Genomic DNA, 72,089 nt, shown 5'->3' on the forward strand with positions numbered 1-72,089 from the left:
CCATCATCTATTGTTTATTACAATCGCATCCTAAATACCCCTCCTGGGTCCATTTCTGTTTCTGGGTCTATGCAACCTGAGGTACCCTTTCAAAGACAGTTGAATCAAGTCATTCCTCTGCTGAAAACCCTTCAATAGCTTCCTGTCTTGCTCAGGGGAAAAGATAGTCTTTAAAATTGCCTAAAAAAGTCCTACAGGATTTAGGTTCCCATTACCTCTCTGACCTCATGCCATATCTTCCCTCTCCTTTATTCATTTTACCTGTTCACATTTGATCTCTTTCTTACGAGAACCTGCCATGCATCTTCCTAACATTGGGCTCCTTTTTTGGCTTGCTTCCTTCCATCCTTCATATCTCTGCTCAAATGTCACTTTATCTGAAGGTCTTTTTCTGACCATATATAAAATAGCAAGTCCCATCCTCTCATTTTCCTTATTCCCTTATCCTTTTCTTTCCTCTGTTTTATTTGTCATGCCCCAGAAGGTCTCCTCCCACTGTGATGTCTGCTGCATGAGGGTGAGACACTTCATTGCTCTATCTCCGCCACCAGGGCAATGTCCAACACACAGTAGGTCTTTAATAAATATGTGTTGAATGAACAAAGTGATATGTGCTAGTAGATATGTCAGGCCTAGATAGGAGGGTTAGATTATTTTGATGTTTGAGTAGATTTAAAAATTGATTTGTGTTCCTACGTTTGTCTGTGAAGGCCTGGGAGCATGAACTTAGCTCTCATAGTCCTTACTGGAATAAGGAGCCTGGAGGGCAAGTCTCCTAACCATCGATGGCTAATCAATGGTTGGGAGTCATGTACTCAGGGGGGCATTTCATCTAGTCCTTCTCTGGTTATTGTGCACTGGGGGGAAATATGGACTTTCTCTTACTTCAAATTTAACTCCATTTGAAGGTTGTTTTACATTCCTGGATGTTTATATTTGATTTTAATAAGTTTAGTGTTTTCCCTCTCTTGATTTTCCTTTGTTTTCCACTGTTACGGTTTGTAGTGTGAAATTGACAGTCTGTCACAGACCTGTGACTTGAAGTAACTGTGACAGATGGTGCACTAGAATATATAAACAGATCTCTTAAAAGAAATTACTTAGCAATAAGTGTGGGAATTAAAAAATGAGCAGCAAAATCAGAAATGAAATAACTCAGCCACCTGTAACACTTGTTCTGCAGGAGATGAGAGTCTGAAGGGCAATGAAGTCTTGTAAAGAGTTAACAGTGTGGGCTTCCCTGGTGGTGCCGTGGTTGAGAATCCGCCTGCGGATGCAGGGGACACGGGTTCGTGCCCTGGTCCAGGAAGATCCCACATGCCGCGGAGCGGCTGGGCCCATGAGCCATGGCCACTGAGCCTGCGCGTCTGGAGCCTGTGCTCCGCAACGGGAGAGGCCACAACAGTGAGAGGCCCGCGTACCGCAAAAAAATAAAAAATAAATTAAAAAAAAAAAGAGTTAACAGTGTGCATTGAGGGGCAGTCTTAGAACAGGCCTCGCTGGAACTCTGGATGAATGAAAAAGTGTTCTGTATAGGTTTTTAGTTTTTAGTTTACTTACGGGATCAGGCGTCTCTTTGTTTGCCTGGAAGATAAGGGAATGAGATCCTGCATTTGCAGCTGCAATAAACCGTGGAATGAGGAATTGTATTATGGAAAAGGAGGAAGGAAAAAAGAAAAGGAAGGTATGGGGATGATTCAGTAAAATGAGTGAACCAGGAATAAAAGCGTACACCCAGGTTATGCCTGATTTATGTGATGAGAATGACATGGTAACTTTCATTGCCAGATCAAGGTCATTGAAGAGGAATGCATGAAAAGAACATAAATACTGTGTTCTGGAAAATTTGGGTCACTTGAATATGGTAAGATGATAGCTCTTAAGACCAAAATGTGTACAGCCTAGGCTAGCTTGAATGTATGAAGGGGGCTTACCCAGCCACAAAGGGTCAGGGCCAAATTCATACTTTCCAACCTGTTATGTAAACCACACACAGTCAAACAAAAGTGTTAATAAAAAGGAAAACAAAAACTAAATAAGATTCTAATAAAGATAGAAAGAAGTGAGTGTTAATGGTTGAATTATGTCCCCTCAAAAGATAGGTTCAAGATCTAACCCCTAGTACCTGTGAGTGTGACCTTGGCAGATGTAATCAAGTTAAGACGAGGTCATACTGAATTGGAGTAGGGCTTAATCCAATATAACTGCTGTCCTTATAAAAGAGGAGAAAAGATAGACACACAGGAGAAGGAGGCCATCTGGAGACGGAGGCAGAGATTAGAGTTATGCTGCCTCAAACCAAAAACATCTGGAGCTACCGGGGACCTAGAAGCAGCATGGAGGTGTCTCCCTTGGAGCCTTCGGAGGGAGCATGGCCCTGCCAACACCTTGATCTTGGACTTCTAGCCTCCAGAACTGTGAGAGAATAAGTTTCTGTTATTTTAAGCCAGCCAGTTTGTGGTACTTTGTTACAGCAGCACTAGGACACTAATACAGTGTATGGCAAGGGGGCAGGGGGGGTTGTTCACAGGAGCCAAGCAGTGGGAGACAAGAGACAGACATGGTCCAATAGGAAATGAGAGGACCCTATTGCTTTGTCCCTCAAAGTACAGACCGAGGAACAGCAACATTCCTGGGAGCTTTTTTGAAATGAACAATCTCAGACCCCACCCTAGACTTGAGACATAATTTCCCTTGAGATGATTGCAGCCCAAACTATGCAGCCTGGGGAAAAACAGCAACAGCAATCAACATATTTAAACCCATTTCATGTATTAGGCTCTGATCTGAGAGTTATACTCTAAGTTAACCCACTTAATTCACACACCAATCTACAAGGTATGCACTATTATTCCCATTTCACAGACAGGGAAATGAGTCACAGAAAGGTAAAGTAACTCTCCTAAGTATGTGAATAACAAATGTTGAAGTCAAGGAAATGAGCCGCATTTATCTTTATTTCAAAAGAAAATATACAAGAAAAAGTTGTGCTGATACCTAAGAGTGGGATGCTGAAGGGTTAGTCCTCTCTCTCCTATGGACCTGAACAAAATTAGAAACAGTTTTACTGCTGGAAAAGGTGTGCTGGAATATCTACCTTGCAGAGGAAACTCCAAAATCTTCCCCATCATTCTATCTCTATCCATTCCTCACCCAGCTGTAGATTAAGCAGCAGGGTAGCTGCACTTTTTTCCCCTACAAGAGGAAGCTACAGCATGAAGGAGGCAAGACTAGAGAGGAGAGTGCAGCATTCAAGGTCCAGCTCTGAAAAAATTGTCTAGAGATGACGTAGACCTTGAACACCAAATGCCTTCCCATAGAGATTACCATTTCACTGTAGTCATGAGAGTGGGATCTCTTGAGAGGTGTGAGAGAGAAGAAGAAAGACGTTTCCTCCTTCCTATTGAACATTCTGGGAAATTGATATTTTGTGGGCCAGCAAGACTGTGGAAAGAGAAAAAAAGGCCACTTCTTCTAATGTTATCCTCAGCTCCGTGTATATCAAATGTACATATAAACCACTGCTTCTGCTTCAGAAGAAAGTAAAGGAGCAAACCCTCCTTTATGCCAGTGGATCAGAGATGACGTGCTATGTACACTTCTTTTTTCTTTCTTTTTTTTTTTTTTTGCAATACGTGGGCCTCTCACTGCTGTGGCCTCTCCCGTTGTGGAGCACAGGCTCCGGACGCGCAGGCTCAGCGGCCGTGGCTCATGGGCCCAGCCGCTCCTTAGCATGTGGGATCTTCCCGGACTGGGGCACGAACCCGTGTCCCCTGCATCGGCAGGCGGACCCCCAACCACTGCGCCACCAGGGAAGCCCTTATGTACACTTTTGAGTGGTCGAACTTAGTCCCCACCAAATCTCCCTGTTGAACCTTCACACATTCATCAAAATCCACTTCAACACTTATCTGCTCAGTGAAGTCTTCCATGTTCCTCTGTGCTTATTCTCCTACGCTTGGAAGATCCTCTGAACTACTGCTGTAACTTGCATATACTCCTATGATAAAATTTATCCCTCTGTATTTCTATTGTTGGGTTAAATGATTGTGTCCTTTGTTAAACTCTGATCACCTTAAAGTCAAAGATGGCATCTTATTCATTCTTATATCCCCAGTGCCTGGCACAGACCTAGTAAATACTTTTCCATGAATAAAAATCCACTCTGTACCATGAAAATCATATTTAAAGTCATTGGGAGTATTTAGAATATGATACCCACCAGTTACATATGGCTATTAACTTAAAATTCATTAAAATGAAATAAAATTTAAAAGTTCTTCAATTCTATCACATTTCTAGTACTCCATAGCCATATTTGGCTAGTGGATACAGTACTGAACAGTATTGATATAGAACATTTTCAAAGTTGAACAGTTTTTGTACAATATTTTCAATTTGTATGAGCAAAGTTATCTTTTTTGAAATGTGAAAACACTAATTTGGACTGGTGGGATGCCCGTTATTTTATAGCCCTGCACACTATTGCAAAGAAGATGGAAGATGCTATGGATGTTCAGTGATCCTTCATTGTTGGGCACATTCTTGTCTAAAGCAGCAGAAAGCAACACATTGAAGTGACGGAAAGTTTGCCTTTCTTACTTACAGGCTGTGTATCCATGGGAAAATTACTTGACCTCTCTGTGGCTCCATCTGCTCATCTGTAAAAGGGATATTAAATAACCATACAGAGCCCACAGGGCTGTTGTAAACATTAAATAAGATACTTTATATACAGTTAAGACATAGTATTCAATAAATAATAGTGATTATCTTTATGGCACCTGCACCTCAACACTCTAACCTATTAACACAATGTGGAGGAACTGCTGAGAACCATGGATAGATTCCCTTCATAATTTTTAAGACTATCACCTTTGGTCTTGACATGCTATGAATTGCATAAACTGTTGCATAAGCAAGGGCTGACCCTAACTGGATCAGGGCTATGATTCTGACTCTGCATTTCCTATATCTCAATTTCATCATCTGTGAAATGGAAATAGGACATTCTTATGGAATTTTTGTGATAAGTAGACATGGTCCAAAAAGAGCCAAACACAGAAGCTGGTAATTTGTTGTATGCATTGAATAAACTCTAGAAATAAATATCTGTTGTTGCTACTGTTGCTGTTGTTGTTTTTATCTTTCTACCAGGAGTTATCTCATGTCTGCAATATATTCAGTGCTAGTTTATTGAATGAATGAATAGAGTATGCTAAAGCAATAAATAGCATTTTCCATTTATTGGCTGATAATAGAATATGAATAAATATCACTAACATGATCACTTGATAATTAAATAGCTCGTACAGAGCTTTGTACATTCCAGGCAGTAACTGGTATGAGGAGAATATGACTTTAACGGCAACAGTTTAGAGCCCTGTGCTCTGACTCTCATGATTCTTGTTTTTTAAATTTATTTTTTAATTAATTTATTTTATTTTTGGCTGTATTGTGTCTTTGTTGCGGTGCGCGCGGTTCTCACTGCGGTGGCTTCTCTTGTTGCGGAGCTCGGGTTCTAGGCATGCACGCGGGCTCAGTAGTTGTGGTGCACGGGCTTAGGTGCTCCACGGCACGTGGGATCTTCCCGGACCAGGGCTTGAACCCGTGTCCCTTGCATTGGCAGGTGGATTCTTAACCACTGCACTACCAGGGAAGCCCTCTCATGATTCTTATAATTATCCAAATATTTTCTTGGCTTTCTGCCAAATTTATGTACAAAACATAATTGACTGCCCGTTAATATTGACAGTGTGCATCTTCTGTTTACTCTTCGATTTTTAATACTAACCATATTTCTTTCAATAAGTGAACTCTGTTTTAGTCAGAGCCATTATAAAAACAGTCTGCTGTATCATAATGGAAAACCAGATTTAGCTAATCATTTGACAAAGTTTCATCAAATATTTTTGTATTTATTAGCACCTCTGATCAATGCAGAAAAGTGTAAAATAATTGGGGTCATAAAAAGTGCCTGGGATGACAAACGATGTAAATGTAATGCTTAGCTGAGGCTGGTGGAATTTGTTCAATCATCCTACGGATACTGTTATAGTGTTTGGGCTAGTTATTCTTTGAGTGTCCTGACCAGATCCATTCCCCTCCCTTCTCTGCTCTGCCCCAGGAAGAGGCTTAATCTTCCTGGTTTTCTTGATGGTTATCTTCCCTTTAGGTTTGATCAGTGAAAGGATGTGAAGTAGAAGGAAAGAAAGGTTGATACCCTGCTTCAGTACTTCACCTCTGGTGGATGTTGCAATCCTTCCAGGGACATGGCTGCCTGGGCATGGAAACCTTCCATGGCTGTCCTCTCACTTAGCTCCAAAAACTCCATTTCTTCTGCTGTCCATTTAGCCACATGGGTGAGGATGCCTTTCCTCCATTGCCCATTCCTAGGTGCCTCACCATCCCTAATTTCATGCCATAAACTCTGCACACACTCTAAAATAGTCCCTTCATTAAATTATCCTCATTTAAATTCTCTGGGGTAAATTCTGTTTTCTACCAGACTCTGACTTGTACAAAAGTTAAAAGAGAAAGCTCTATTGCCAGGTATTTACCAGGTATTTAACTAAAAGAAAGTTATTAAACTTCTCCTAACTTCAGTTTACTTTTCTACAAAATGGGAATAACAATAGTATTTACTCATTTACTCTATAGGGTTGTGAAATTTGTATGTAATGATGAGAGAGAATCTCATGACTTTTCCTGAAATTTTGTGTTAATATGCTTTTGTGTGTGGGTAAATGATGGAGGAGATTCATATTTTGCAACCATACGGGAAGCCAGACTGAAAATGTAATGAAGGAAGGCAAAGCTGAAAGAATTGCAGAGAAACTCCACTAGAGGCTCATCTAATAGCAGGACTGTTTTGTATTTCCCTTTATCGTTACCAGTTTGGATCTGGGTCTCAGTATTTACAATCAGGAAACACCCAAGGTAATAAAAGAAATAAACTGTTTTCTCCTGTTTACTTATTAGATGGTGATAGCATAAATGTATTTTTTGATAAATATTTACTCTTGGTAAATCAGCCCATTCCCCAGGCTTATTGAATGGTCTTCTTTGATAGTTATTTCTAAATCCTGCAAAAAAAAATTTTTTAATTGAAGGTTTAACTAAATGCAGGAAATATTTCTAATACATCTAGTAAGTACAGAAATGCTCAGCCTGATTACACACATAATAGTTTTAAAATTGATTTAGTATTTAGTAACTAAAAATATTGGTTTTTTAGACCAATAAGAGAAAGTCAGTTTTGTGCCTTATCAGCGTAATACTGAATATAGATAAAGTAAGTTATAATGCACAAATGTCAAAGGACAGAGGTAGAATACATACCTAAGAACTTGAAAAGGTGTGCTGTTTTTATCAAGAAAGCAATGTTTACTCTCTTCAGAAAATTGAGGTTAGGGAAGATTTACAATTACACTTTTATACAATAGTAATTTAAAATGTACTTGTGAATTTATTTTTTTTCAAAATAATGACATTAGCAAAAATTTTACATAGCCTGTATTGAATTTACACACTCAAATGAGGCTTAATCAGTAATAATGGGGATGAATACATTATTGCTAGACTATGTCAAAGGCGCTAACCCCCCCTATGAGTTACAGAAGATTGATACCATTTTTATTGATTTCTTCGGGAAATTAAAAGCTCTACTAAATTGTTTACTCCAAATTTTACATTTAGTGAAATAAGAATATCTGCAATAGCTCAGTTAACATCAATAATAAACTTCAAAACAGGATTCTGAAAATGGCAGGCAAAATATTTTTTTTTATTGTAGGCAATTATTTAAACTGCATATTTGGCTTTACGCATAATAAGTCATGTGGGGAAAACATCCACATTGCAGTTAGGTTTCCAGTATCTAGCTTTCATTTTTTTTTTTTTTTTTTTTTTTTGAGCAGTGACGTTAACGGGATTTTGTCAGGTTATAAAAACGAGGGTTTTCTTCGGAACTACTTGTAGTTTCCGAGCTGAATGGCAGAGCGCACATAGACACATCGGAAGGTGGATGGCTGGATCTCCCAGTACTGGACTGGGTTGCTGAAAAGGCTCACCCCGGAATAAGAAGCCTTTTTGGTGTTGTATCCAGGTGGGCAGAAGTCGTTAGGGCCGATTGCAGAGATGTTGTTGTTATGAAGGTAGACAACCTACAACCCAAAATAATGGCACATGGTTATTTTCCTCTAAATATATTGAGACCATACACGTATATACTTTATTCTTTTTTAGTACACTCATCCTTCAGTTTAAATACCTTAATACTTCTCAAACCAAACTTTTGATTTCTCTCTCTTTTTTTTTTTTTTTTTTTGCGGTACGCGGGCCTCTCACTGTTGTGGCCTCTCCCGTTGTGGAGCACAGGCTCCAGACGCGCAGGCTCAGCGGCCATGGCTCACGGGCCCAGCCACTCTGCGGCACGTGGGAGCTTCCCGGACCGGGGCACGAACCCATGTCCCCTGCATTGGCAGGCGGACTCTCAACCACTGCGCCACCAGGGAACCCCTCTTTCTCTCTTTTTAATCTTGCTTTTCCCTCCCTTAGTCTTCCTCATCTCAGTATATGACATTTCAGTCTTTCCAGATGACTCAGGCTAAAAACATTGACATTATCTTTGACTCTCCCTGTCTCTTATACTCTCTGCCGAACCATCAACAAATCCCGCTAGTGCAACCTTCAAAATGCACATATAATCTAGTTCTGCCCCATACCTACTCCTACAGCCTTATCCAAAGCCACCATTATTTCCTTCTGGATTATTGAAGTTGCCCTGATTGTTCTTCCTGCTTCCTCTTTTGCCTTCTTGAAATCTGTTCTTTCTTTCTTTCTCTTTTTCTCCCTTCCTTCCTTCCCTCCTGCCGCCTCCCTCCCTTCCTTCCTTCCTTCCTTTCACCAATTATTTAAAAATGTAAGCAAGTTATATCATCTTTGCCTCAATACCCCAGCAGCTTCCCATCTTATGCAGAGTAAAATCCAAAGTTCTCACAGTAGCTGACAAATCCTACATGATCTGGCATCCTTCTACTCTGAGCTCATCTCTCCTCACTGTTCAATCCAACCACCCTAACCTACTTGTTTCTCTTCTCTAGAGGATGGTCCCTCCTCAGGTTGACACACACTGTTTCTTCCTTCTGGCATAAACTTCTCCAAGATGTCTCCAAGTCTTACTGACTCATGTAATTCATTTATCCTTACCAAAGAAGTCTTTCTTGACTATCCCATTCTGCCATTTTCTGTTCCAATTATATTTATTTATTTTTATTCAGCGTAATGATCACTATATAACATGTATTTGCTTTTTGTCTGTTTTCCTCCTCTAGAATAAAAGCTCTATGAGGTAGGAAACCTGTTCAGTTTTGTTCGTGACTGTATCTCCAGTGTCTACTAGAACAGAGTAGGTGTTCAACAAATATTTGTTGAATGAATAAATGAATGAATTCATGGTTATTTCATAAATTGTGTCTACATGGAATGTTATGTTTTCAGGGCAAAGATAAAATGGTAGACCTTTTAATGAATTATATAAAATAAGGAAGTAATATATAGTGAAGTAAGAGAGGGTATAGAGTATTAGAATCGAAATTAAAAATCACAAACTCTAAGAAAAGCTTGAATGTCACTGCATTTGGAATATATAGACCAAGAAATTTTTAACAAAAATGTATTCTATGTTACAAATTCAGCTCAAAGAATATAATGTTATAGTTCATCAGAATTTTTTTCTGAAATATATTTTATGGTTATGTTTAAGATAATGGTAATTTGTTCATAGATTTTCTTAGGGAAATTAATATCAGACTTAAAAAGAATTATAGAAATGAGTTTTTACTCCCATTATTTATATGTGAATTCTGAAGAATAAGAAGTGAATTGATCATAAAACCAAGGCTAAAATATAATGCTAAGGCAATAATTTCTAAAGCAAGCTATAAAACCTATGAGGTACTCCCTTAAAATAATTGATTTGATGGCTTCCCTGGTGGTGCAGTGGTTGAGAGTCCGCCTGCCGATGCAGGGGACATGGGTTCGTGCCCCGGTCTGGGAAGATCCCACATGCTGCAGAGCAGCTGGGCCCGTGAGCCATGGCCACTGAGCCTGTGTGTCCGGAGCCTGTGCTCTGCAACAGGAGGGGCCACAACAGTGAGAGGCTCGCGTACCGCAAAAAATAATAATAATAATAATTGACTTGAAATATTGTTCCACCTACCAGAACACTTGCACTCATATGCTGGTGAAAAGGGTCTTGATTAAGAAAGGGTTTAGAAGGAGAACAATAGATGTATTACAAAAATAGAAACAAGGAATATTAAAATCAAAACAGTATCTGTGAGGTTCGTGTGATTCTCAAACTTTGAAAATTTCTTCTTGTCATTGACCATTCTCCATTTCTCAGAAGTGATTAACAAGAAAGGAGAGAGGTGTTTGGTGAGAGTTTATGGCTAATAGTGAAAATGAGAGAAGGAAATATCAAGACATAAAGAAAGTATTAGTCTGTGTAAAAAGGAAAGTAAATTTCCAACCTGTTCTATGAGGTCAATATTTTCTTAAAGCCAAACAAAAATCATCACAAAAAAGAAAACTACAATTAAATATCTCCTATATAGACAAAAAAATTAACAAAATATTAGGAAACTGTCTGTATCTCACAACATTATAAAAGGACTATTCACCATGGCCAAGACCAAGCATGATTTATCTCAAGGGTGTAAAACTTATTTAACTGGAAATCAATTAATTTAATATAGCCTATTAAAGGAATAAAGGACAAAATCACATGATCATCTCAATAGAAAAGAGAAAGCATTTGAAAAAACGCTTTCATGATAAAAATTTTCAGTAAACTAGAAACCAAAGGGAATGTTTTTAACTTGATAAAGAGCATCTACAAAAGACTTATAGCTAGCATCATGCTGAATGGCAAAATGTTGATTGCCCTTTTAAACTAGGGACCAGGCAAAGATGTCTAATTTTATCACTTCTATTCAACATTGTACTGGAGATTCTAGCCAATGCAACATTGTACTGGAGATTCTAGCCAATGCAATGAAATTAAAGGAATTCAGATAAAAAAGAATACTTAAAATTCTCTTTATTTACAAATTACATGATCCTGAATGTAGAATATCCAAAGGAATTCACAAAAAATTACTGCAACTAAAAACAATTTCAGCACAGCACTAGGGTAGAAGAAAGATACACAAAAATCAACTGAATTTCTATAAACTAACAACAAAAAATTCAAAAATAAAATTATGGTAAACAATTCATTCACAACAGCATCAAAAATAATACAAAATTTAGGAGCAAACTTAATAAAAAATTGTAAAACTTGCACACTAAAAATGCCAAAATATTGCTGTGAGAAAATAAAGACAAAATAGAGAGATATCCCATGTTTGTGCATTGGCAGACTCAATGTTATTACAAGGAAAATTCTCCCCTAATTGATCTACAGATTCAACACAACTCCTATCAAAGCCCTAGCAATCTATCTGAGAAGAAATGAACAAGCTGGTTCTAAAATCTGAATAGAATGCAAAGAAACAAGAATAGCCAAAATTTTGAAAAATAAGAACAACGTTAGAGGGCCTTCATTTCTAATTTCTAAACATAATCAAAACCTACAGTTATCAAAAGGTGTAGTACTAGCAAACAAAATGTGGTATATCCATACGATGAAATGCGATTCATCGATAAAAATGAATGAATTACTGACACACGTTATGATATGGGTGACCTAAAATTACTATGCTAAGTGAAAGAAGCCAGCCACAAAAGCCACACATTGTATGATTACATTTATATGAAATGTCTAGAAAAGGCAAATCCATAGAGACAGAAAGTAGATTAATGGTTCCCCGTGGCTGGGGATGAGATTAAGAACAAGTAGAAATATATAAAAGGGATATTTTGGAGGTAATCAAAATGTTCTAAAACTGGATTGTGGTGATGGTTGAATAATTACATGATTTTGCTAAAAATAATTGGACTATATAGATATAGAAAAGAAAGTAGAGTAGGTGAAACCCCTGGGACCCTCTAGAAATGCAGGTAAAATGGGTACATGGATGCCAATTAGAGATGGAAAACCAAGAGTGAGGTCCTTCTGAATGTGGGGCTCTGTGTGAATGTCCATGAGATTTGTGGATATTCAACAAAGATTTCAAAATGGAATGTTTTAGAATTTTTTCTCTGTGACCCACAGTAAGACACACACTATATATTGAGCTTTAGTATATACGGATCTATGCATATGAAACAAAAATTTTATAAAATACTTACAATTACAGTGATATTTTCTATCCTATTCAACTTATTCCATCCCATCCCATGGGATGTTCCAAATGAAACTTTTAAACTGATTTTATGAACTCAGTAATATGTCCAGACTAAAATTTGAAAAACAGTAATCAAGAAGATGAAAATTATTATTCTGAGATCTAAAAACAAAACCCAAACCAACCAAACAAGAAAGCCCACCACCAACAAAAACCTTAATAATGACAACATTAGCTATTTTTATTAGGTCTCCAAGCATCTTGGTTTTACTTGTGGCTCCAAGCTATGCTTACTCACCACTCTACCACCACCACCAAAGACCCACTGAAAATGAATCAGCATGAAATAAAACGTCTTTAATTTCATCTTCATATGTAGAATTCTTACACTTTACTGAAAGCTAGCTAATGTAAATTGTGATATGTAAACTTAATTTGGAGGTTTTGGCACAACTCAATAAAATAAAAGAGATCAGAAATTTATTGACACTGTTGACAGCAGAGTAAAGGATAAACCCATTTTGAACCCCAAACAAAGAAGTTGAGATACTAGATTACCAAAAGGTCAACTTTATAAAACGGTTTTATCTGTAAAAGAGTGTCAGTTTAAGACACAGTTTCTGAATCACCACGATTTCACTAAGTACCTACTGAAATTTCTGAAAGAAACAATTTAAATACAATCTTTAAAAAAACTGAAAAATTAGAAGAAATATACAAATATGTAAAATCTGTCGACCACATTATTGATCTTTTAAAAATATATAATTTAAATAATGTGTTTGTTTAATTTCCTCAAGGTAACAATGGAAATCTTATATTGTTATATATGAAATTACTATGATTATTTAAGGTAATAAGCACGCTTTACATTTATAGATTTATGGACTGTAAAGCTATATTACCATAGTGGGCCACTGAACCATATCTTCTTATCTTCAAGAATACACTATAACTTGATAATCTGTACAAAGTTAATTCAGTCAGTCACACTACTATCAATAGATAAACACTGTCTTTTGACCTATATGACATCTGCTGAAGCTAAAAGTTACAATTACTATTTTATTCCATATCTATGCACTACAGATGATATCATCTTTTCCAACAAGTATGTATTTGTTACACTGATCTGTGACTTGAAACTACCCTGCTTCATAAAAAAAATATTACATTCTGGAAGCAAGCATTATAGTACGTTCAAGGCAGTAGTCCTAATTTTAAAAAAGTAATACTAATTTAAACCTATAGATTTCACAAAACCAGAATGAATATGTAGAAACATTAAAAATATCTCTGCAAAAGAATTTCTAAGCAGAGCTTCCTGCCTCCTAGCATCCCAGTAGGGAGGATTTGCTCCCTAGATATTCCTCACAATAGTTAGTGGCATTGCGTTACCTGGATGTACTTATGATCCGCCAGCCCACCAGGCACTTTGAAAAGCTTGTTGTTGTTCAAATGAAGTTCCCTCAAATGAGGAGTGTTGGCCAGAGAGTCATTGTCGACAGCAGAGATGCTGTTGAAACCCAGTCCCAACCTGCAACAGAAAACAGAAACGAATGGATACACTACACGTGGATGCCTTCTTACAGGCATTGTGTGATTAATCAAGTCAATAGGAAAAGAATTTTGTTTTGTTTTGTTTTTGTACTTACTGTTACCTCTGCCTAATGTGATTTTTCCAAACTTTCTGCGTTGGATAGAGCCCATTGGTTCTTAAGGTTTCAGCTCAGAGTTACCCTCTTTAAAACTCCTCTGACAGTACCAGGCTGGATACGGTGTACCCCTAGTGAATGCTCATATAGCATCCTGTTATCACCCTCTTGTAAAACTCTAAGGATTGTGTACTTGTGCGTCTTGCCTTGAGAAAAGTGACTGTCTTGTGGTATATCCAGTACTAACACAGAGCTTGATATGATCAATGAATAGCTGCTGAATTGACTGTATAATGAATACAGTGAATTCATTTGAGAGAAAAATGAAAGGAACATTATCATTTTTGGCACTTTGTAAACCAAGCAATTGTATATTTATTACGCAAATTTATTTGTTGTAAATAAAAAGTGAAAGGTTCTAATGAGTCAATAAACCTACCTGCCAAAAAGGTTAACAGAATTAGCATTTTACATTTGTTTGAGTTTATCAGTGACCATCTGTTAACTGTCAGAATATGCCTGGTGCCAACATTCTTGGCCTCTAGAGCCCTGATCTCTGACCCTGATCTTGGCCCCTCTGACATTTCTTATGCAATGCCACTCAAGGTTTTGGGTTGTATTTTTTTTTAATTAGATGTTTAACAAGTGAGAGTCTGCAGCTGTGATGTCCCCTCACAGTAAATGGGATTCAAAAGTCAGAAGAAGTTGACTTGAAGACAAAACTTGTGTACCCAACATTCTAGGAATAAATCTCTGTCAGAACCAGGGTTCTGTCAATCCAAAAGGGCAGAGAGAGATGAGGCAACGAGGTTGTGGAAGAGAACCAGAAAGTTCCAAGGAAGAGAAAGGGGAAGAAACTATTGGATTCCTTCAAATTTAGTGAAAAAGACTTGGGTCCTTTTTGTGGGATGATTCCTCCTTGCTTTCAGCTAGTTGAGATCTTTGAGCCCTTTTGGGATTTAGATGTTGGTTTAGGTAACCAAATTCTTCCAATTTTAATCATGACTTGGTATTTGAAATAACTGAGATTAAAGTGTACTGATTTTAGGCTATTAATAGCACAGTTGGTTTGTCTTACCTATTGATTATCAACCTGGCATCTTGTCTCATAATATTTTGTTTTTTCCCAGTCTTAAACTTCCATCTCTTGTTTCTGGTCTTTCCTTTTCTATTTCAGAATCATGTCTCTATTTCTTATAGCACTCTAAATCCCATATCCAATTTGGGCTAATACATTTCTTAGAATATAATAATCTTAATTATCTATTGAAGTAAACTACATTTGCAATGATTAATTTATATTCACTCATCAAATGTTTTTGAGAACCTATTATGTTAAAGACTTTTATCTTAGGCTTGTGAGGGCAGAGGAGACATGGCTCAAAAACCACCATGATTCTTTCCATCGAAGAATATTCCACCTATTAGGGGAGATGATGATATATATGCTTAATAAGAAAAGGGAAGTTTGCCTGATTAAAACACTTTATTTTTTTGCAGAGGGACATATAGTATTTTCTCTTCACTTGTTCTTAGTAACTAATCAGAATATTTGCACTGCAACAATGTTCTGAGATCAGTGGCTGCTTTTTTCTCCTTTCCTCAATTTTGATTTTCATCACCAAAATACCCTTCATGTTCCAAAATCAGTGAGGAGCAAAAAACATAAGGATTTGATGGTTTAATAGATGGATTTTTCTGGACTTGATTCCAAAGAGAAATGTATTTAGTTAATTCAAGAGTTGGGAAAGTTTGTTGGCCAATGAGGTATTTTCCTCTGATTTAATGAATGGAATTCAAAATCCATTTAAATAGAAATCTTCATTTCTATTGACCTTTTCAAAGTTTATTAGCTCTTTATACTTCTATGCTTCTATTTGATACAAAGCATATGATTTTATATTAAAGAGAGGAAACTCAAAATCTCCATACCACTTTCAGTACAAAATAAACTTACTTTTCTAAAATGGCACAAATATTACGACTGATTTACCATATTTAGAATTTTATACTATGGTCAATCCCAACTGCTACTTCTACTCTTCCTCTTCCTCCTCCTAATAATAATAATAATCCAATAATAATAGCTGTCCAAAAGACAGTTCTACACAATGCAGAATAAACAATGCAATTGTTCTACACAATAAACAATGCAACTTATCTTCCTACAGTTTTCTCCAGCTAGAGAGACCTAATCAACATAGAAAGGTAGGTAATGCATAACAGTATTTTGAAAAATATCTTCTTCATTAGAGAGTGTAATTAAAATAGCTTTAGATAAAGGATTTCTTATCATTTGAGACACCAGGGTTATATATTGCAGCTATAGTCACATGCATATGACACCTTCAGGCCTCACGCTCCACTGGGTCACTGGGGGATACCCACAGAAATGGGAAAAACTGCATTATATATCCATCTGCTCTTAGGTATTCCTCAGAGACAAATGATATGCTTTATATTTATTTATCCACTACGAAATTTATATGCAAAAAAAGGAGTGAGCCAATTTGGTACAACCCTGTGCTTCTCTGTAAGGACATTCAGCAATACGTGTGGATGAAGAGCAGAGTGTTCCTTGAAGACAGCTGAAAGGGTCTGCCAGCACTCTTTTTTTATTGCTTCACCACATCGCAAATACAGAAAGACTGAAGTTAGGTTAGAAAGCAGGATGGGCACTAGTGATCATCTATAAGGAAAAAAAGGTTAAGAAGGCTCAGAAAAAAAGTTTTTTTTAGAGTACATTAAATGTCCAGAGACATTTTAAACTCTTTAGAGAATAGGAATTAGAGAATCTCATGATAACTATTCTGTACTGTACTGTGAGATGCCCAATATTCCCATGTCTGGTAGCTTTCATTTTAATACATTTTCAAATTCTGAATACTATGTTATAATTTACTTAGCCTTCTGTTTCATACAGTCAAGTTAGAACAGATTGAATGAATGTACTGATTTAATCAAATATCTTGTACTTATATCTAAATTAATCTAAAAACAATATGGTATTCATAAAAAATAAGGGTGATTTTGGTGGGGTTATGATAAGAACACTATTTCATTAGTTTTTTTTAATATTAATAATTGGGCAAGCTGAAGTTTGAGGTTTGTAGAAACAACAACAAAAAATGTGGTTTAGGCAAAAGAATCAATCATCATGTTTCTAATTCTGAGCATATAGGCACAATATACCTAGCCATTTTACTGATACAATGTTATGAAAGAATATTATTACTTAGCCAAATTATTCAGTCCTTTCAGGCTAGCTGCATCAACTTTGGTGATTTTGTTGCCATCAAGATGTAATTCAGTAAGGGAAGGAGGAAGACCTGCAATATGGAAATATAAGAAGTTAACTTAGCAGATAAATGTAATTAGAGAATGTACAAAGACTTAATGAGAACATATGCCATCAATTTTCCAAAAGACATACAGTTTCAAAGGATTTTCTTTGCATCTGATTCATCAGTTTTGCTTTTCATCTTTTTCCTTCATCCCTTTTATACAATAATATATCTTTTGGGAAGTAGTACAAGCCCTTTCTGCTTTTCTCCTAGATTTATTATGACAAAAACATGGACTGGGTTTATCATGTAGTAGATTTTTGTCTTAGCCACTGTCAGGATACAGTTGTAGAACTGAAGAAAAACCCTGAATCTCATTAGTTTCTTACAGCTTTGTTAATGGGCTAGCACTGCCATTGACAAAGGATAATAACTGTAAAATGAGGAGATGGGCATCTGCACTACAATAAAGCGATTATGTATAAGTTCAACCTATAAACAAACTTAACCAGGTATTTTATTAATGAGCATAATTAATAACTAACATTATATACTGTGCTGGCTTTAGTTTTAATCAAGTTTTCCATGAAAACATCAAATGCCTCTGTAATACAGTGTGTAGCAAGAGCTAACACTTACTTGTTCCTTTAAAATCAAAACTGTTTCTTTATACAAGACGAGTACAGAGACCTATAATCAAGTGATCTGCCATATGTGGGGCACCTGGGGAAAATATTTTAAATCCAAAGTATCCACTAAACCTCTGGATAGTACTTCGTGAATGGCTACAACTTCTAAAAATTTAGTAATGTAAATTTAAAAGTTTAAATCTTTTATTTTCATTTCCTCCTGCCATCTGCGACTCTATTAGGTTTTTATACAGCTTTTTAAATGGCATATTGTTCCATTTACAAGAACAGCAACAACTACAAAGAAAATAGCAAATGGGTTACATGTAGAACTAACATCTGCTTAGCAGATATTGGGTTGGCCAAAAAGTTCGTTCTTCTGTAAGATGTTTCAGGAAAATCCGAAAGAACTTTTTGGCCAACCCAATAGTATTGGTTGTTTGTCCATAAAGAATAAAACTGGAAAATCACAGGTTATGTTTGGTCTGAAATTTTCATTGCAACCCACTGAATTCTGTCAAGATCTTCTATTTAATGTAAAAGTTTATTCCATATTTGATTTGAAAATGACTATTAGTTTCTCAATAGTAGTATGATTTGTGTGGGAGATACTAAGGAAAGGAACTTCTACTTACTAAATGTCTGTTATGTGCTGAACACTGAGATTAGCATTTTCATGTAATTTTTTTCAATTATAAATTATTTTTCATTAACCTCGTTTCATCAATGAGGAAACAGAGATTCACAATTACCCATTTTGTAGGCTATCTAGCTACTAAGTGGGGAAAGTAATATGCTCCCAGATGGCCAAAGAGAGTTAAAATAACATGTTCTTAAATGAAGGAAATGAAATAACAATGGCATTATTCTTATGAGTAAATGTCAGGAAATCAGTCACTCTTGGAATAAGGGATTTCAACCACTTGAGTCTCCTTAGAATAAATAAATGTGGATTTTTAAAATACTTCTATAAAGAAAGCAAGTGAGTATATAACAAAGCAATGAGTGTATGTCCTTTTTTCCCTATCACTATGAAAAGACATTAAAAAAAATGTAGTGTCTCTGGAACACCAATTATCATCTCATCCATCATTCTTACCTTGTTTCTAAGTATCTTCCCTTGTGGGACATCAGTTTCCAAAAAAAAAGTTATGGGAAGTTTGACTGTGGAAGGAAATTTTGCAATGGGATGGAGAGAGGCAAATTTATAAAGAATATCATTAGCCTATGCCACTATAGCATTTAGCCAAATTACTTTTTTTTTCTTTTCCTTTTCCATTTTTAAGATAAAATATACTGAGAGCTTACTTTGGGCCAAGTACACTATATATATTACAAGTCTTATTTATTGATACATCTATTAATCCTCACAAATATCCTAGAAGATAGGAGTCACTAATACCTTCATTTTATAGGTAACAAAACTGAGGTTTTAGAGATGTGGAATAACTAGCCTGAAGTCACAAAACAGCTAAATGATTGAGTCAAGCCTCTCACCCAGGTTGGTCTAACTCCAGAGTGTGAATTTATAATCTCTCTACTCCTCCATGGCCTTTTCATGTCCATCAGTGATGGGACACAGTATATGGAAATTAAGACTCCTGGAAAGTGGTGACATCCAGGCATAAGGGTCCCAGCCTAGGAAAGGTAGACTCATACATGACACAGGCATAAATATTCACAGGAAGAAGGACTTAAGACGGCAGCAGAGTGAAATGGTCAAACACATGAGCTCTGATGTCAGCCCAGCACAACCCAGCTGTGCCACTTCCTAGCTCTAAGGCCTTGGTCACAATTTACTATCTTTTTAAGACTTATTTGCCTCATTTATAAGACAGGTGTGATAATATTACTATAAAGGATTGTTTTGAGATTCATATAACAGAAGCCATGAAAAGCATTTGGCACAAGTGCTTAATAAAACTTACTTACTATGATTTTAATATTATTAAGAGTTTAGTAAATAAAAGCAAGCTAGAGAAGATGAGAAAAGAGCACCTAGCATAGGGATAGACACATGTAAGAAATCAAGGAAAACGGATCGCTAACTGATGAAATGTGTTACTGAGGTATATTTAGGAGATGTAATTAGAAGGACGGAAAAATCAAAGATTGTACTTAATACAAATCATCTGGCAGCATCAAGTAGTGAAAAATACCTGGACTTTAAATTCTAGCTACTTTACTTCACCTCCTACAGCTCTAAGGCTTTAGGCAAGATAAATATAGAAAATTATATGTATATGTATATATATATAATAAAATATACTATTGTAAATATAAATTAAAAATATAGTTACAAATATAAAATCCTTGCACTGGGGATTAAAAAATTACTTGTTACATGTAACAAGTCAGAGACTCAACATGAAAGTACTTTGTGAACTATAACTCAATCTCCATCTATCTATCTATCTATCTATCTATCTATCATCTGCACCAGTAGTTGCTATTAATGGGCATCAAAAACATACTTTGTAGCCAAAAGACTGTGGAAGGGCAAGGGGTAGTAAGGAAACATTCTATGGACTCCGTACTCTCTAGACTTGAAGTTTCTGTGGAAGCACAGTAAAGGGAAATTGTTTTCTGTGGGCAAGTACCTATATTTTCTACCCAATTCAAGAACAAGACATCCAAGTTGAGGAAGGGCCAGACTAAGGGGAAAATTTGAGAATACAGAGGCAGTTTTGTGAGACTGAAAAACCTGGGACCAGAAAAATGTAAACTTAGAGAAACTTATTTTTGGTGATTTGATGCCTTTTCTGTCACAAAGATTGGCTTATGTGCCTCTCCTGGCTAAGCCTTAGCACGATGAGCTTACCCCTGTGACTGTATGATGACTGCTGTTTATTTGCCTGTCTTTGTTCTATGCAATAAGATCCTTGAAGGCAGGTCTACATCCTACTCACTGCCCTGTCTCCAGTGTTTGTACTTTGCCTAGGCAAAAGGAGTGTTTAAAACACTTTTAATGAATAATAGAAGGTAATATTAATCCACTACTTATCTACAGGCCAGATAGTTCTCTATTTATTTAGTTTTAAAACAACCCGATGAAGTGGATGTTAATATTATTACCACTTTACAGATTTAAAAATGTGTCATACATGTTGAATAACTGGTCCAAGATCGTAGAGCCAATTAGTGACAGTCTGAACTCATGCAAATGACCCCCAAAATCCACACTCTTTACAACACACACCACCACTCTTAAATAAGAATGTGACCCCTGTGAGTCCTGTTACTCAGATAGTAATGACTAGAATGCCCTAAGATGGAAAGGAATTCACTAAGGGATCAGAGACTCAAAGTAAAAATTGGCTCAATATCAGAGGTACTTCCACATATCATTTTTTTTTAATAAAGTACCACTAAAGCACTCTATTTTTTAAGTAACTGTACATTTTTTCTGTGATATCACAATTCTATAATATAAAATCATTGTGTGTTAACCTACATTTTATGTTAGATGTAAGAGACTTTATAGGTGAAAGAGTCTAGGCATCTCTACTGTGAGCCTAGAGGGCCCAGTGGTCAGCTAGGTTCAGTAGAAACACTTCGAGGGATAGAGAATGGCCGCTTGAGTCACCATTCAAATTTCCAAAACCATTTTTCAGTGTCAAAGCCTTTGGATTTAGATATTCAAATTGCTTTGGAGAATTTTCGTCACCTTGAGGGATGGTGGTTATATTGGTGTCAGCAATGCGGATGTAGGAGAGCTTCTTCATTCCCTGGAAGGCTCCATTTTCAATGCCTGAGCTCTTCAGAGGGTTGGTGCCAAGTTCTACAAATGCAATAAGTGCAAAGCTTTTAGAGGACAATTTGAAGGTATTGTAAGTCAGAGTACTGTCTGTTCAACAAGAAGAAATTTGGGTTAATAACAACTTGCCTGAAAAACAAAAGAGAAATTAAAGGACATGCTTCTCAAAGGGATGGCGAATGGGGTAAAAATTTTCCTTATTAAAACAATCAAAAAATGAACAACAACAAAAAACCCCAAAGATTTATGAGAAAGCAATAGTAGCAAAAACGATAACAACAGAATTATTTAAGGTCCATACACAGGTCTGCCTAGAAATCAATAAAAGTAAGTGTTTACAAATCACTCTTATTATGGGGCAATTACTTTACTAAGATATATTAAAATATTGTTAAAATAATTTGAATCTAGGATTTTTTAAGCCAATTATAAAATTACAAATATTTTACCACACATAGAGAAAAGCTTTAGAACACATTTTTTTAAAGCAAATGATTTATAGATGTTCAGACTAGAACAAATTCCCACAACAGAAAGGTATCCTCCAAATATCTCTAATAAGCACTACTTAATTCCATCCTGTACCTTGGGCATGCGGCAGCTAGTGTAGCATCTGCCCTAGAGCTTTCTTCCACATTCTCAGATCCTCAAGGACAAGAATAAAAACGTCTTAAGGCACAGATTCAAAATCCCATTTCTCCTGGCCCGGCTACTGTTATTTTTAGAGTATTAAGACATGTAAGTTCTAGCTAATTTACCTTCCTGTAGCTAAAGCTTACTTGTAATCTCTTAAGGTGAACCTTGAATCCTGCCTGGTCTTAGAGTTATAAGAATATCTGTACCTACGACAATCAACTGGTTCAATCCATTGAGCACAGACTTTCGCACTTTGGTGATCTCGTTCTCATGGACACGCAGCTCCTGAAGAGTTTTGGGCATTTTCTCTGGCAATTCCTTCAGTTGATTCTTGGACAGATAAAGTCGTTCCAATTTCACCAAAGGTGCAAATGCCCCAGGACTGATTTTGCTAATTTTGTTGTTGATAAGAATCAACGTCTGTAGGCAGTGAACAAAAGCAACATCTTAATTCCAAAACCTTCCACACATAAATATGTATGTAAAGCAAGGGTGTGGTTTATTCATTCCATTCATGGGACTAGCAGAGAAATCTGCAAAATTAGAAGAAATCAGAAAAAAATTAAACTGATCTGCTTCCTTTATTTGAAAACATATGTGGACCTGAACACCAGGAGTAAAGGGGAGAGAAATTTGATAAAATACAGATTATAGATAGATAGAGATAGACATACTTAATTTTTAAACAATAAATACTCCAAAATATTGAAATTACTAGAGTGACCTGTAAAGAATCGTGTGCCACAGGCATCCATTCTCCAGTCAGCTTTTCAACCTAAAAGTCCATCTTCATTGGTTGTTGTCATGGATTCCACTACAAAGGGGTGGCACTAATTTATAACATCATAAACAATGCAAGAGAGTAACATTTTCTTGCAGCCTCACAGAGTTAGATATAATCGACTTCTAAAAGTTTGCCGAATTAGCACATTATGTTGTAGCTCATTGCTTTACTTTGCATTTCCTTGTCATTTGAGAGGTTAAACAAATTTCCTTTTTTATTTTGCTACCATTTATTGTTTGGAGGAAAAGGATTGCTTGCTCACAAAACTTCACATTTTTCTTAAGTTTTTTTTTTTTTTTTTGCAGTACGCGGGCCTCTCACCATTGTGGCCTCTCCCGTTGCAGAGCACAGGCTCCGGACGCACAGGCCCAGCGGCCATGGCCCACGGGCCCAGCCGCTCCACGGCATGTGGGACCCTCCCAGACTGGGGCACGAACCCCGTCCCCTGCATCGGCAGGCGGACTCCCAACCACTGCGCCACCAGGGAAGCCCATTTTCTTAAGTTTTAATGTATTTTAATAACTGGTTTACAGAATAAAGGTATAGATAATAGGATATGCAGAGACAATATATTTTTCTTCTGTTTTTGCCCTTTTTACATATAAGGGCTTTATGTAGTTAAATATGTCAAATATGTTATTTTGGGGGTAATTTAAAAATGTTTCTGAGTTCCATTCATATAGGAAGTTACTTGTATCCATTACTGTTATACTATAGATATTGCTACACCTACTTTTGGACTACCTCATTCTCCAACACTGATATTATTTTAAGTCAATTTATCAACTAATCCTAAGGAATTTAGGATAATTTTATCAAGGTTCAAGAAACTTGTATGTTCAATTGTAGTACATTTTTAGGAGCATATGAAAATGGAGAGAGGCAAAATAGGAACTAGAGTAATAGAACAGTGAGAACTTTCTGTCTCAGAAATGCAGGACTACTTTCTGAAGGTAACAGCTGGTTTAATGACCCATGTACATCCTCATATAGTTCACATTATTTGACTAATTAAAACTTATTACAAGTAACATAATCTTTTAACTAATCCTAACAGGTACATTGGTTGATTAAAACAAAATCCTAGGAAATTTCAAAGACTATTACAGAAAGTTCAAAACCCATGAGGGTTAAAGTCATAGGAAATTGATATTAACAAGCAAAATGTCCAGAAAATCAGTAAAAGCCAGAGCTAGAGGAGAGAAGAGAGAACTTGCATCATTAAAAGGCAGCCAAAATGGTGGATGCTTAATTATAAAGGCAAAGGCCGTCCTTAATTGCCATCCATGCAAGAAAATTCTGAAAGACCGATACAATTAAATGAATTAAACATGGTCTGAAAATCTGTCTTATTTTATGTTAAATGTTGAAACCTATTATGAAGAATCAACCTGCTGATGTGTTATCTGAAATTTCAGGTAATAAAATATTACTTCTTTTCCTAGATAATAACTAGACAATGTCTCTACTGGTGAGTATGCTGTAGTAATAATAACTGCTGCTAAATTTTGGGGTGGTGTGACATTTGTTCCCCATTATTTTTTCAGTAAAGTAGAAACTATAATAACACCTACAGGGGGTTGTTGTGAGGATTAAAAAATGATCATGCATATAGTTTGCTTCTTTGGAAAGCACCTTTCAAATGTCATTGTTGGTTGAAAGGTCTAGTCCAGCAAAAAGCATTTCCACTTTCAGAATAAAATAAATGTGAAAAATGAATCAACCGTACAAATTTTGGTCATCATAATGTAAAATGTTAAGATATATATAAATTAGAGCTTCATCTAAAACAGATCCATATGTGAAAAAAGGTACTCATGTATATACAGTACTGCTAAAGATGGTTAATGTTAGTTTCATACACAGGGAAATGTATTTAAGAAAGCATAGTTATAATATTACAACAGGTAATAGAAAGATGTCAACATGGGAAAAAACTGACTAATTACATTGGCTAATGACAAAACAGAGAAAGAATCAAAGGTGAACCGCAGATATTCTTCAGGAGATCAGCTGATGAAAAAATGAATCACAAGGGCTTCCCTGGTGGCGCAGTGGTTGGGAGTCTGCCTGCCGATGCAGGGGACACGGGTTCGTGCCCCGGTCCGGGGAGCGGCTGGGCCCGTGAGCCAAGGCCGCTGAGCCTGCGTGTCCGGAGCCTGTGCTCCGCAATGGGAGAGGCCACAATAGTGAGAGGCCCGCGTACCGCAAAAAAAACAAAAAAAAAGAATCATAAGTAGAAATGGATTATCATTAGTTAGGTAAGAGGACGAGAGAAGTCGAATTAGGAGAGACCTTGTTGCTCAAGGGTCAGGAAATGCCTTGAGTACTATTTAACCTGAAATTGAAGCCCAGGCTCAAAAAATCAGGACTGCCTACTTCTCTGGTGACTAAAGAAAAGTGATCTAGCCTGGTAGGTAGGGGAGAGGTGACGAAAAAAGTGACTGACCATAGAAATAGACTGGAAGGGGGAGTAAAAGCATTTTTACCACCTTCATCAAAGAAAGTGGTCAAAAGGTATAAACTTACAGTTATAAGACAAATAAGTACTGGGGATGTAATGTACAACACGATGACTATAGTTAACACTGCTGTGTGGTATGCCTGAATATTGCTAAGAGAATAAATCCTAAAAGCTCTTGTCACAAGGAAAACATTTGTTTTTCTTCTTTTTTTTTAATATCTGTATGAGATGATGGATATTAATGAAACTTATTATGGTAATCATTTTGCAATATATGTATGTCAAGTCATTATACTGTACTCCTTGAAGTTATGTAGTGCTGTATATCAATTATATTTCAATAAAACTGAAAAAAAATGTTGAAACCCGACTTAATAGTATGTATAATTTTCTCCAAAGCCATTTATGTAGGGCTCACACTGTACCAGGTGTTGTTTAAGGGATTTTATTGTTACTGTCATATTTACAGGCAATTTATAAGTGCACAGACTCAAGCCAGACTGTTCCCGAGGTTCGATCTCAAACTGGCTCTTATTTGTTGTGTGACAGTAAGCAAGTAACATAACCTCACTGTGCCTGAGTATCCTCATCTGTGTTAAAGGTGTTCTCAAGAGTGTCTACCTCATTAAAATAGTTATAAGAATTAAACAAGTTAATGTATACAAGATATTAAGAACAGTGCCTAGTATATAGTAATGGCTAAAGAAGTGTTTGCTATTATTCAATCTTTGACAATTTTTGTTTATTTTTAATTAAAAACTTTAAAAATTAGATTTATTAAGCTTTAATTCAAAGGAAATATATTGAATGTTGATATTATTATACTGAATTTTCCATTACTTTATAGAATAATTATGTATTTTTTTCTGCTATATATAAGTATACAACTACTCTTAAGCAATATATACTGCTCATAGTGAGGCACGGCTGTAAATTAATAAAATTATTGAGAAAAAGGCAACATTTTTCTGTTAAATCCTTTCTATTTTAATCCTTGGTAAATTTTTATTTCTCTCCCTTCTCATTCAAGGGTGGCTTTCCTGGCTGAAATTATGATGTTTATTTGCATAATAACAGGGATAGAAATGGTCATGAATGAAAGAGTAAGAGAAAAATAGCTGTTTAACAGCCTCTAAATGGTTAGAAGCTCTAATGAACTCTGTCTTCTTCCAGTGTATACTTTAAAGCAGAAAGAAAGAGATTGCCAAGATGATAATTTGCCTAAAAACATACTTAGCAGGAGACGTGGAAAAGAAAGAACACATTGTTACAAACACCAGATTTAGTGAGAATGTCACAGAAACTAGGTATCTCTTACTTAAGGTATGAGGAGTTTAAAAAAATTATTGAGATTATACTTAAACATACAGGAAGTTGGGTATAAGAGAATTTTCCTTCCTTAAAAAAGTAGCTTTAGGCTAAAGTTATGCAAAAAAAATGAAGCTTTTTCATATTTTAGTTTATTGAAACTAATATATTCATTTTTTATTATCACCTCTTTTAACTTATTCCAATGATAGTTTAAATACTCACTGACAAACTTTGTTGGTACCTCCATCATTTCACTCCCAGTGAAATCATAACATGAAAGCAGAGAGAAGGTGAGTAGGGGCCCACGTCCAGTAGCCTATCAGTGGAGAAGGATCCCATTGGTCCAGGGCTCGAGATCTCCAGCACAAGCCTTACCTTCCACTACTTTGGAGCCTGTATCTTTCACTTTAGCCATCTTCTCTTTTTGTCTGCTGCTCATTTTCTTCTGCCTTTCCTTTCCTCTTGCACAGAAAACTCTCTTCTCTTCCTTTCAAAATTCTGCTAATCCTCTATGAACCCTTTGTTCCATATTCTCCCATAACATTAACTGGGTAATCTGATATGAGAGCATGTCTTTTTCTTCTCTTACTTAGTGCCTGAAATATTCACTACTTATATCGTAATGTGCTTATATTGTTGGATACTTCAGTAATTTGATGATGCCATTTTATTACTTGCTATTATTTTTGTTAACTGTTCCATGGGCAATCTTAAAATCTCAAGGAAAAATTCTTTGCTTCCTTTTAAAAAGTTGGTAAATTGGGCTTCCCTGGTGGTGCAGTGGTTGAGAGTCCGCCTGCCAATGCAGGGGACACGGGTTCGTGGCCCGGTCCGAGAGGATCCCACATGCCGTGGAGCGGCTGGGCCCGTGAGCTATGGCTGCTGAGCCTGCGCATCCGGAGACTGTGCTCCGCAACGGGAAAAAATCTGGTAAATTTTCTCCTAATGGATAAATGTTTATTGCTTTTCTCATCTTGGCTGTCAGAAAGTTGATAACTAAATCTTGCCTTGATCATGCCATCTCTTTTCTGCTGGAATCCTGACTGTGTAGACTGGATGTGTTACATTACAATAGAGTAGAAGTAAGTGAAAAAGCAGAATAAAAACACAGATACAGATAAGGATGCAGCATGCATAATCTTAAATACAAAGCAAAATATATAGCTATATAGACGTTTATTTTTTTCTCTTGGTGCCAGTCTTTGAGCCTTTACAAAGCCATTTGCATGTCTTAGAAAATGAATGAAAGAAAACAAAAGAAACAATGAAATAAAATAATACTAAGATCAGTCCATTTTGTGTTTTGTTCCACTATTGAAGTACATTCTAATTGGGAAGATAAAGATTTTTATTGATAAAATGTGTGAGAAGATTAAGATATAACATATCTTTTGGAAAGCCAATACTAAAGTTATATGAGGTATATGTAAGAAAATTGGATGTTTTTTAGGGGTTAATGAATATGGTGCTTTGCTCCTTTATCACCCCCTAAAAAGAGAATTTAATAAACACTTATGTGCTTATTTATTACCATATGGTAATCTTGGCCTTACCTAAGTTTTGTTTTCAAAAATACTTTGAGTAAGATCTTGTTATAACTCAAATAAATAATAATTCTTACGTGAAGGTTCTTCAGGTTCTTAAAGTCTCCATCTTTGATTTCAGTTATCTTGTTGTTTTGCAGGTCCAGCAGTGCAGTGTCAGGGGGAAGATCTTTTGGCACTTTTTCCAGACCTAGCATGAGAGTAAAAGCAATGTGCACTCAGTGAAAAGGGACACATGACTACAGAATCACAAAGGATGGTTTACAGAGAAATCAATGTTTCAATGATAGTTTTACTGCTACCATAGTTTTCTTCTTCTAGGAATTATATCAACTGTAGTTAAAATATCTGTTCTATCTTTTCCAACGAAGTCAAATGATTTTTTAAAAAATCATAAACAGGTACATTATTTACCCCATGTAATTACTCTTCTGCATAATAGGAAAATTAATATTTTGTAAGGTGTGGTTCAAATGTCTCAGTACACAGTGTGTTTTACCTCATTGTTCTTGTTTTAGAAAATCATTCCTTTGATAAGTGTTAAGTGGGAGTGATTTGTAAACCTGTATTTTTCTACATAGATATCCTTTCAGTAGAGCAGAGCTTTAGCCAAATCATCAAAGATCCTTTTGATAAACCTAACGCTGTCACAGATCTACATATAAAATTAAAATTATGTGAATATGCAATCACGCTGTTGTGTCAAAAACTTGAAAATTTATCCAAACTTTTAGGAGAATGGCTCTTTCAGTTTTAATTGGAACGTTAAAACAGTATCAATTTTATGACCAATAGACATGTAGCTAATCAGAATAAAATGAACAAAATTTGTTAATATAACTTCTCTAAAATTTATTATATGAGGGCTTCCCTGGTGGCGCAGTGGTTGAGAGTTCGCCTGCCGATGCAGGGGACACGGGTTCGTGCCCCGGTCAGGGAAGATCCCACATGCCGCGGAGCGGCTAGGCCCGTGAGCCACGGCCGCTGAGCCTGTGCGTCAGGAGCCTTGCTCCGCAACGGGAGAGGCCACGACAGTGAGAGGCCCGCATACGGCAAAAAAAAAAAAAAAAAAAAAAAATATTATATGAAGCATTACTTTTGGACTTTAAATTTAGATCTAAATAGCTGAGTTATTGTTTTTAGTTTATAAATGTAAACACATTGAAAAACCAAATGCTCTATGGCATTAAAAAAAGACATTTCAATAGTCATTCAACTAGATGTATAAGGATCAACTGCTTTTATTCAAAAGGTATGGCATTTAAAATAAATTATCGGGCTTCCCTGGTGGCGCAGTGGTTGAGAGTCCGCCTGCCGATGTACGGGATGCGGGTTCGTGCCCTGGTCCGGGAAGATCCCACATGCCGCGGAGCGGCTGGGCCAGTGAGCCATGGCCTCTGAGCCTGCGCATCCAAAGCCTCTGCTCCACAACGCGAGAGGCCACAACAGTGAGAAGCCCGCGTATCGCAAAAAAAAAAAAAAAAAAAAAATTATCATTATGAATGTTAACGAAGAAAATATTAAATTATATAGCCTTTTTCCTTTCTTTCTTCCACTGGCTTTGTTCCATATTGATGTAAGCAAAATTTTGATATTTTATTAACTCAAATTCCTATGGTCATTTTCATATTTTAAGACTGCATAACGTAAATCAAAAACGCTTTTCAACCTCTCCATCATATCTTAGACTTAAAGTGCTGAAGATCATTCTTTCATTCATTCAATAACATCTTATTGAACCTTTTAGACACCATTAATTTATTAGGCTCTGGGGATATAGCAGGAACAAAACAGAAATTGCCCACATCCTCATGGAAAAAAGCGTTCAATCTACAGTTTTCAATTAAAAGGAAAATTGAAACAGGGTATATAATAACTGATATGTTGGGAAGATATCTTTTCAATTTTCAATCTTATGTAAGCATACAGGTAAATTATCATGGTAACCATATTCCTATCTTCATATTGCCATGAAAATTACAAAAAATGTATCTGAAATACCAACTTCTGATTTCTTTCCCCCCCAAATTTTTTTGTTCACATTATCACTGTTCTGTTGATAATGGCAAAAAGTCTAGTTCCCAATTCAGTGATCAGCTATGGTTATAAATTTGAATATCAAAGTGCAGGTAATTCTGCACATGCATAAATATATTCCAAGAACTCACTACAGAAATAGTTCACAGAGAAATAACAAAAATGAAGTGTTTTCAGTGATGAACAGCAAACCACCAGAACAGCTACTTTGTAGGAGGATATTTAACTGCACTATACACTCATGATCACTGCCATTTACAGAAATGTCAGTTTGCTAATTTCATGCAATTAAGAGTGGTAGACTTCTGCCAAATCTTTGATAATTAGTGTTCTTCAACGCAGAAAAGGCACATTTCCTTTCATTTGGAGAAAAGTTACTGCCTACATTTCATCATTACTTCGTGGGCTTCTTTGTCAAAGTCTTAATTCCCACTTATGCTTAGTTTTATACATTGTTGAACTTATATTATAGTGGCCCCCTTAACAATTGTTCAATGCCAAAGTGAAGATACATTTCAGATGTGAAGAGAAAATGATATATCTGGATGGCTGACAATTTTGATTATGTCATCCTAGAATTTTATAGTAATAGGAACTGCTTGGGGTGAATTATTTACATCTTTTCCCTGAAGATTTAGCATTAAAAAAACCAGGCTTCTGGTTTCTGCAGCTTAGTTCTTAGAGAGTTGTTATAATGATTAAAATCATAATCCTACAATCTTCTCTGAATTACTAGAAAATTCATATTCATTTGAGGGACTTCACATATCAGCACTTTATTATTAAAACTTTATTTAGCTTTAAATTTATAAAAAAATTGAAAATATATTATCTCATTTACCTCACAGCAATCCAATGAGACAGGTAAGGCAGTATGATAATATCATTTTTTCAGATGATTTTTAGAAAAAGTTCAGTGACATGAACAAGCTCATGTAGCTAGGAGTGACAAAATGCAGATGAAAAGCCTAATCTCCTGGCTTCCAACAGGATATATTTTTTTCCTATCATACTTATTTGTATCCCCAAGAAGAATTATTCTGACATCAGACCCAATAACATGCTATACATTTAAGGGCTAGACAAGGTATTGGGGTATTAACTAGCTCACTCAAAAAGTATAGGCAGAATACAAAGGGGAAATTATCCTAGCTATGAGTTCTTAGAATGTCACAAAGGGAAGGACCATTGAGTATCAGCTAATCTATGGTTTCCAAATTCTGATCAGGTAGACTCCATGATGAGGTTCTTATCAGTCTATATCATAATCAGAAAACTATGAGGGCAATTTGGTTAGTTTTAATGTAAATTATTAGACACACATACACATGTACACACACACATTTCTGAGACTAGCTCCTGCCTCCATTTTAAATATACCTTCTTTAAAAAAATGATTGTGATAGCAGATGTCAGGTTGTTGTTATTTTCTTGGATTTGGTTCTGACCTTCATAAGAAAGTAACTTGTTCAACATTCAAAAAATTTTACTTGTCCCAGAAATCAGTAACTTTCAAGCCAGTCTAATACTCTCTTTTCATAGGTAAAGAAACAGAAACCCAATGAAGTTAAGTGGCTTCTCCACAGTGCCTCATGGCTAAACTAAACCAAGAACAAGATGCATGAGTCCTCACTCTAGAACTACCTGATATGCCATGGATGCATGGAAACGATGTACATATTTTTAAAAGATGCTGATCTACACTGTCCCCTGAACATACTGTGCTTATTCCCAGCTACTCATTTTGTTCATATAATTTGTTTTATGGAATACTCCACCCACTCATTTTCTTCCACTTCCGTTCTAACAGTCCTTTAAAGTGTACCCACTATCCCAACCCCCCTCTATAATATTTGTCATAACCACTCCAGAAAACAAACTCCTCCAAAATTCTGATCTATCAACTTATTATGTATTATACCACATTTTAGTTTTCTTTCTTTTCTGTAAGTTCTGGGTAAGTAAGGACAAATGACTATTTTTCATGAGAGCTTTGATCTTACTGCCCTATGTACAGAAATAAATTTTTGACTGATTAGTTTTAAAATCATAGTGTATTCTGCTGTCCCATTGTGAAAAGTTCATGGCCATGGCTTCAAGATCTTTTCTGCTATGTTTTGTTATAACCATCTCTTCACATCCTTCTTTCATAAAGGTACATATTCTCATAGTAAATCTCCCAAATTATTAGGATGCAACTGGCTCAGAATTCAACAAGCTAGTCTATAAAATAATTCCCTACTATAGTGCATAGCAGAGTCCCAACTCCTGGTACCTGTAATTATTATCAATAATGAGAAGAGAGGGTAAAACTCTATCTTGCTGATTATTAGTCTGTAAGTCTGTGACAAGTGATTGTTTTTTATTTTCTGTACAATACAATTATAATGCATATTATCCTGAAAGCTGCAATCTATTTTTCAGTTGTTATCACACACAGATTTTTCACCTAACGCACTTGATTCTGAGTTGGTTTTTCTTGTCAGTCATTTTGTGGGCTTGTTATAGTCATCATTTTTCCCATGAAGTTCAAGACCTTTGGACAACTCGTCTACCAAGCCCCCCACCTTTGGATGATAACTCCTCAGTTTAGTAGGCACATATTCCCAAAAAACAATTAGACCCCCCCAAAAAGCTGTTCACGGTCAATTTAACCCTAGTTCAATTATGGCAAATCCTACAGGCTTGCAAATCTGTAAAGTATCAGTCTTTGTTTATATTAGGATATTCTTTCCTTTCTTTCCCTCCCTCCCTCCCTCCCTCCCTTCCTTCCTCCCTTTTTTCCTCCCTCCCTTCCTCCCTCCCATCCTTTCTGCCTTCCTTGGCATTAATTATATCTCCCATCTTACATGTTCTTATTCAATACACACTTGTCCAACCCCATCAAAAGATGGAGTCAAATTCCTGTCCCTTCAAATGTGGTCTCTCTGACCTAATGGAACGTGGTGAAGGTGACAGAGCATGACTTCCGGAGCTAGGTCAGAAAAGGTTGTTCAGCTGCTACCCAATTCTTCTGGGATGCTCGCTCTGGGGGCATCGAGGGGTCACGTAAGAAGTCTTTCTACACTGAGACCACTATGCTGGAGAGGCCATGTGAGACACTCCAGATGACAGAAGAGCTGAGCTCCTAGGCAACAGCAGAACACACTGCCAGTCATGAGAGTGAGGTGTCTTAGGTCCAGTCTGGGCCATCCTCCCCATGGCTATGGCCTCAGCCAACACCTGACTACAAATGCATGAGAGACCCCAAGTGAGAGCAGCCCTTCTAAGCCCTGCTCAAATTCCCTGTAGCTTAAATCATGAGCAAAATAAAATGATTTTTTAAGTCACTAAGTTTTGAGGTAATATTTATTCAGCAATAGTAACAGGAAAAAAGTGGTTTCCTAAATTTAATTATTTTTCAATGAGCATTCTTTAATATAATTCTAAATCTCCCATCAAAATGCAATTATTTTCAAGGCTAGACTGAATTATTTAGTTGCTCTTCCAAATTCAGTAAAGGAAATTTTATCTTCTTTAAAATAGGGTTATTAATTAAAGTAAATAAAACCCTATTTAAGACATTACCAGAAAGTCATTTCTGAAATAAAGGCTAATAAGAATTGTACTTTTTTTTTTCTAGTTGTCTCAGTGATGAATGGTATTGTTGTGCTAGCAAATTTCATCAATCTGGTAAACATCATGTTGGACAAAGGCCAGGTCGTCCTAAAACATCATGCCTTTTTTTTGTTGTTTTCTGCCCTGTGGCAGGGGTCCAAACTCCAAGATTTATTCTTGTTGATTTCCAAAATGTTTTTATATTTCTGTCTTCAATTTAATAATTAGGTCAATGGTGATACACTTTAGTTTTGGCATATGATCAAAATAATATGTAGGAGTCCCAGCTCCATCAAAAACCATTTCTTCCAAAGGCAGGAATGTTTCCCTCTTTTCCTCTTAAAAAATAGCAATTCGACTCTGATGGCAGTTGGATTCAGAAATAATAGATCATCATTTTAATTCGATTCTCTTTCCAAATAACTTAAGGAAGGTTTAAGCTTCCTGGTTCTATAGTCATCCTCAAAAAGAATAAGAAAGGTTACGCTACAGTTCCATGACTCCTAATTTCCAGTCAGCCATGTTCCACCCTGTTTCCAACTAGAGAGAATCAAGAATATTGTAGAACTATGCACTCATTCAAGCACTAAGCCATGCATATGTTAATTTATTCACTTATCAAGCATTTATTGATGTTTGAGAACCTACCAAGTGTAAGGCATTTTTTGGAGTGGAAGACCAAAAGATAAATTATCACCATGCTCTTCTTCTGGTAGAGAAAGTAAATATTTAAATAAGTAATTAAAGATAATGAATAATTATTATCTATGTACATATAATTGATTACTGCAGAATCATCAAAGCAAATATAGATTACAGTGAAAGCACAGAAGTAGACAAGCTTCAGAATTTGCCTCAAAACCATCTTCAGACTGAGTCAAGGGTTAATTAAATCTTGAGTGTTACAGTGTAGCTGCTACAGGGCTTCTTCCTTTTGTTAAGACTAGATTGCAAACTGGGTTAATTCTTCTTTATCCTTATTTTCAAGGAAATATATAATTTTCTTGCTACTCTTTTGAAGGAGAAAACTTAAGATTAGAGGGTCTCCTGCATTTCCTCTTTCATCCAGGAAATTGATATTCTGACTAACCTATTCCCATCCTGTCCTCTGGAGCCAGAAATGATCTTCCAGAGGAGAATGCATCGCAGCTGCAGTCTAACCAAATGCCTTGATCCCACACAGCTGCCTCTTTCTCCCTCCTGGGACTAAGAAGGAAACCAGGGAAATGTCAGTTGTCAGTCAGGTCAAGGAGACAGATGCTTCCTTTGGTCTTCTCTGACCCCTCTCTTCCTCCTTCTCACCTTTAGCCCCTTGAGTCAGGGCTTTGGTTATCTGGATCACACCTGAGCATTCCTCTTGCTGCATCTGAGATCTGTCATACTCTATCCCTACCCAAAACTATTTTAGGCAACCCATGGGCATGCTCTGTGCACAGCCTCCTTCTTGCACCACATCTTAGAGATACCCTTTTGATGCATCTGAAACTCTGAATGAGAGTCACCCCACATCCCTGCTGCTGTAAAGCTAGATATAAACAATGAAAGCAACTAAGCTTCCAGCATTCTCTGCCCCTCTACAAATAGTCCTAATTTATTCTTCTAGGATGATTTCATGGAAGAAGTCTAATGGTTCATTTACTTCATGCATGAGATTTGCTTCTGGAAAACCAGTTTCCCCAAACAAGAGACAAGCTCTGGCATCTATGTCCCAAGTGGTGACCACTAACAAAATTTCTACCTATTGAGGGAAAATGATTAAAAAGAAGAAAACTAACTTTATGCAATTTAAAGGGTTGCACATTTTCCTGAGATTTTTAAAAAGTAAAACATCCTTTGCATTATGAGGTACATTTTAGGGACCATTAGTTATTTACAACGCTTTTGCTTGGCAAAATAAAATGTTTCATCTTCTGGCATCATGTCTAGAGGGCTAACTATGCAGGCTATGAATCATCTGTGATTATTAAATAGCCAAAAGCTTTATTGTTCTCTCTACTCAACCAAACCAATTTTGTTCAAAGGAATAGTATTTGGAGAATACTATTTTGATAATTATACAATTTTCTAATTTTTATCTATTTTGTGATGTGGCCTTCTTTGGGGGGAGGGGAGAGAAGGTGCTATTTTGTATCCAGCTTGACAAGCCATATACTTAGTGTTTCTCAATTTCACATAAAAATAAAGAACATCATGAGAAATAACTTCGTGTTATTAGCTGACTTTGTCTGAAATGGTCAACTGAACATAACAGTTACTATGAAAAATGTTTTTATAAATATTTTCTATTCTTACCTAATAAGGTAAGAGATATTCCCATTTATCCAGTGAGGAAACAGGTTTTGAAAGTTTCAAAGTTACAGGTAATAAATGGTAACTCAGGACTTGAGTTCAGAGGTGTTGAACTGCATGACCCAAGATCTTTCCACTATTAAATATTTTTAAGGCTATTTCAATTCTTTTGAAAGTTGTTTATAAGAAATATATCAATAAATATTCCTTTAATTTGGAAGAATAGTTAAAAAACAATACTTATGCTTATTTCACCTGGCAGGGCTGATGTGCCTTTAATAAATGAGATGAAGGTCGGTACCAAACAATGCTTCTTGGTGACACTTGATCCACAGATGAATGGCTGAGCCAAAGAGTACATAAGTAAGGGAACTGTCTTCCTTTAAGATACTAAGTACATAAAACAAAGCATCCAATCACAGGATTAATATTAGGGCATTCAGACAAGAATGAGTAACATTGTGGGATTATTATTTTAAGGAAACCCATAGGGTTCTGAATTTGCTAATCCTACGTTGACTTTTATATTGTTATTTTTATAAATGCTATAATTATGAGTGGATTTTTTATGTCTTAAGAGGATAGATAAAGAAAGACAAGAAGATATGGGTCTCATAAAATTCTGGTTCAAATTACAAGTTAAATTACAAGATCAGCCAAATAATTTGGCCAATATCAATGGAGAATTCATTACTTTCTTAGACTGGCTAAAATATGTGTTTACTTTTTCAATCCCCCATGCTCTAGAAAAACATATTATAATGCTATTCTGATAAGTTGGAACTAGGGACTAAAACAGTCAACGGATCTTCTTGAACACCTCAAGTTTCCCATGGACTGATTATTCAATTTTAATTTCACAGTTTTTATATCTTAGGTTTGAAAGAACTGTTTAAAATTTTGATGCTGTTTAACTTTGTCAGAAATACTTCTTACTGGCAAAAATAGTCAGACATTTGAATAAGACATGTTTGCTTATATTAAACATTATGTAGATAATAAGATGACAAAGCTCTATTGTCCTTCAACACTGAAGCTCCGCTCTGCTCATTAAAAGCTCTAGCAAGAATAATCCTTAAGAAAATATTAGTCCTTGGTATAAATAGGCATTCACATTTCTCTCCCCAAAGTGCATTGCATTTTTTCTTTGCTGTAATAATTCAAGCTTCATGTTCAGATTACTAGAGAACTTAAAACAAAAAATAAAATAAACTGCATTGCCTTTACTATGAATGAGGTTGCCCGTTTCCCCTTCTCTGCTTTTTCCTATGCTTCTTTCATCTTTTACTCCACATAATCATCATATAGAAAAAATGTATGGAGGCTCTACTATGGGTCAGGTACCTTACACAGATAATCGCATCTCTAAGACTGACTGTGATTTCTCTACAGATGAAAATGTCAAGGCTCTGAACAGCTTGCTGTGATCATAAAGGGAGCAGAGGCTATGCAGTAGTTGAAAATGAGAATACAGTGTTTTCTTTAAAGGCAGTGGATTGCTTTTCCTTTTAAAAAAAGTATTTTCTGTTTCAGAAATATCTGACTGATTTTTTGGACAATATATTTAAATATGCACATGTGAAAAAAAAATAAAAGTAACTTGGTTGAGGCCATTGCTCATTGGAACTCAGTACTCCCCTTTAAACATGGTTCCCCAAAACGAATCATTATTACAATCTTAGCTACTACTTCTGTATACAAGATCAGTAAGCCCAAAGGAATGATGTACACTCTGGGCTCTTAGAGAAAAAGATAACTTGGAAAATGTTCTCATCTGAAAACAACACAAAATAAACAAAGCAAAACAATAACAAGGACAACCAAAAAACTGTATCATGAGACATCCACATCAGTGAACTTGATGTTCCCTAAGGCTACATTTTTCTGTTTAGTTTTGAGCAATAGGCTTGGGAGTTTTTTTGTGATAGACAATTAGAAAACTGTCCCAATGCTTTAATTAGAGTCAAGCTTTATGAGTTATTTATCATGAAAGCAAAGTAAAACCATATTTTTGGAAGAATAAAACTTCAGTGAAGTGACTGGACAAGGCTTCCTTAAAAATATCAACTCTTTATTGTTGATAATATGTGTAGTGGGGGGTAGTTATGGATCCTTTTAAACTTGTTCTCAGGCAAAGTGAGATTCAATTTGCATCACATTTCTTAGGAACTCGGCCATTTTTGCAATATTTGAAAAACTTTACCACTAGTATATCCATCATAGGGTGACTCCCTTCTTCAGATATTTTTAACACCATTATTTTCCTGTCTAAACCAGTAATGGAGGTAATCTCTAGATGCCATAAAAGTTTCTGTAGAATTTGCTAGTAATATAATTCCCCTTGTCTCTAATACACAATTCAAAAAAGGAATAACCACCACCAGTAGAATATCAGACCCACAAGAACTAGGACCATATTTGTCTTCCTCATCCATTTCTCCCCAGGGCCCAGAACAGATCTGACCCGTTATGGGATCTCAATATATTTTCTGAGTTAATGAGTCAATTAATTAATCTAGTGGAAGTATCCTGGAGCCTTTATTTACACGTTTTATTTGGGTTTAAATGGCGACACAGTACATGCCAGCATGAAAGAACCTATCTCAAAGTGTTTGTTTTTCAGTTGTCACTATTTAACGTGTTTTACATTTTCCTGGGTTCCTATACGTAGTTTATTCCAATTCTAGGAGTTAGTAGCAAATTTTCCTGCAAAATACTCCTAGAAAGCATATTCTGAATAAATATAGGATTTCAAAAGTAAGTGCTCTACAAAGCTATGGGGTTTATTCTATAAGGAAATGCACCATGGCAGAATCATTCTGTGCGGATTTTTTTTTTTTCTTTCCAGTAAGAAAAATGAACCAAAAAAAAAAGAGGAATGTGAATCAGCTGCCATGTAAACTAAATTCATTCCCTTTTGGCCCATCTGCTGGGGCTTCGAACTTTCTGGAGATTTATCTTCTGAGTATATTGCTTTTGGAATTCCCAGGCCAAATTTTTCTTGAAAGCTAATAAATCAAACTGTATTTACAGTGTTAGGATAAAGATATATGCTTCACGATTATGTTGAATATCTATACCACAACTTCGTTATAAAGATTTCCTTTGAAACTTTCTAAAGAATATAAACAGCTAGATTACAAAACGCCAAAGGCAGAGGCAAAACTAAGACCCAGGGATTAAGGGAGTCTTTTGGTACTTGAAAGATAAATTTCTGTTCTAAAAGTTTACTTGTTTTGCTCTTGATAACGCTGCATACTTTACAATTTAGTAATGTTCAAACTTTTATCTGGGCTAAGCCAAGAGTGGAGAGATCACCCAGGTTTTCTTAATATCTAAGATTTCATGAGAGCAAATCATCAAATTAAAATAAGGTATCACCCTGGAATCATAGAACATATTATTTTGTTCAAAATTTTATTTTACAGAATGGGAGCCATGAAGCTCAGAAAGATGATTTTCTTTTTAAGTGACTCTTCCAAGATTGCAAAGTGATGGAGTCCTGACTTAGAAGAAAGTCCCCTAACTTCAAAGCTGTTTCTTTCTCTCCTGCTCTGCTTCCCTTACTTCTCATTAGGTGGCACTGTCTCTCACATTTGGAATTGCAGAAATTAAAACTGAGAATGCTAAACTCCCACAGAAGTCATTCCCATGAATAAAGCAGACAAGGTAGGTAAAGAGAGCCTGCACCCCACTCACCCAAATCAGAACACTGGACAACTCGAAGATGGCATTGACAGCGGAAGGGGCACACTGGCACCTGAGGCTCTAATTCAGGAACTTCGTGAAAGCGGTCGTCCGGGCCTATCCCAGAAGCCTCATCTTCCAGCATAAAGTCAAATAAGCCTTTCTGCTGAAACGGTCCAGCCCAGGAAACTTGTGCGAGCAAGAGGAAGATGAAAGTTGCCTTCATGATTTATCTCATGTATTTTCACAACCAAGGAACCTAGGAAACAAATGAAAGGTTTAGAAGAGTAGCCTTGCCTAGTGTATGTGGTTACTCTTAAGTAACACCTGACAGTGGAATGAGCATAGAGAAAAGCATAAAAAGTAATATTTTACTTATTGTTAGGAGCAGAGCGTTAGAAATATATTTGGAAGGTAACAAGGTACATTAGAGACTAACTCGCACAGCTATTTACTTATGAAGAAAAATTTGAATAGTATTTGAATCTGCTTGGTTTAATTTGGGTCTGAATTAAGACCATGGGTTATATAGTCAAGCCACCTGCAAAACTGTTATGATGATAAACCACTTTGGAATTTTCAATGCTCACTCAACACAAGCCATGCCACAGTTAAATAAAGTTTTGTCTGTACACATGAGAGATCTCCAATTACTGCTTCAGAAATATCTCTGGAAGCCAATCTCATTTCTCCACCCCACAGTATTTATCTTGGTCCAGACCCTTCTCATCACTCCCTGAACAAGAGCTTCCAAATGGACTCAGCCTTGAATATTTCTTCTGCTCCAGGCCATCTTCCACTCTGCTGCCCAAGTCATCTTCTAAAAATTAAATTTCATTGTATTAATTTTCTACCGCAAACCCTTTGTTGACTTCTCACAGCTTGCCAATAAAGTCTACATCCCCTTTGTTGCATATAAGACCATACATAATTTGATACCAACTGATATTTCAAGCCATATTTCTCTCCATTTTCTCTCTACTCCCAGTCTCCACCTCAAACCTGACACTCAAAGCTAATCACCATTTAAAATACCTACCTTGTAAGAGTGTTGTAAAGACTAAATGAGATAATGGGTTTCCCTTGCGTATTCCCTGGCTCATTCAGGCAGGATGCTGCTTTCTCTTCTATGCTCCCAAAGCATGTTGCTTACCTCTTTTAAAGATCTTATCACATTATATTGTAATTTGTTTCACATGCTTGGCCTGCCCCCCCCCCCCACTAGAAGATGTACTCCTTCAGGGCGTGTCTTAATCTTTGTTGTGTACCAGGGCCTTGCACAATATTTTGCACATAAATGACTCAATTGACCGTCAATTTATTAACAATACACGTTATTCAATTTGTTCTAGGCAACCAACTAGTCTGATTTTTAAAAATATGACTATCTTTTTTCAATATCAAATTTCTAGCATAAGAAAGATATCAAATTGATAACCTCAACTTGGTATAAGCAAGATTCAGTTTTTAAAATAAATCTATTGGCTAGTTTCTCAAACTAATCATTTTTAATAAACTAATAAACATATATGGAAAATCCTATCTGATTTTTATATGACTTATATGTTATCTGATTTTACCAACAGGACTATTTTGTAAACAAATCGACAAACAGAAAGTATGATTTCGACAAATCCAGACAGTTTTTATCCATTCATTCAACAAGCCCTTATAGATATGTACATCTATGTTATTAAGTCGGTTGTTTAGTTGGCTGAAGTGAACTAAATGTATCTGAATAACAAAATCTTAATAAATCTGAATAACAATAAGTAGTTGATCATGGGGGAACAGTCTGTTTTGAGTTCTTGTATTTTCAAACCCCACTGAAACTGCTCAAAGTATTCCCAGAACACATTGTAGATATTATCTTTAGTCTCATCATCTTTAATTGTACATTTATAAGGGTTCATATTAAAGTTGTACATTCATAATTAGAATTAGAGAATTATTTTCAGTCATTATCCAATTATAGCATATACAGAAAAGAAAAAGTCTTTGTATGCTCTAACCTTAATGTATCTTCTGGAAATGTTTGCCTAGATCTACTAGAGGGGAAACAAATGTTTTAAAATTTCTTACAATTTTATTCTTAGTTTGTATTTATTACTGACGCACATCTCAGGCAGCACGTATGCAATACAGAATAGTGACTTTTCATTTATATAATACCACGAAGATTACTATTCACACTGCCCCTTTAAATTCAGTATCAGGTTTCCTTTAGAAACCCATTCCCACTCAGTTACTGCATTGCCTTTTAAAGGAGACCCTATTGTTTTGGCAGTGTTCCCTTGGACTGGATCTAAGGGAGTGGTTTTCTGTCTGTTTCACATTAAAATGCAATGTTTATGGTTTACCACAAATTTGCTAGCCTTGCATATTTAATGTCTTACAATTTTTGAGAAAAATGAAGCAAACTAATTGCAGATTTAATAAATAGCAACGAGAATTAATGCAGATGTCACTTTCTGATCTTTCTCCAGAGCAGAAAATGCCTGGTTCACAAATCCAAAAAAAGGAAATGCTAAACATTAGCTCAGAGGAATATTATCATTTACACTTGTTTACTCTTGTTAAAATGGTACAAATTCTCTACACAGTATTCTTTTTGGTTGAAGCTGAACCCAGACAGCATTTAAGCTTCCATTACTTACCATTTTGTGTGTGTGTGTGTGCACGCGTGTGCATGCATTTTAACCCTGAATGTCCTGGGGAAGAATAATATGTGTCCAGGTACTTTATACAAAGTCCTCCATGAAATAACTTCTTTAAATTAGTGTCATAGTACTTAAAAACTCAGCATCTTAAAACAATTAATGTGGGCTGTTGATACTGATGATTTCTGTAATCATTTCCTTCCTTTCTTAATAAATCAGAAAAATAAACAAAAAAACCCCAGCAGTTGCCCATGTAGACAGCAAGGAGACTATTCTTGAGATGATATGCTATTAAAATTTCATTTCAACTGTTTTAAGTATTCTTAGAATGTATGCCTCTTTTTAAAATGCTAATTGCTAAGAACGTCACTACTTTACTAAAGCTCATTGCCATAATTTATGTGTTCTATCAAAAATAATAATTTCTGGTTTCTTAAACTACTCCATTTCATTATACCATTCAGATCAACATTTGTATGATGTCATTTAAGCCTTTGGTGTGATTTTCAAAGTCAAAATTTAACCCTCACGAGATAAGTGAAGCTGTAAATGCAGAGCAAATTAAATCCCCCAGCACTAGGTGAATTAAAACCTCAATAATAATAGAAATAAGTTAAAAATAAACAGTAAAAACGGTATCCATCCATAAATAAAGGCTACTATAGGAGGCATTTGGTTCTTTTTCTGGCCAAAATAGCAATTTGAAGAAAAAGCCACAGGTATTTACATCACTGGGAGTCCATTTAACCAGTGGTCATCATGTTACCCTGTTTTGAAATTAGAAAGAAAAATAACCCACACTTTCATTTTATAGTGAATGTATCTTATAGTAAAATTTTATTTGCAGCGAACATTCTGGCAGGGTCTCTTCTTTACATTTAAGAAATTATGTAGCTAACTGTGAGATTATCTTAGTTCAGCCCTTAATAATCAGCATAAATATATTCAGTGTTTATTTTCACCTCTCTGGTGATAATTTCTATTATTTTCCAGTATACATTAGACTTCTATAAGTTATCACTAGAGTTCACTTCTCTGAGGTTTTAAAGTTCTTAAAATATACAAGAATTCAGGAGGAGAATAAATCCTTAAATATATAATCCAACTACGAATAATACGCCAGTCTAGAATACTTTTCTATAAACATTTCCCAAAGAGCTAAACATTTAATTAGCACAAATAAAAAATATATCAATAAAGATAGTCATGGTGTTAGGTTATAGTTTCTTAAGAAACATCTTTGCAAGAACAGAGAGAAAGAACTAAAGCAATGCATTCAACCATTTTACCAAATATTTACTTTCTGTTTTCAAGCAATACTTGTTTAAAATGCTGCATAAAGGTTACTAAAAGTTTAGCACATATTGTTTGCTTTTTTCCTCTTACCAAATAATCCCTTTTTTCTCAACTTGATCAAAGTTTTATTAGTCTGTAGCAGAGTTCAGGACAATTATTGAAAACCATACCTTTTAATCCGGGGATCTGCCACAGGAGCCCTCAAAGCTGAGATGTAATTACACTAAATATTCAGCCCAGGCAAAAGAGTTTGCAGGTGTGGAAAGGAGGAGGGGGCAGGTGCTGCTCTGTGACTGTCACTAGGTTGAAAACCTCCTGCTTCTACTCCATAGCACAGTTAAAAAATAAGGTTTCCCTCAATGAACACAATCCGGCTGACACCCACATTAGATCATATGGTAATGATATGTCTCTTGTATTGTAGCCAGAAATTTTATCGGCCTTTTTTTCTCCCCATTTAAATGCTTTATTCCTTTTTCATCTGCTTAAGATTCTAAACTTCTTCTGTAGTATAGCAGTGGAGCAACTTGACTTGGAATTTGTTTTACCGTGTGGATTCATTTCCCTAAAATTGTAACTAAAGGGTTTATTTCCCCACCCCCAACCCTACTCCTTTATCCAGCCTTTCTAGTCTTGTTTATAAGTCACATTTATCATATTACCGAAATGACAGTTTTTCTTGCTTTCAGGATGTGTAAGTCCAGCAAATGGAATGAAATTATTTTAAGTGTGGTCTGTGAAAATAAATGAGTAGTCATTCGGATTCTTACTTGCCCTGGGCTGTTTGTGCAAGTTCAAGTACTACGCTGTGGAGGTTTTCTATGTATTTTGAACGTATTTCTAAAGTGTCCTGGAAGAAAGCCATGGTTTTATATGAAAAGCATGTCATTTATTACTTTCCTTACTCATAGTTTAAAACCTTTCTTGTTGTCTACCAGTTGTGTGTGTGTTTTTTTTTTTAATAAAACACATAGATATTAGAAGTTGATCACAATTTAATTTAGCCTGTATATGAAAAATTTTATTTTCATAGACTACACTTTTATATAATTCAGAACTCTGAAAATGGCAATAAAGTCTATGGCTCTTTCCAAATTCAGTAAATAGAAAGTGCAAATTCAAGGAAAGAAATTTATTCAGCCAGTGGAAGCTTTTTTGAGTTTTTGTAATTCCCTTGCTGGATGCTGTCAGTTCTCTGTGTGTGTCTCTATGTTTTGACTTGTATCTTTATGTCCTGGCCCCTAGGCTGTTACCAGGTAGAAACTTGAAATCAACATCTGTGAAACATGAGAGGATAACCTTCCCATCCTCCACCCTCCCTCCCTCCCTCCTCTAGCTATCTAAGTGCACAATTCTACAGTAAATATACTTTTGCCTTGATGAAATGTGAAGAAATTAAAATTTTGAGTGTGCATCTAAAGAAGGGAGGAAGGGTACTATCACATGCTATTTTGTCTTATTTTCCAAGCCCAGTCTCCATAATTTTAACACCTTACCCCACTACTTTTCTCCTTGGCATTTAATAAACCCATGCCCAATTAGTCTGATGGTTTAGGAAAAGGCAAATATTTTCCCTGGACATTGGTGCAAAATCCATGCTCCCCTTACCTGGAATCAATTAACTTTTCCATTTGAACTCCTCTTGCATTTATCTCATTCTTATAGCATGCAATCACTTCTTCATATTATGGTTTTACCCCAAGGTTTACCCCAAGGAATAAAGCACATCCTCTTCATATTTGTAAGAGTCCCCACACTCAGCACAAAGTATATAGTAAATTCTCAAGAAACACTTGATGAATGACTATTACATGAAGATAGATCATTAGCTATGGATCATACCATGATTATTGTTTTGCTCAGGTCTGTTTTGCTCCTTATCAAAGCCCAATCTACTATAGTGCTATAGTGTATATGGTGAATAACAGTAGTAATTGTTACCAGAGAGAGAGAGAGAAAGAGGGAAGGGGGATTGGAAGAAGAAGAAGAAGAAGAAGAAGAAGAAGAAGAAGAAGAAGGAGGAGGAGGAGGAGGAGGAGGAGGGGGAGGAGGAGGGGGAGGGGGAGGGGGAGGGGAGGGGGAGGGGAGGGGAGGGGGAGGGGGAGGGAGGAGGAGGAGGAGGAAGAGGAGGAGGAGGAGGAGGAGGAGAAGAAGAAGAAGAAGAAGAAGAAGAAGAAGAAGAAGGAGAAGGAGAAGAAGGAGAAGGAGAAGAAGAAGAAGAAGAAGAAAAGAAGAAGAAGGAGGAGGAGGAGGAGGGGGAGGGGGAGGGGGAGGGGAGGGGGAGGAGGAGGAGGAGGAGGAGGAGGAGAAGAAGAAGAAGAAGAAGAAGAAGAAGAAGAAGAAGAAGGAGGAGGAGGAGGAGGAGGAGGAGGAGGACAGGAGGAGAAGAAGACACATTATCTTGATATGTAGATCATCTTACTTTTATAAAGCAGAACCATTTTGGCTACATTTCACATCCAGGTTCTTCCCTCTGATAGTAAGCTATATGAACTCAGTATTCTTATCCTCTCTGAGTCTCAGTTCCCATATCTGTAAAATACATGAAAAGTATTACCTAATACATAATATTGAAATAAAGATGAAATGAGGCAAAAGGTATAATAAGGCATATAATTCAGAGCATGGCTGGGATAAATTAAGCTCACTGTAAATGTTAGTCTTTATTGTTTTCTGATGTATCATAGCAATCCTTTGAGTTGGGCAAGGGAAATAATTTTTACTCTTTCCAGTTTATAGATGAGAAAACTGAAGTCCAATGCTCTACCCAAGCTCACAGAGCTAGTAAGAAGCCCAACAGAAATGAATACCCAAACCTTCTCATACCTAATCTAGTTTACCATTACTATACTGCATTTTAAGAAAGATCAAACTCTTAAGTTATAGGAAATCAATAATAAAAATTCTTGGGTAACATGTCTTTGCAGACTAGTTTAAAAGCTGTGACCAAGTTTTACAATTCTTTTTAAACTTTATTTTTGTGCAGGAAAAAATATTTCTATCTTTTAAGTTTTAGTAAGAACCTCACCTCCAAAATCCCAAGGATTTTACTGAATATCATATTATTTAAAATTTGTACCTTTAATCAGATGTTGTTACATATGTTGTCATATCCACTTTTAGATGGAAGAAATTAAGTCACAACAAAGTCATATACAGCAAGTCACAAAGAAGCCAGAATCCTAGGTCACTTGTAATCAAATGGGAAATGAAACAGTTTTGAGGCTAGAAGCCATGCTTGTGCAAAGGAGGCTGAAATTTATCCTGGCTTGGAATGTTTGGGGGTAGGGTTCACTGAAATCTTGGCTGCTGTATAGATATTTGAAATATTCAAATACAGAGCAGATACCAAATCTGCTGTTAAAACCACTTAAACTGTGATTTCTACTGACAAGCCACTAGTTAACAGGGTGACTATATTCTGCATGTTATCAAAGTTCATTTCAAGGCTAGTCACTCTTTCTCACCGACATCAAATACAAGTGATTTAAATTGTACCTGCATACTAAGATGTAAAGAATGCCAGAGCTTAGGAAGGTCTCCTTCTGACACCCTTTTATTTTCAAAGAGGTCTGGAAGCAAGTGATTATCTTCACAAACCTGATGTGACTGTTTTATTCTCATACTGACTCTTCAAAGTAAGGTCAGCAGCTGGAATGGGTTGTTTGGCTCTTTCTTTTGCCACCCTAGACAGATTTTCTTCTTTAGCCAAGAAAGAAGGCTAGGGTGGAATTCAGGGTGGCCTAGAATGCAAGTTTGAAACAAAATTGGTAGAAAACGATTACCTTGGCTATCTTCTTTCTTCCCCATATGCCTCTACTCCCTCAACCTATCGCCACTGTGTTCAGTGTCCTTGTGCCTTGCATAAGTAACATAACCTTCTGTTTTTCAGGCTTCTAATCTATAAATGTGTCTAAACATACTACCTACATTATAGGTTTGTGGTAAGGTTTAGAAAAACATTAATACATAAGCATCTAGAACTGCACCTGACACATCTCAAACAATATATACGTGTTTGTTGTTGCTTCTGCTGCTGCCACTCTTGTGGGCATGGTTGTTACAAACCTTTCCTTGGACACTCCAGTCCAGTAATCAGACCGCACTCCTGTCCTAGCCTAAGGTGTTGTCTACCTAGCAACGCAAAATATCACCTAGACTTTGATATAGTTGGAAAAACAGGGACTTTGCAGTTAGATAAGCTTGGGTTTAAACCTCTACTTTGTACTTGTAAAATAACTGTCTGGCTTTCTTCATGCATGACGTTTTAGTGGGTTCCAAGCCCTGCTGAAATCCATTCATAGACTTTATAAGGATCCAGAGACTCCAGGTAAAGAATCTCTACTCTGAACAATGAAGGAGAAGTGGGAGTAGAAACAAGGACAGGGTAAGTTATGAATTAAGATAAAGGTATGGAGATACGTGGCTCTCTTTCATGACAAGGAGGTATTCAGTTCCTTAATTCTCTGACTCTTGAACGTTCAGGAGCAGCTCTTTTGTCAAGTGCAGTCAAGAGATTTATTATTCTTTTCACAGAATTGATCAGTAGGTTGTACTGGGACACCAAGCCAAGATTTATTGAATATCTAGTAACCTATCAAGCAATCAATCAATCAGCAAATATTGACTGATGAACCACTATGGAAGAAAATGTTAATACTAGGCCCTGTGGAGGATACTAATAAACAGAAAATATAAAGTGAAGGGCACGACCTCAAAGGACTTACACTGCAGTAAGGAGATAGGGCATCAGCTATATATATATATCTATATAAAATAACATTTTAGAGTAGTACCATAGAACTTATAATGTACTATACAATTATAACTCCTGGCCAAAGTAAAGTATGATGTAATTAAAAATAATTGTCTTAGCAAGTCAGAAGAGGAACAGGGGAGAGATCACCTTACATATAGGTGGGTAGCTAAGTGTTTATGCAAAACAAGGTACAGTTTGAGCTGAATCCTGAAGGATAAAAAGAGTGTGAAAGAAGAGGGACAGCTTTTTTAGGCTGGCAGAACAGCACTATCAAAACCTTGGCAATGAGAAAGCAAGAGATAATAAATAAATAAATTTGGCTTAAAAGGACACTTTTCAAAGAAGCTGTGAGCTCTTTTCTCATCCTTGAACATTCAACAACTACAGTGGTGTCTGACATGTGGATATCACACAATAAACAAATGTTCCATGTTTATGATAATAACTAGAGACAAGGAAAGAAATGAGGGTAGAGTATGACTGTGGAAGGACTTGAAAGTCTCCCATGGGGCACTTATTTACTCATCCATTTGTTCAGCAAATATTCATTTGATGATTAATATGTGCCAGTTCCCGTGCTAGCATCTGGATGTCATCAAAGGTACTCGAATGAGGTAATAACATGATACAATTTTATTTTAACAAATCAAATCTAGCAAGTATATGCAGGGTGGTGAAACTGGAATCAAGGAAATTAGGAGGCTATTGCTTTAGTCTTGAAGTATTAATACCTTAGTAACAAGAAGGTGATCATGGCCAAAAATTGGGCCACTGCTCAGGAAGCTGATGTGATATATTAAAGATAAATGTTTAGTGCACCTATTCTGTGCCAGGCACTGTGGTGTGTTCTTGAAATTCATTATCTCAATTAAGACTCATGTTAACCATATCAGTTATGCACTATCATAATTAATTTTCGTAATCAATTTTAAAAGCCTGGAACTAAGGCTTAAAGAAGCTCTGTACCCCACCCACTGGTCTCTTTACCACTCCAACCAGCTGCTTTTGTCACGTAAGCAATGGCAGGAAAATAGTTAACTTCTTTGCTTGCATCTCTATCTCCAAGGAGAACATTGTTTAAATGGAAAAGAGCAGCAAACAGAGATGATTAATTAAAGCTCTTGATGTCTGCAAAAGTCATAAGAAATTAACTATTTTATGTGAGTTCAACTTTTAAGGCACTAAAATAATCAGTCATCTTTTTTTTTTTTTTTTTTTTTGCGGTACACGGGCCTCTCACTGTTGTGGCTTCTCCTGTTGCGGAGCACAGGCTCCGGACACACAGTCCCAGAGGCCATGGCTCATGGGCCCAGCCGCTCCGCAGCATGTGGCATCCTCCCAGACCGGGGCACGAACCCGTGTCCCCTGCATCGGTAGGCGGACTCTCAACCACTGCGCCACAATGGAAGCCAATCAGTCATCTTGATAGTGACTCTAGTGTGAGTAATTATGGAGAAATCATGCAATCTAAATTATGGAATAAAAAAAGAAATGAAGGATTTACACAGAAGCTTTCTCTGTGAATTCTCACATGGGAAAAGCCCTTGGGTTGCATGAAGGCTTGCTTCCCACCTTGAGTGATGGACGAAATGTTGACATTTAACAGACAAGACCACCTTTGGAGATGTGCCTATGGAAAGTGAGTGGAAACTACAAAAGAAAGAGATAAAAGCCAGACGTTATCTGAAAGACCACCTCCTAGCCATGCTCCTGCCTGTTTACTTATTAGTTAACTAGTGCCGCCGGAAATGAAACCTGCTACCACAAACCCACCAAAGTTTGGCAATGCTATACTTCCTTCTCAAATGAAGAAAAACATTCTGTGTGAAGATGAAAGTTGAAGCCAAGCAGATGAGATAGACCACAATAATGTGCAATGCCTGCATTGTGAGTTGAGCACACACACCCTGAGGCGCTCAAGTTTGATTCTTAGCTCTGCGGCTGATTATGTGTGTGACCTCAGGCAGTTTCCCCATTAACGATCACACCTGATTACACAGAAGGATAAAATGAGTCTGTATTTGCAAAGGGTTTAGAACAGAACCTGTCCTATAGGATAACCTATGTAAGTTTATGTCAAGTAACACAAGTTTCAGAACAAATTGAGAATTTTAAGAGATTATTTGCTTCTTCGTCTTGCCTTTTATTCATACTCTCACCTGAAAGTTATGTCCTGTTTAGTTTGGAGCATGCAAATGCAGGTCATGTCTGTGCAGTGTACTTACTGCAGGGCACCTATTTGATCTGTAAATATTCTCCTTTCAGTTTACCCTGTATCTTAGGAAAAAATAAATGCTCCACCACAGAATACAGTCCTCCAGAATTTAAGTAGGCAAATGAATGAAAAGTTGGATTCTAATGTCTGTACTGTAAAATAATGGCTTTGTTTAGGAAATTTTTCTGAGATAGTTATAGCCCCCTGAGAATTATTTGACTTGATTCAAGTTGTCCCTTCAATAGCAGTAATTCATCCCTTGTAGTTTTTTCTTGTTTAAGTTATTTCTTTAATAATTCATGAGATGAAAGTTTTGATGCAGATAGATATTAACATGACAACAAAGTGAACCAAGTGTTCCCATTTAAATCACATGAGTGTTTTTATTTTTGGAAACAAGCCTCTATTTTGAATAAAACCATTTTAACTTCTTGAAGAAATATTACTGTTTAGAAATAATTTATGTGCCCATTTTTTTGTAGAATGATGTCTGAGCACATTATTTATAAAAGCATTAAATCACCAATGTGTGAGCTTACTTTATAATTATGAGTCTCTGGGGAAAAAACAGAAAATGGAGGCCTGATCACTATGGTGTTTCAGGTTTAAATTCTCTTTGGGGCTTTCTTCATCAAAAGGTTGGCTTCTCATGAAACACCTTCATTCCTTGAGGCCAGTTTCAATAATTTCTCTGGCATTCCTCATGGTCTGAGACAATACAAAATCCAACTAGAAATTAAGTATTTAATTCTTCCCATAGGCCAAGAATCATACAAGTTGGTGCTATCAAGACAGCTCTTAAAGATTTGTTGCCTTCTGAATGATAAGAACATTATGTGCTTGTCTGAGAAGAGTAAAACCACGTAGTGAAAGCTGCTGAGAGATGACAGGAAATACGGGGAAGATTTTTTTTGTTTTTAATCCATGTAGTTGCAAACCCCAGTGGTTGCTAGCTGGCAATTAAAATGTAATGGCACCAACATTACATTAACAAGTACTTAATGACGCCGTTGCAAATCTGGTGGTGTCAAGGGCTTTTTTGGGTATGTTTTCATTGTAGTAAAAATATACATAACATATATTTTATCATTTTACATTTTGTGTTCAATTTAGTGTCATTAAGTACATTTACAACGTTGTGCAACCATCACTACTATCCATTTCCAGAACTTTTTCATCATCTCAAACAGAAACTCTGTACCCATTTAACAACTCCACATTTCCTTCTCCCCTCAGTCCTCAGTCCTTCTACTTTGCTCTCTCCATGCATTTGCCTATTCTAGATACCTCACATAAAGTGGAATCATACAACAAAATTTTAATTTAGGGAAAAAAATAAGCTTTCCTTTCTTTTTTTTTTAGTTTTTTTTTTTTAAAAAGAATGTATTTAAGTGGAGGGAGAGTGGAATGCAAAGAAACTATCAGGGACAATGAAAGAGCTGGAACCATGTTGCTCTAAGGGAAGGGTTTCTTCCAGGAGGAAAACCCTGGCCTCAGTCATTAAACCTGGTAGATGGGCCTGGGAGCTCACTCACTCTGTTTATGTCAAAGATGTAGTTTGAAGGCACCTAACATTCTTTATTAAAATCAGCACCAAACAAAAATGTAACAATTAAGATATATTAATTTTCTGTAGAAAATAATTCACCAAGGAAACTTTCTTATCACCAAATGTTTGTTTATAAACATTGAGAATATAATTTTCAGGCCAGCTAATGCATTTGGAATGAGGGTATTGACACTCCTTACTGGTAGGCATTTATTTTCAGTTCTTTGCTCAGTGCTGGTAACTGAGCTATAGTAAGTATGTGTGTCTTGTCACAGCAGTTCTGTGAAATAAGGAACAAAAGGTATGTTTTGTGACTATAAAATACACTTAAACTAACGTGGCATAGCCAAATAAAACCTTTAATCTTGGTCTTACGAGAAATACTTTCTGAACCAACTATTTTTATGAAAGTACTAAAGAAAATATTTTCCTGAAAGAATAGCATTTATTTCTATAAAGTGCTTTTAATATTTCTTTTAAAAATATTGAGTATGTTAAAATTAAAAACAAACTTCTTAAATGTTTAATTCCAAACAACAGAAATAATTTAAGCACCGTGCAAAGATTTTTAGAAAAAGATATCAGTACCAGACAAAAGCTACCCTGGGAGAAGTGAAGTTACTTTCATCCATAATTTAAAAATCAAAATTCAGTTCCCTCCAAATTTAATTTATACTAAGGCATCCTAGATGTGGGTGCCAGAATGAAAGTTCCATCAAAGCGGGGATATTTGCCCTTTGTTTCACTGCTATATTTTTTGTGCTTAAACAAGCATGGCACATGGTTGGCCAACGTAAATAGTTGTTGAGCACTAGCCCTCTAGGGTCTGAGGTTCCCCAACTTCAGGGCATACAACATTCAATTCTTCCATGTTACATCCCTTAAACACCTAGAAGAATCTGTCTTCACTGGTAAAGACCTCTTAGATAGGCACAGGATCAAGTCCAAGTTCCTCCTTCAGACTGGTAATTTTGGAGATAGTCCTTCCAGCTTTCCCTGCCACATTCCCGAGTTCAGACTTCACCATCCCTAATTGCTCTTCAAAGCACCACAAATGATCCCCAGGTACCCACACATAGAATTGCAAAACCTCATCTGTCTAAACTTCCTCATGTGCCTCTTTACTTCCATTTCCGTATCCCAAGTTTTTTTCACCCTGCATCCTTTCACTCACAACTGTCATTTCCCCCATAACTCAGTGATCTTCAAAATTCGTTAAGTTGATTACCAACATCATAACTTTTTATCTTCTCTGTCTTACCTAATGATTATTAGTTTTACTTCATAATTATTTACTTAATGATTATTATTCTAAATAAAGTCTGAAAAACCATATCTCTATATAGTAGTTATATTTCCTATTATATGTTTAAATAAATAATTATAATAATAAAACTATTTACCAATGAACCCCCTAAAATTGTATTGCCTACTATCAATGAGAGAGGTTTTACTTTTTGGAAAATATTTAATAATCCTTAACCAAATGCTCTTAAAATCAAATTCCAATCTTTTATATTTGACAATGTTAATAATGATTAATCCATAACAGATATCAGGCATGTAGATATTTGAGGGCTTCCTATATGATGCCCCTTTATTTTGCTGGGGTCAGGTCAGAAACCTATCCTTAGTTCTCCATGTCTGTGAGGTCATTCAAACCTCTTTCCCAAGTGTCACAGAGATTCCCAATAACAGCAATCTAAAGGCTACACTACTCTTATTTTCTTTGTGTTAAATCTACTCTGTATGGATCCTGGGCTGGTTACCCATAATGTTTTGCTGGGTGAAGTTACCTGGAACAACAGTATCTAGACCAAATTTCACAGACCTTCTAACGCCCTATCAATCCAGCATTAGATCTTCCCTAATAGATTCCCTTATTACTCCCTTATCCTATTTCCAGACTTGCCCCTCAATATTTTCTTTGACAGTTAAGACTCTTACATATACTCAGAGATGCCTTAGGTCAGGTTCATCAGAAAGTAGATCCTGAGACAAAGTTTTCTTGCAGGAGGTTGATTGATAAAAGCTCTCAGAAACAACCCTTGTAAGGGAGAGAGGGAAGCAGGGGTTAGACAGTAGGAGAAGTTGAACTGTGTTGAGGTCACAGCTAACAACCTTGGTGAATCCAGTGGAAAGCTCTGAAGTTGAGTGGACTTTAGACTTGATTCGAATTCAGCAAGACAGCTGAACTCCTATACCCCAACATCAGCCAGATACAGTGTGTGAGTCGCCCCTGAGAAGGGACTTAACCTTGTGCAATGTAGCTCCCTTCACCAAGGGACCATGATGTGAACTGTCAGATGACAAATATTCTGGCAGCTAGAGAAATAATTGCCTCAATACTGAAGAGGAGATCTGAGCAATGACCCACATCCACCACAAGAACTTCCTATCCTATAGTATAGGAAAACACAAACCAAATTTTTATATGAATCAAGTTCACAGTATTTTCCATTATTTTGAAAATGCCTTTGTAATTGTTTATCTCACTGAACTATGAGTTGGTTGAAGGTCAGGGCCAAGACTTTTCCACTTTTAATTCCTGACATCTGGCACAATAGGTTTATAGTTGCTCAAAGATTGTTAAAACATTGAAACTAAAAAACTGGACATTTGACACAAGTCCATAAGCAAGCAAATTACAACAGATTAATAATACAGTTGACCCTTGAAAAACGCTGGTGTTACTGGGCCCTCCACATACTTGGATCCTCTGTACACACAGTCCTTTTACATCTGTGGATTCAATGAACCACAGATAGTGTGGTTCTGTAATATGTATTTATTGAAAAAAAAATCCATGTATAAGCGGACCGTCCAAATTCAAACCTGTGTTGTTCAAGGGACAACTGTATATAAAAATCACAAATTTAGCTAACAGACTTATACATGACTTTATATATTATAGCATTTTGTTATAAAAGTATGATGAATTGTAATCTAATCCAGGGGTTTCAAACACACTAGCACTTGAGGGTTGAGGAAAGAAATGGCTGATTCTTCCCCAAACCTCCTCTGCAACTAGAACAATACTGACATTTTATGTCCACATCACCCCATCACTGAAAAGAAGTCCATAAAAAGCTAATAGTTCTCAACAGTTATTTCATACAATATCTATGAAGAAGACACAGTGTTTTAGTCTGTGGAGGCTGCTATAACGAAATATCAGAGACTTATAAACCACAGATATTTATTTTTCACTGTTCTGGTGGCTGGGATGTCCAGCATCAAGGTTCCAGAGATCCTGTATTTGGTGAGAGGGTGCTTCCTGGTTCATAGAGGGTTGTGTGTTTGCTATAACCTACATGGCAGAAGGGGCAAGAGATCGTCTCTGGGGTCTCTTTTATAAGAGCACTAATCCCAATCATGAGGGCTTCACCCTCATGACCTAATCACCTCTCAGAGGCCCCACCTCCTAACACCATCACACTGGGGATTAGATTTCAATATATGAATTTCGAGGGGCTGTAAACATTGAGTTTATAATACACTACTTTACTACAATTTCTCATATTTACAACCAGCTCTAAAGTAAAATAATTACAAGAATATACAAATTAGATATATGGTGTCATTTTAAAAAAATTTGGCTATTCATAAGATTCAAAAACATTGTTTAAAAATTTTGTCTATTTTCCTAAGATAGCCTCCTAAGTTGAGGTTACGGATTTTAGATCTTTCTTCTTTTGTAATACATGCACTTAATGCTATAAATTTCTTCCTACCACTGCTTTTTTACTGCATTCCACAAATTTGATAAGCTGTCTTTACATTTTCATTCACTTCAAGTATTTTCAAAAAATTCTCTTCAAACATTTGTCTTCTTTTACCTAAAAGTTATTTAGAAGTGTGTTGTCTAACTTCAAATATTTGGGAATTTGCCAGCTATCTTTCTGTTTGATTTGTATTATAATTCCTTTGGGTCTGAGAGCATACTATGTGTGTTTTCTATTCTATTAAATTTGTAAAGGCACATTTTATATCCCAGAGTGTGGTCAATCTTGGTGAATGCTCTATGTGAGCTTGAGAAGGATGTTGTTGGCTGGAATAGTCCATAAATATCAATTAGTTCAAACTGATTAAATTTGGTTAAATATATCCCGATTTTCTGTCTGATGATCTATCAGTTGCTGAAAGAACAGTGTTGAAGGCTCCCACTATAGTAGTGAATTTGTCTGTTTCTCCCTTCAGTTTTATCAGTTTTTGCCTCATTTTTTTGGACACTCTATTGTTAGGAACACACATTTAAGAGAAATTAAAATTGACTCTTTTATCATTATGTAATGCCCATTTATCCATGATAAATTTCCTTGTTCTGAAGTATGCTTTGTTTGAAATTAATACAACTACTTCAGTTTTCATTTGATTATTGTTAGCATAATGTCTATTGCTCTATCCCTTTTAACCAATCTGAGATTTTTTTTTAAAGTTGGTTTCCATCAGACAACATAAATTGAGTCTTGCTTTTTTATCTACTCTGACAATCTTTGAATTTTAATTGGTGCTTTGACTACTCACATTTAGAGTAATTCTTGATATAGTTGGATTAATATCTAACGTTTGTAACTTTGTTCTATTTGTTGAATTTGGGTTTTTTTTTTCCCTTTTCTGCCTTGTCTGGCTGCTAAATGAACATCTTATATGATTCCCTTTTACTTCACGTCTTAGCACATAAATTAGTTTTTAATAATGTAGTGTTCGCCTTAGGTTTTCCAATATACATTTTTAATTAGTCTAATTGTTATTAAAATGATACTATATCATTTCACTTGTAGTGCAGGAGCCTTATAACAGAATATCCCCAATTCCTTTTTCCTCTCCCTGTGATATTGCTGCCGTTCATTATTTATCCACAGGCTATGCTCACACAGAATATTATTACTATCATTACTTTAAACAAAGTTATTGTTTATATCAAATAAGAATAAGAAAAATAGAGCTTCCCTGGTGGCGCAGTGGTTGGGAGTCCGTCTGACGATGTGGGAGATGTGGGTTCGTGCCCCGGTCCGGGAAGATCCCACATGCCGCGGAGCGGCTGGGCCCGTGAGCCATGGCCGCTGGGCCTGCGCGTCCGGAGCCTGTGCTCCGCAGCGGGAAAGGCCACAACAGTGAGGGGCCCGCGTGTCGCAAAAAAAAAAAAAAAAAAAGAAAAAGAATAAGAAAAATATTTTTTTTTAATTTTTATTTTTTTCTCTGACATTTTTCTTTCCTTTAAATAGATTCAAGTTTGTGGCTTATATCATCTTCCTTCTGCTTAAAGAAATTTTTTAACATATTTTGCATACAGGTATGCTGGTAATTAATTCCTTCAGTTTTTGTTTGTCTTAGAAAGTTTTTATTTCTCCTTCACTTTAGAGAGTAATCTTTCTCGATATAGAATTCTTGGCTAGTGCTTTTTATTTTTCTTTCAACACTTTGAAGATTTATCCTACCTTCTTTCTTGCATAATTTCTGACAAGGAGTCCACTGTGTCTTTGTTTCTTTGTAGGTAAGGTGCATTTTTCCCCTCCCGGATTCTTTTAATTTTTTTTTTCTGTCTGTCTGTCTGTCTGTCTCTCTCACTCTCTTTATTTTGGAGGGAAAGGGTTTCTAAATACTATGTGCCCAGAAGTAGTGTTTTGGTATTTATTTTTGGTATTTATCCTACTTACTGTTCTCTGACTTTCCTGCATCTGTGGTTTGGTGTCTATCATAAAGTTTGGAAGCTTCTCAGCCATTATTACTTCAAATATTCCTTTCTTCTTCTAGTATTCCTTTTATGTGTATGTTATATCTTTTGACATTATTCCACAATTTTTGGATGTTCTGGGGTTTTTTTTTTTTTTTTCCCATTCTTTTTTCTCTTTGAATTTCATTTTGGGAGGTTTATATTGACCTATCTTCAAGCTCACTGACTCCTTCCTCAGATTTATCTAGTCTACTGATAAACAAATCACAGCATTCTTAGTATCTATTATAGGGTTTGGGATTTCTAGCATTTCTTTTGGATTCTTCCTCAGAGTCTCCATCTCTCTGCTTACTTTACCCAAGTGTTCTTGAGTGTTATCTACTTTTTCCATTAGAGCTCATAATGTTTTGTCAAAGTTTTTTAAAAATCCCCTGTGAAAATTTCAACATCTGTGTCACATTTGAGTCTGGTTCTAATGCTTACTTTGTCTCTAGACTATTTTTCCCTTAACTTGCATCATGCTTTGTAATTTTTTGTTGAAAGCCAGGCATGTGTATCAGGTAATGGGAACTGAGGTAAATAGGCCTTTAGTATGAGGACTTAATGCTAATTTGCTTAGGAATTGGAATGTATTTGTATTTGCTCTGGCTTTAGGTAACAAAAGTTTCAAATTCCTTTAGTGTCCTTGGTTTGTCTCCCCACTTAGCTTTTGGCTTCCCTAAGTACTCTTCCTCAGAAAAGGTTTGTACCTTGCAGCTCTTTCAGCTATAGTCCACTGTTACTGCACTAGAGCCTTATTGTGTGACGATAAGGAAAGGGGGAGGGAGAGCATTCTCTAATCTTATGATTAAATCTTATTCTTTTAGTGGGCCTATGAGTCTGGACTATGGCCTTCACAACTATTTCTCTCCTGGTGTATCTTCCCACCGCCCCATCCCCACCTTGTTTTGGTAAAACAGGAAGTTTAGAGGAGCTGGATAAGGATCAGCTGGGATAAGTCTCTGGTAAAGTCCTTTCCCCAGGATAGTAGATCTTTGTTACAGAGAGTACTCCGGGTGTGTTACACAATGATTATACAGCTCCTCCCCATTCCGGAGCTCTGAGGGGATCTTCCTCGGGTCTTCAATTGAAACCTGGTAGAGTTTCTAGAGGTAAAACCCATAAGTTTGGGGTTCCCCTAAGACCTCAGAAACTAAGAGTTTCTCATTTTCATGCTAAACCACAAAATTATCATTTAAGTGTTTCTACCAGTTTATGGCTACCTTGGCTTCTGCTCCAGTTAGCAGATTCCAACTATGAGTCTCTGAATTCAACTGTCTAGCCAGTATAGTGTTTTGCCCTGAAACCGCCATTTTCTGATGAGTTCAAGAAAAGTCATTGATATTTGTGGTTTCTCGGTTTTTTGTTTTCGTTTTGTTTATAAATTGTAGCAGCAGTTACTTCCAAGCTCTTCACATATTATTGCTGCAATTGGAAATGTCTTAGTTCTTTTAGGTCAGTGACATTTGTCTTTCTAGCTTCTAAAATTCTATTGCTGTAATCGTTTTTTTTTTTTTTTTTTTTTTTGCGGTACGCGGACCTCTCACTGTTGTGGCCTCTCCCGTTGCGGAGCACAGGCTCCGGACGCGCAGGCTCAGCAGCCATGGCTCACAGCCGCTCCACGGCATGTGGGATCTTCCCGGACCAGGGCACGAACCCGTGTCCCCTGCATCGGCAGGCAGACTCTCAACTTCTGCGCCACCAGGGAAGCCCTGTAATCTTATTTTTTCTTTTCATTGTCCTTTTTGATGTTAAGACCTTTTTTTGACATTTTTACGGGATTTGGTGAAGAAGTAGAGGTTAATACATTTGTTTAATTTCCCACACAATTAGTTAAACTTTACCATTGTATTCCCTCAGAACTCCATGAGACATAGTTTCCTCAGCTAGGTCAATATCTATATTGGCTCCTAGAATCATTATTTTGTTCACTTTTATATCTTCAAGGCCAAAACAGTACTTGGTAAGTAATAGGTACCTCAAAAATATGTGCTAAGTAAATGGGTAGATGAATGAATGACTGAATGAACGAATGGTCACTTAAATTACTGGAGTTGTAGGTATGCCGAGAAGGGCCTTCTCTTCAAACCACCTCATCATTGGTCTGCTTAGGCTGGAAGTTCCTTTGGAGTTTCATAGATGTCAGTTTGTAAGCATTTTCTTCTTTCTGGAGTTGTGTGTTAATGTTGAATGACTCTGGGAGAAATGACAGAGAAGCCAATATCACCTAACATTATGGTAGAAAATTTGCATGAACCTAAACAAAATTGTTTGAAGACTGTCAAAACTGGCAGAACTCACATATTTGTGTTGGTAAGATACTCTTCTTTGTAATACCTTGAGAGGAAAATAAAATATCTTTAATATTAATTCTTTTTCCTTATCACAATTATATCTGCATATATTTTTTTAAATGCTGAATTATTACTTTTTTTAAAAATGTATTTATTTTATTTTATTTACTTTTGGCTGTGTTGGGTCTTTGTTGCTGTGCGTGGGCTTTCTCTAGTTGCGTCGAGCAGAGGCTACTCTTTGTTGCAGTGCGCAGGCTTCTCATTGCGGTGGCTTCTCTTGTTGCGGAGCACAAGCTCTAGATGCGCGGGCTTCAGTTGTTGTGGCTCGCGGGCTCAGTAGATGTGGCGCATGGGCTTAGTTGCTCCACGGCATGTAGGATCTTCCCGGACCAGGGCTCGAACCCATGTCCCCTGCATTGGCAGGTGGATTCTTAACCACTGTGCCACCAGAGAAGCCCCTGAATTATTACTTTTACTGAAGAATTTCCATGTATCATTTATTAGTCTAATGCCTGGCACATAGGTAGTTTTTAATAAATAATAATTTCTAATTGATCAAACAAATTGATGAATTCATTCACACATTGGGTTGAGGGATGTGTGTTTATTATAGAATTCTGCTCTAGAGTAGAAGTCAACAAATGTTTTCTAGGTAAAGGGCCAGGTATTAAATATTTTTGGTTTGTGAGCTATAAATCCCTATTATAACTATTTAGCTCTGGCATTGTAGAGCAAAATCAGCTATAGACATATGTAAATGAATAGGCATGACTGCGTGCAAATAAAACTTTATTTACAAAACTAGGAAGTGGGCTGGATTTGAGCCATGCACCCTGGCTTGGCAAACCCTACACTAGAGTCCAGGCATTTGACCTGTACTCTGTAATTTTTTATTCCTCTTTCTACTGAACATTCCCTTTGGTATGTACCATAGGCTCCTCAATCTCAGCATGTTGAAAACTGAGTTTATCATTATTCACCGACTTAAGTGTTCCCTGTGTATTTTCTACCTCAGGAAATGCCAAAACCTTCTCCCCAACTAATCAACAGTCTAAGATTGCCTATCTCCACTTCACTTAGTTGTTCCGGGGTTTTATCTTGTTCCTTCATCTGGAACATATTCCTTTGCTGTCTCATTTTGTTTAATAGGGACCAATATCCCTTTCATTTTATAGGATAACATTTAAAAAAGTAACATACGTGAAAAGAGGATTTGAAATCAGTTGTGTTTTTAAAGACATGTTATCATGGTTTCTTTTAAATTCCATCAGTGTATTTCTACAACAGTGCATATCTATGACTATATCTCTACTTGGAAATAGTATTAAAAGTCAAAATTCAAAAAGTTGTAAATATCAAATTTAGAGCCAAATGGTCCTACTATATACCTTAACCCCATGATGAGTTTTGATTTTTATGTGTGAAAACATAAAGAGAGGGAATATATTTATTTATGCACATGTAAAATTCTTATTTTTGAAATTTTTACAAGTTTTCTTTGAGGGAATGTAAAAATTGATGGGTTAAGATATTTTATACTACTGTTTTGAGCATAATATATATATTATTTAAACTGTTAACTCAAGATTTCCATATTTCTTACCAATCAGTTGTCTTTTTTTCCCCTTGTTGCTTTATTTTGTAAGTAATTATTGACCAAACCTGGTTGTTCTCTAAAAGAAATTCATTTCCCCATAATGTTTGTGTGGACTCTGGGGCTATGAATCATGGAGACACATAATTTATGTATTTGTAGGGATACATTAATGCATATTTTTTACTTGAAATTACATTTAAAGCCTGAATATAACAGTAAATATTACTCAGCTGCTTTTTTTAACATACAAAGTTTGTAAAGTAAGGCTTTTAAAGCATGCAATTCATGTTAAAAGACCTAAAACACCCATCGGCCTGATCTGGAGTGAGATGTCCCTGGAGTCAGGGGAACATCCATGTCCAAATTTCAGTTTTTCAGAAATAGCTATAAATCTGTGCAAACAACGTCTCTTATTTATTAATACCACCTTTATTTACACTGTATGTGTTTTTCCTGGAAGATTACTCAAAATTTTGCAAGTTAGTCTGTGAATGAATACGTAAGAAAATATTTATCACTAATCACATGCATTCACTCACTTCAAGGAATTTCCATTTCATAGAAGAGTGTGTTCCAGATGTGTTTTAGAAGTTGCTTCTCCTAGAGACATTGGTAGAGAAAGAGAACTCAGATCTTTAAATTGCCATTCCAGAACTCCACGTTTTGTCTGAGAGCAGAAGCAGTGGTCTTAGGGGGCAGAAGTCCTTTGAAATTCTTTTCAAATTTTAGCCTCCAGGCAGCAAGGAGAGGCAATGGTGGCCAGGGAAGGGTGAGTGAGCAAAAGAAAATGTGATCTCAGGATCCAGAATTCTGGATCAATGCATGGCCAAACATCTTCCACAACCTGTTTTTTAAGAAGCAGTGAAAAAAATCGTGCACAGATGAACTTCTGTAAAGTTCTGATGCATTACTGTAAATTGCTATGAAAAGACCAAGATTTATTAATATAATGTACAGCTTCCTAATGCTATCCCACCTGAAGCCCATGGCACTTTATGTCCTCTGGTTGGTGTTGGTTCCTTTCCAGGTAGAACCCAAATCAAAGGTCCAATTTCAACTCAGTGGAATGAGCAGCTCTACTTCAAAAGGTCAACTTGTGTCCTAAAAATGACATAATTAACCTGAACTATTAGGTTCAGGTTAACCTAACCTGAACTATTAATAGCCATTTTTACTAGTTTCCAAAAAAGAACAAGTTCTTCTTACTGTTAGGTTTTTTTCACCAAAGGTTTTGGTTTAGTGCTAGATTAAAAGGTAAATTTAAGTGGACATGATACATTGTTTTGGAGTTCTTTTGCTTTGGAGTAATCTGTATTTTGGTAACCAGTTTTTACTGACAGAGCCACAGAATGACAATGTGGTTTAAAATTGCCTATGAAGCACAATGTGTTCATGAAAAAATGTTATAGAAATGCTCTGTCTTTGCCATTTTATTCAGTGTCCCCAAAAGCGGTCATGTCACTGAGGTGAGAGGGTTGACTCTTCCATACTCTTTTCACAAAAATCTCCTATATAGTATTTCTCAAAGTATATTAGTGGCAAATAACCCATTTACATCAAGATATCTTTCTTGCCACTCCTGCACAACTGGAATTCATGCCACCTCACCTTCTAACCCAGCCCTTATATCTCAGCCTGTGGTTCAGTCCTTCTCCAGTTAGGAACAGGGAGAGTGTGTTGTGGGGAAGAAAGGTTTGTATTAGTGCTCTATTGCTGCTATAACAAATTACCACAAATTGAGTGGCTTGAAACAACACAAATTTATTATCTTACAGTTCTGGAGGTCAGAAATCTGAAATGGTCTCACTGGTCTAAATTGAAGATACAAGGGGGGCCACATTCCTTTCTGGAGACTCTAGGTTAGAATAGAAAAATCAGAACATTTGTGCTGTGCCTGGCATTGTGCTCAACTAGATGGAACTAAATGACTCTCAGTTTATAGGCACTGGGGAGTGCTTCTCTATTCATTTGGCTTCCTTCTATTTTTATTCCAGAACTGTGAGTGGCAGCAATTACTGGTAGGTGGGTTTGCCCTCAGTAGACCTCAAATTTTCCTTCAGTGGTCTATTCTAATGTCTCAAGTGGGGTTGAGGGTGGATAAAAAGAACAGAGAGCATTCCCAAATCTATTTGGCCTTTAACCTAAGCCACGTTTTCCAAGATAGGTTTCACTGGCAATAAAGTTGACATATTCATCCTATCACTTTATCTGCTATATACAAGATGAATTTTATTTGTGACCCCCTAAAAATTCAGTATCCCTTCTATACAGTAGTTCTGGATTTACTCATATCACCAGTTTGGACTCAAACACAGATCTGACACCAAAGGTCTTATTCTTAACCATTAATCATCTTTGCCTACATGCTACAATTATTGATATTTTAAAGTTCAAATAATTTCATTAGCCATATCTCACACATAAAAGATGTTCAATAATTGTGAGATTTTCTCCCTCTGCTTTATGAGTAGAAGGAGAATCAAGTAAAGTAGAAATTTGTAAATATTGTATAAGGTAATTTTTACATTAATCAGCTCTCAACATGTAGGGCAAATAATTTTCAATCTAATGGTTGGTTTTTCATTCATTCATTGGTCTCTTCATTCATACATTCAATTAGTTTTTACTTTTTAGAGAAAAATATAAGGTAAAATGAGTAAGTCCAAATTTAGTTTTGAGCATAGCATTCATGTTTTTAAATGAACAATATAGAAGAATTAAATTCAACTGTTTCCCTGTAACTCTCAACGCTAATATTTCTTTTTTTTCCTGATATAGAATAACATAACCAAAGAAGATGAACTGCCTGGAACTTATAATAAATAATACCAATTCAGCTGTGTAGCCATAATTTTTGCTTTTGTGACCCCAGCATGAATTCATCCTTGTATCTTCTGACAGTAACATAACCTTGGCATACCTCTAACAGACAGTCTGAATATCACATCCCCTATAATAATTATAGGAAAGGTTGAGACAGATTTTTACTTGATTTAAAAAAAATTGTGGACAAGATACTCTCCAGTATTATTATGCTTCCATGGAAAAGCCAACTACTAACACTTACTAAACAACTAACAACAGATTTTCTCTGTTGCAGCTGGCGATAAGTTTTATAGATCAGTAGATATTTCTCGGGACATCAAATGCAGGATGAGATCAGTCTGTCTCTATGGGATTAGGCTGCAAAGCTATTGGTGTTTTTGAGGAAAAACAGTGACAGATGGTGTATCATTCACTTTTGTTGTTGGGCAGATTTATATAGGCATCGCGCTACCACGTAGCTAATGTTAAAAGCAGAATTTCCACTTGTGAAAATATACACTGTTGCTTTAGGAAGTATGAATACCTGCTCTATCATCTTATGCTCTGATAGTTAAGCAGAAGGTGGAAGTTTTACCCTTTTGGAAATACAATTTGGAAAGCCAGACTTCATTTGATTTTCTCAACTACAAAATTTTCTAAGGCTCTTTTGATACTTGCTTGAGGGTGTGATGATTTGCAACATGTAAGATCAAGTATTAAATAAAACACTAAACTCTGAAGTCAGAAAATCAGAGCTTGTGTCCTGGTTCATTCATTTGAAATGCATGACCTTGGGGAGATTAGCCAACTTTTCTAATATTTATTTGTAAATAACATATATCAGCCTCAGACATTTATTATGAAATTTTATAGGCCATTTTCACTTCTAAATATAATATTTGGTATGTAGTAATACTTATTAGCTATTATTATTACCTTATGTTAGTTAGGGTTTGAGCAGAAACAACACATTCAAAGTATCAAATTGAAAAGACTTTATAATGAAGGACTTATACAGAGGCGTGTTCAGGCGGTAAAGAAAGTAGAGAGGATGGTTGATTATCCATAACAAGCAACAGTTGCAAACAATGACCAGCCTGTAAGAAAGAGGGAAGGGACTGGTATTATCAGAATGCAGGGAAATCTGTAGGCTTAGGAGGCTGGGATCCCTGAATAAATGTGGCAGCAGAAGCAGAGTCACACAGCCATTGACACAGTCACAGCTGGTGGGGAGGGATGTGAGGCAAATCAATTCTCCACTGCCCTACAAATTACTCTCATATGTCAGACCCAGTGGAAGCCAGAGACTAAGGAAGCACCATAATGAGGTCCGTAGAGGTCAGCCCTCTGGGGCACAGGACAGGGTAGAGATGGTAAATAGAGTGTAGCCAGCATGGCATTAGATTTGACCGTCTCCTCCTGAGGTCCCACATCTTCTCCTGCGTGAATTGTGACAATCTGGGCCTGTTTGCCAAGCAAACACTTGCTCTGTCTCATCCAGGATACAGCTGTGGCCTCCTTGGAGGCTCCACTGCTCTGGACGCCAGTTACTCTCTCTCAGCCACATGGACTTCTTTCTTCAGATGCAAGGGTCTTGAGGTCACAAGTCCAGAGAACTTCCCTGTACTGGAAGCTCCCTCATCCTGGTCTCCTAATGGAAAACCATTGCCAAGGGCACTTTGATGTGAAGACAAAGTGTAGGCGTAGCAGTGTTATTCTATTGAGTCATTTCCAATATCGGTAACTCTGAGGAGCTAGACCACCACCACATTTTCCTCTCCCAAAGACACACTTTTTTTTTTTTTTTTTTTTTGCGGTACGCGGGCCTCTCACTGTTGTGGCCTCTCCCGTTGCGGAGCACAGGCTCCGGACGTGCAGGCCCAGTGGCCATGGCTCACAGGCCCAGCAGCTCCGCGGCATGTGGGTTCTTCCCGGACCGGGGCACGAACCCGTGTCCCCTGCATCGGCAGGCGGACTCCCAACCACTGCGCCACCAGGGAAGCCCCAAAGACACACTTTTGAACACAAGTAGTATTTAATCTTTTTCTGAATAGAAGAAGGTAAATTTATTAAATAGTTGCCCTTTATATCAGTACATTTAATTTTGGAACTCCTTTCATGTGAAATAGTTGGTACTTTTAAACTGTTTCACAACAGTATTTCAGGGGAATAAGATACTGGCTTGGTGTGTGATTAAACAGAAAACATGTTTTCATAATGTCTTTTCTCTATTGCTTTAAAGTAGCTAGATATAATTTAAAGCAGAAGATTGAGGTAAATTTCTGACTCCACCAGCTCAGAGAGCTCACTTAACCTCAGTGGGTGGCCATGCTTTCATCTTTGACATTAGGATGTGAATATTTGCCCTGCTCTAGGGTAGAAATCACATAACAGATATGAGAATCTTTATGTAAATTATGGTTTATTTGAGAAACAAATTCTTTTTTCTTTTCTCTCTCTCTGTCTCTGTCTCTTTCTCTTTCTCTCTCTCTCTTTTTTTCTGGCAACATGAACTCTGCTATCCTCTAACTCAGGGAAAGCCTAGGGTTTTGGTCAAGAGTTATATAATGACTAGCTCTGAGACTTTGAAGAAGTCCCATGACACTAGACAGATAATAGATACTTTAAAGATATATTATTTTAAAAGCCTATTGAATAAAATATATTTAATTTTATCTTTAATTCTCAACTTTGTACAAAGTTATTTAGCTATAATCATATTCAAATATTAATTCTTTTTTGAGATATAGTTGGTTTTGCAGTTCCTTGCTAAGTTAATAAAGAATAACATTGTTTCGTATAATTGATTGATAATGTTTAATTCAGTTATGATGTTAGTATAACTTTAAAAAGTGCTTGCCCTCATCATAGAAGAAGAATGATATAATATACCAGATGGAAATCCACTTACTCCTTAGGGGTCAGGAATGCAAATAAAATAACTATGTAATAATATGGTCCAGCTGCACTTTTGGATTTAGCAGAGGCCCTAGTCGTGATATGACATCTGAAAGATTTTTCACAACATATTTTTCCAGATGAAATTTGTCATGTCCAGATACAGGATCTGCCAAATTACAAAAATCTACACAGATGCTAGATTTTAAAAAAGAAGGGACTTGGGCTTCCCTGGTGGCGCAGTGGTTGAGAGTCCGCCTGCCGATGCAGGACACACGTGTTCGTGCCCCGGTCCGGGAAGATCCCACATGCCGCGGAGCAGCTGGGCCCGTGAGCCATGGCCGCTGAGCCTGCGCTTCCGGAGCCTGTGCTCCACAACGAGAGAGGCCACAACAGTGAGAGGCCCGCGTACCGCAAAAAAAAAAAAAAGAAGGGACTTAACACGAGTTAGGAATTGTTCGGTAACTACTCCTTCTCCTTCTCTCATCCCCAAAAATGCAATCCAACAACTCAAATACCGTTCAATAAATCTATAAAATAAGCAGGTTCTACCTTGCTCTGAGTTTATTTCTTTATATGAAACACATCAAAAGTCCCTGATAGAGGGTGTTTGTATATATCAGTGTGTTTGTGTGTGCATGTTTTTAAAATATGGACCATTATTGGAAATCCCAAAAAGCACATAGGAAATGTATACTTACATTTTCACTGCTGTTCAAAAGACCTCATGCTTTGGTCTGTATCCTTGACCCTTTCACAGTACACTCAGTTGGTGTAGTGAAGAATGTTATGAGCTGTAAGTCAAGTAAACAAGTCTTTATAAGTCAAGTAAAATCAGTCCAAATTCAGGTTCTCTCATTTTCATGCTTTGTGGCCATCGTGACAGTCATTAAACTTTCTGAGACTGAGGTTCTAAAATGAACAAAGTCATGCTTAAACTAGAGAATCTCCAGGTTCCCTCTAAATTCTGAAATGTATTGAAATTTATGCTTCTAATTTTAGAATTCAATTATCTGTAGCCTATGTTGCCCCCAAATGGCCTCTAAATAAATGTTTTATTTTATATTTTAATAGATTTTATTTTTTAGGGCAGTTTTAGTTTTTCAGAAAAAAAATGTTCAGAAAGTACAAGGAATGCCTGTACACTCTCTGCTCCCTTCTCACTGTTTCCCCTATTATTAACATCTTGCATTACTGTGGTACATTTGTTACAATTGATAAACCAATATATTCAGTACATTAACTGAATTCCATAGTTTGCATCAGGGTTCACCCTTTATGTTGTAGTTTTGACAAATGCATAATGTTATGTGTCCACCATTATAGTATCATACAGAATAGTTTCAACAACCCTAAAAGTGTCCTGTGCTCCACCTATGCATCTCTGTTTCCCTCCTCCTGAACTTGGGAAACCACTGATTTTTTTCTATCCTTATAGTTTTGCCTTTTCCATAATATCACATGGTTAGAATCATACAGTGTGTAGCTTTTTCAGGTTGGCTATTTTCTCTTAATAACATGCATTTAAAGTTCCTCCAAGTTTTTCTGTGGCTTGATAGTTTATTTTTATCACTGAATAATATTTATCGCATAATTGTATTATTATTTGTTTATCCATTATCCTATTGAAAGACATTTCGTTGCTTCCAATTTTTGGCAATTATGAATAAAGCAGCTATAAACATTCATGGGCAGGTTTTTGTGTGGACATAAAATTTTAACTCATTTGGGTAAATACCTAGGAGCATGATTGTTGGCTGTATTGTAAGACTATGTTTAACTTGTAAGAGACTGCCAAACTGTCTTATAAAGTGGTTGTATCATTTTGTATTCCCACCAACAAAGAATTAGTTTTTATAAACAAATTTTTTTAAGAAATACAATCTAAATAAAATCAGTCCAAATAGCTCCTGAGTATGAATATTTTAATAACTAAACATCAGTTAGCTTATACTTCATATAATAGGAATTCTTGTTTATACAAGATAAAAAATTTGATATATGTTTAATAGTATTGTTTTACAGACTTTGCCATCATTTAAACTATATATCTAAAATATTCCATATACATGAAAAAAATGTGTTTTTGTATAATATCCTTTAAGAACACTTTTAGCTACCTGTGATAATGTTCACTACATTTCATGTGTATTTATATTACTGTAAGTCAGGTATACAACTGATGAGTCTGAGGAATTTCTACAACACTTCTGAGCTAATCACAAGTCATGTTGGTTTTACTGAGTCTCAGTACTTGGCCTCTGGTTGATGCAGATGTTTTCTGGTGATCAGCTACGTCTTGGTGAGATCCAAGATTATAACATTTAGAAACCCACTGTATAAGAAATTAAATTTTCAGGCCTAAAATATAAGCTTTGGAGCATGAGACCCTTTCATAATATAACTCCTGATTTCCTCTCTACTTTCACTTATTTCCACTGCTGGTCTTATCCAATGCTCCAGATATAAAGAAATATTTGACATGAAAATGCTTGCTTTAGTCCGCAAATTCTGGAAGCCAGTAATATATAGTGGGTTCAGATGTGGGTCCTAAAGCCAAAGTGTTGGTTCAATTCCCATATCTGCAACTTCTTAGCTATTTGAAAATGGGTTGTCATTTAACTTTTATTAGCCTCAGTTTACTTCATTGAGTTGTTGTAAGAATTAGATGAGACAATATCTGCAAATATTTGAGCACAGCAGAGAGATAGCAGACCAGAAAGGTTAATGAGTACTATCATTAAGAGTGTTGGACTTGTTTCTTTCCACTGACTCTCCTTTTCTCTGCCTCACTTATTTATTAAAAGCATTCAGGGATCATCTCCAAGAAATCTTCCTTGGCAACCTGTTACTGTCGCTCACCAACAAGCTGAATGAGTTCTTCTTGCTAGATGGAGCATTCTCTTTCCCTTTATCCTAAAACTCATCACTCTATCTAATTTGTTACTTTTCTGTTTGTTACTAACATGTAAACCCCTTGAGGTCCCAGACTCTGTGTTACCCCATTGTTATCACCAGCACCGGGCACTTAGGAATCCTTTGGTTGAAGTAACGGAAAACTTGACTCAAAATCAGGCTTGAACAACAGAGGAACTTAATGGGCTACATAACTGATGACCAGAGAGGTATGTCCGAATTTAGGCGAGGTTTGATCAAATGTTCTTGACATCAAAAAAGACCCTTCGTTTCCATGCCTCCTTGCCACCATTCTCAGTGCTGTTTCAACCTAAGGCTGCTCTTTCTTGGGGTTACAGATGGCTGCCAGGGTCTGCTAGTGGCTACCAGTGACTCAATTACTGTCAGCAGACAGAGAGAACATTGGTCTGAGGAGTTCTCCTGGGAGAACACGAAAGCTTCTTTCTTTCTCAGAAGCCCTCGAAACATCTCTTCTTGTCACATTGACCTGAATTGGATCGTGTGCTCATCCCTGAAGGCCAACAGCATGGGTTGTGCCTATTGGCTTAGTCAGTTGGGTCATACCTAGGCTGGGTTTGGGCTATTTCCACCCCCCTTCCCTGCCCCCCGCCCCACACCCATTCACATGAGCTGCACAGAAAAAGAGGAAAATAAAATAAAATTAGCAGACTGTTACCAAGAAAAAGGAGGAACATATGTGATAGACACAATGACACCCTCCCTTTTCAAAAGCACAAAACTGGATCAGAAAATAATCTTGTGATCTTTAATGCTATGGCATCTATGAAAGAAAGTGATATGCCTAAGTATGATTTCCACCATATACTTCTTTGAAATGAAATTCAAATTATGTGTATGGGAGCTAACCTCCAATATATACATTGTGAGTTGCATATACTGTTTGATATGAGCTTCATGAAAATAGGGTCCTGATTTATTTGGTTTACTACTAAATCCCCCAGTCATAGAATAGTACCTGACACATAGTAGACATATAATAAATATTTGTTTAATTAGTTCATTCAATTAATTAATATTTCTAATGTTTGAGGTTTACCAATAGAAAGACCAAAAATGCACATGCTGGAGTAAAACAAATCACATTTTTTCTGTCTAGATTATTAAAGTGCCCAAATCTCTTCATTAATGACTAATTTACATGGCGTTGGAAAAAAAGGAGCAAATAAAAACAATGTGCTCTGAAGAACTTGTTCAACTCATGTGAGCAGCTGCATCATAAGGTGACTGATGAAAAAATTCAAGGCAGTGAGGCAGGGACTCAAGATTTGTATGCTAGGGGAGAGCAGGGTTAACCCATTCCAGGTTATTCTCAGTACAGCAATCTGAGTGAGGAGTTAAAATCTAATTCACAACATACAACTTCTCTTTACAAAACTGTACAGTGGCTCTGCATTTC

General features: G+C 36.5%; 1 protein-coding gene across 2 annotated transcripts; it reads right to left on the reverse strand.

Moving 5' to 3' along the window:
* Positions 1-7,884: 7,884 nt before the first annotated feature.
* Positions 7,885-44,456, reverse strand: DCN (decorin). 2 transcript variants are annotated; one of them, XM_004269547.4, is made up of 8 exons: positions 44,094-44,456; positions 39,980-40,226; positions 28,435-28,547; positions 22,461-22,674; positions 21,529-21,642; positions 17,184-17,277; positions 13,692-13,830; positions 7,885-8,165 (listed from the first exon to the last, which is right to left on the reverse strand). In XM_004269547.4, the coding sequence occupies exons 2-8, from the start codon at positions 40,191-40,193 to the stop codon at positions 7,971-7,973; spliced, it is 1,083 nt and encodes a 360-aa protein (XP_004269595.1). In that variant the 5' UTR covers positions 40,194-40,226; positions 44,094-44,456; the 3' UTR covers positions 7,885-7,970. The 2 variants fall into 2 exon arrangements, with proteins under 2 accessions (XP_004269595.1, XP_004269596.1); XM_004269548.4 differs by lacking the exon at positions 44,094-44,456 and adding an exon at positions 41,007-41,179.
* Positions 44,457-72,089: the final 27,633 nt, after the last annotated feature.

Source organism: Orcinus orca, chromosome 11 (genome assembly GCF_937001465.1).
Source record: "Orcinus orca chromosome 11, mOrcOrc1.1, whole genome shotgun sequence".
Classification (NCBI taxonomy): domain Eukaryota; kingdom Metazoa; phylum Chordata; class Mammalia; order Artiodactyla; family Delphinidae; genus Orcinus; species Orcinus orca.

Coding starts and splice junctions, on each gene's coding strand:
- DCN (XM_004269547.4), bottom strand. CDS start 40,193: ATGAAGGCAACTTTCATCTTCCTCTTGCTCGCACAAGTTTCCTGGGCT. Junction 22,675..28,434: donor AGAACCTGAAGAACCTTCAC/GTAAGAATTATT, acceptor CACTGCCTACAG/ACGTTGATTCTTATCAACAA. Junction 17,278..21,528: donor TATAACCACCATCCCTCAAG/GTGACGAAAATT, acceptor TCCATATTGCAG/GTCTTCCTCCTTCCCTTACT.